Below are 72,089 nucleotides of genomic sequence, written 5' to 3'. Positions count from 1 at the left end.
TGGTATGTGGGTGGATTGATACTGACACAAGTCTTGAAATGTAGGCCTTATACAAAAAAAGTAATTATTTCATTATATGCTATATCAAGATGGCTTTATAATTGTAATAACACTATTTAGCAAAAAGGGTAGGGGATATCTCGAGGTATCAAGCTAGGTAAAAGACCCTTGAGCGGGTTATATTATATAAATGTTCAGAGATTCTGTGAAGAAGAGATGTGATGTAGGCATTCACATTATATGTGACTGATTGGACTCCCTTGCTTCACCAGAGCAATAAAGTATTAGCCTATCATTCATAGCATGGCACAGTGATGCCTTTGGAAAACAACAATAGGGACCCAGATGAAACCTCTACACTTGGATAAATCCTCCCCACAGGCTATAGCCATTATGTAGGCCATAGACAAACCATAGGCTAAAATGATAAGTGATATTCAGTTAAACTTGTTCAATAGCAATGAAATGAGAGTATGAGACTGCATTTGTCCTCATTTCGATAAGAGACAAGCTTAGAGAGAATATTCCAGATGCGCCTATTGCTGATAATAACACTTCAACAGAGCAAAGCTTTTGATTAGATTCATAACTATGAATTCATAACTATTTCTCTCTATATACAGTGCCTTCAGAAAGTATGCATACCCCTTGACTTATTCCATATTAATTTAGGTTACAGCCTGAATTCAAAAGGGATTAAACTGATATTTTTAACACCAATCTACACACAATACCCCATAATGACAAAGTGAAAACATGTTTTTAGAAATGTTTGCAAATGTATTGAAAATGAAATACAGAAATATCTAATTTACATAAGTATTCACTCCCCTGAGTCAAAACATTGTAGAAGCACATTTCTGGGTAAGTCGATAAGAGCTTTCCACACCTGGATTGTGCAACATTTGCCCATTATTATTTTCATAATTCTTCAAGCTGTGTCAAATTGGTTGTTGATCATTGCTAGACAACCATTTTCAGGTCTTGCCATAGATTTCCAAGTAGATTTAAGTCAAAACTGTAACTCGGCCACTCAGAAACATCCACTGTTTTCTTGGTAAGCAATTCCAGTGTAGATTTGGCTTTTTGTTTGAGGTTATTGTCCTTCTGAAACGTGAATTCATCTCCCAATACCTAGTGGAAAGCAGACTGAACCAGGTTTTCCTCTAGGATTTTGCCCGTGGTTAGCTCCATTCCTTTTCTTTTTTATCCTGAAAAACTCCCCAGTCCTTAACAAGTACAAGCACACCCATAACATAATGCAGCCACCACTATGCTTGAAAATATGTAGAGTGGTACTCAGTAATTGTGTTGTATTGGATTTTCTCCAAACATAACACTCTGTACCTAGGACAAAAAGTGAATGGCTTTGCCATGTTTTTGCAGTATTACTTTAGTGCATTTTTGCAAACAGGATGCATGTTTTGGAATATTTTATTATTTACAGTCTTTCTTCTTTTCATTCTGTCTATTAGGTTAGTATTGTGGAGTAACTACAATGTTGTTGATCCATCCTCAGTTTTCTGCTATCACTATGTAACTGTTTTAAAGTCATTATTGGCCTCATGGTAAAATCCCTGAGTGGTTTCCTTCCTCTCCGGCAAATGAGTTAGGAAGGATGTCTGTATCTTTGTAGTGTCACGTCCTGACCATAGAAAGCCTTTTTTTCTATGGTGGAGTAGGTCAGGGCATGACTGGGGTGTGTTCTAGTTTATTATTTCTATGTGTAGTCTAGTTTTTGTATTTCTATGTTGGCCTGGTATGGTTCCCAATCAGAGGCAGCTGTCTATCGTTGTCTCTGATTGGGGATCATATTTAGGCAGCCTTTTCCCACCTGTTGTTTGTGGGATCTTGTTTTTGTATTGTTGCTTTTGAGCCCTACAAGGCTGTACGTTCATTTGTTTGTTTCTCTTTATTGTTTTGTTGCTGGTTCACATTTAAATAAATTATGATGAACCCAAATCACGCTGCGCCTTGGTCTACCCATTTCGACGAGCGTTAAAGAAGATCCCACCAACAACGGACCAAGCAGCGTGCACAGGAGGAAAACCAGGAGTGGAGGACATCCTGGACGTGGGACAAGATTATGGCAGGAGACAGAAGCCTGCCGTGGAAGCAGGCAGAGGCAGCGAGGGAAGGACAGCGACGACCCCAGAGTTCGCGTCAATGACGCAAGCCCAAAAGACAGCCCAAAAATGTTTTGGGGGCACATTTTTACCCCTGAACTTATTTAGGCTTGCCGTAACAAAGGAGTTGAGTACTTATTGACACAAGATATTTCTGCTATCATTTTCTATTAATCTGTAAAAATGTCTAGAATCATCATTCTACGTTGACATTATAGGGTATTGCGAATAGGCCAGTGACACAAAATCTCAATGTAATCCATTTTAAATGCAGGCTGTAACACAACAAAATGTAGAACAATTCAAGGGATGTGAAAAATTTCTGAAGGCACAGTCAAACGAGGCAGTGTGAGTTGTGGATCTCTTGATAACGACTTTGATGATGTTTCGACAGTGTTATGTAAATTCAAAGGCTGTTATTCATGTGCAGCCTCATAGCATGCATACATGAGCCAGGCATGTTATATAACCAACAAACCCCACTCATAGCCCAGTCAGAGGCTCCACTTCTGGCTACCTATCTTAGGGTTAACATGGTGTGTATTTGAAGGTATACAAGCAAAAGCTACAGCCATAACATCCATCTAGACATAGCACATCCAAACTTGTGGCACTTTTCTGTTTTTAATTCCAAATGTCTTAGATAATCTGGGCGGTACCATTGTGTACTATTATCATCAAATAAAGATGAAATACAATTGGGATAATAATTTTAAAAAGTATAATATATATATTGGATGTTGATATATACTGTAGCCCTATATATATATATATATATATATATATATATATATATATATATATATATTTATATATATTATATATTATTTTCTACATTGTAGAATAATAGTGAAGACATCAAAACTATGAGGAAACACATATGAAATCATGTAGTAACCAAAAAAGTGTTAACCCTTTTCCTTGATAACAGGTTTGCACACTCTTGGCATTCTCTCAACCAGCTTCATGAGGAATACTTTTCCAACAGTCTTGAAGGAGTTCCCACATATGCTGAGCACTTGTTGGTTGTTTTTCCTTCACTCGTGGTCTAAGTCATCCCAAACCATCTCAATTGGGTTGAGGTCAGGTGATTGTGGAGGCCAGGTAATCTTCTGATGCAGCACTCCATCACTCTCAAATAGCCCTAACAAAGCCTGGAGGTGTGTTTGTGTTCATTGTCCTTTTCAAAAACAAATTATAGTGGGACTAAATGTGGCCGATGTGAAATGGCTAGCTAGTTAGCGGTGGTGCGCGCTAATAGTGTTTCAGTCGGTGACGTCACTCGCTCTGAGACCTAGAAGTAGTTGTTCCCCTTGCAAGGGCCGTGGCTTTTGTGGTGCGATGGGTAACGATGCTTCGTGAGTGACTGTGGTTGATGTGTGCAGAGGGTCCCTGGTTCGAGCCCAGGTTGGGGCGAGGAGGGGGAAGGAAGCTATACTGTTGCATTGATGCTGTTGACCTGGATCACTGGTTGCTGAGGAAAAGGAGGAGGTCAAAAGGGGGTGAGTGGGAAGAGGTAGAGATGGGAAGAGGTATCGTTGCAGAATGCTGTGGTAGACATGCTGGTTAAGTGTGCCTTGAATTCTAAATACATCCTTGACAGTGTCACCAGCAAAGCACCCCCACACCATCACACCTCCTTCTCCATGCTTCATGGTGGGAACTACACATGAGGAAATCTTCTGTTCACCTACTCTGCATCTCACAAAGACATGGTGTTTGGAACCAAAAATCTCCAATTTGGATTCATCAGACCAAAGGAGAGATTTCCACCGATCTAATGTCCATTGCTCGTGTTTCTTGGCCCAAGCAAGTCTCTTCTTATTATTGCTGTCCTTTAGTAGTGGTTTCTTTGCAGCAATTTTAAGGACTTATGAAGGCCTGATTCACTCAGTTTCCTCTGAACAGTTGATGTTGAAATGTGTCTGTTACTTGAACTCTGTGAAGCATTTATTTGGGCTGCCATCTGAGGTGCAGTTAACTCTAATGAATTGATCCTCTGCAGCAGAGGTAACTCTGGGTCTTCCATTCCTGAGGATGTCCTCATGAGAGTTAAAAGTTCTTGAAATGTTCCATGTTGACTGACCTTCATGTCTTAAAGTAATGATGGACTGTTGTTTCTCTTTGCTTATTTGAGCTGTTCTTGCCATAATATGGACTTGGTCTTTAACCAAATAGGGCTATCTTCTGTTCCCCTACCTTGTCACAACACAACTGATTGACTCAAATGCATTAAGAAGGAAAGAAATTCCACAAATTAACTTTTAACAAGGCACATATATTAATTGAAATGCATTCCATGAAATGCATACCTCATGAAACTGGTTGAGAGAATGCCAGGATTGTGCAAATCTTTCATCGAGGCAAAGGATGGCAACTTTGAAGAATCTCAAATCTCAAATAGATGTTGATTTGTTTAACACTTTTTTGGTTAGTACATGATAGTACATGAAAACCCTTGAATTAGTAGGTGTGTCCAAACTTTTGACTGGTACTGTATATATACATATATATTTTTTATAAACATTAATGAGTTCTTGTTTTTCCTCTCTCTTTATCTTCATTAAACTCTATATTATTTTGCTGCTGTTGGAGCAAATCCTTTTTGCTAGTGATGTAGAAAAATATCAATATTCCTCCCAGTTCTGTTAGGCCTATATACACGTATATACACTTTAAAGGGCTTTAACGCAGCCCAAAATTAGACTTTAACTGAATCACCAGTTTATTGTTTTGACTTTCAGGACCTTGGACAAGAGCTCAGCGGACCGCGTTGCTGATCAAAACCACCGCGCGCTCTGAGCCCTTGACTGCTTCCGCGTCGGCTTAGCCAACTACATCTCGAAAGGTCAGTTATTCTGGAGAATAGCACGCTAGTACATCTCAGCGCCTGTGGCTTTTGAACTGCGACGGTAGGCCTACTCTCAGATGTACCCTGGCTATTGCATGCGAGGCATAGCCTGCGGACACCTGTTGTCCCTGGGTTAAAGTAGTCTTGCGCAGTCTTATTTGATGTTTGCTAATTAAAAAGTACTGTAGCCTATATAGTTTGGAATCACTCTTTGGATTACATATAGAAAGGACACAGGGGTTAAACGCTGGCCTACATTGAAAACACTGAGAAGGGGCAATGTGTAACAAAAACGTAACTAACACAAATCTTAAATAATATTATGGGCAAATGTGAAAAGAACAACCACGATACCGCTAGGAAGACTTGATCCTAATGTTTTACTCCCGCGCCCTAATCATTTCAACCCAAGTAATCAACCAAAGAGTTGTTCTGAACATGATTACCGAGTGGGGGAACTAATCCTCCGTGCGCGCGCCACCGTGATTTCCAAACAACATATGCAACGCATTAAGGTAAGGTTCGCACAGTTTCGAAGACCCTTTCCCAAATTACCATTATTTCAATGAACAACTATCAATAGTAACCATCCCTATAATCTTCTAACTGTAGTTGAAAGCACAAGTTTTGTTTCACAACTTCGTATGCCAAGTCAACTGCGTAATACAGGACATATGACATATGACATATGACTTATAGTCTTAGGCTATAATGAAAAACCTCAAATATATAAGCCTAAATATAATACCATTAATTGAATCCCATATTGTATATTAAGTAGCCTATTTGAAATATAAAATAGCCTAATGGCCCCTCCAAAAGGTTCAAACTAGGCTATGAGTCAACTACAATCAATAGCCGCATGTTAACGATAGCCTATACACTTTAGCTGAATTGTACAGTTTAAATGGGCTGTGTTTGATTAAAGAAAAATTGTAGGGCCAGTAGGCATCTAATGACATATTTTGTTGAGGTTAGGAACCGGCACTAGACAACAAAGGTAGATGAAAATAGGCTACTTACATGTAAAACTCCTTTATTTACAGCATTGCTTCCCCCAGTCTACTTCAATACATTTAAGAATTTCCATCCACTGGTAGAGATACCCGAAGTAAGGCCTTGTCAAACACTCTTTAGACAATTCCAGACCATCCGAAACACCTTATTTCAAAAGCATTATAATTAAAGTATTAATGCCATGTTGGATGAAAAAAAACGCGCGGACTCAGTCTACTAGTTGTTAACCCAACTCCTTATTAGGCAAATTCTTTACGGTTCTGAGTTGACCAATTAATATTTTATAACACTTTCCAATAAATTGGCTCCAAATAAATGATTTAATGTGCTCCGTCCAGAAACATTCGTTGTCCACACAGCTGTTGATTTAGTCCAAGTAGGCTGTAACAACTTCATACGCGCGCCGGTGAGAGATTGAACGTTTTCAACATCTTCTGTAACCTCTCTCCGAAAAACCAGTCCGAACCATTTTGATTGCCCTTGAGCCGCGAAGTGAGGAACTAAGATTTCCCAAGGTAACGCCTACTCAGATTCGTCTGTACTTTTCGGACAGCACATCACATCACCGGCTGTGCATCTCATGAGGGCATTATAAAATGATAGTCGAGCATGCAATAATATGCTATTGCTACTACGTTTAAACAATGTATAGACGGAATGAGGATGAGCAAAGGTGTCTGGATAGTGAGAGAGTATTATTAAAAACTCCTCGTTTGACGAGTCTGTAATCTTTCTGTCTTAGATGTGTCACACATTGTCACACGTTATGTGCTACAGAACATGATTCCCTCAGATAGGCCTAGGTTAGTCAATTATGCTTTTAAATAGCCTATAGTTGAAATGTAGGCCTAGCCCTATGGGATAAAAGGATTAGGACATTTGATTGATCTTGAATATTATTATTAACTCAACTATCAGTGAATGCATACCTCATCCTGATGGAGACTGTATAGTGATTTATGGAATCGATTTTCCCCATTTAATTAGCAAGCTAACCACATAACTAGCCTATTTATGTAACCACCTGTTCTTCAGAAAGTGAACATTAGGATGTTATTTTGAAAATCTAGGCTCAATAGGATCATGAGGCTAATGGGGATTATGATGTTTTCATGACAACAAAATGCTTTGTTTTTAATTCTGGGTAGATTTAAAGTAGGTATATAACTTAGTTTAAATGGTTAGGACAATATGAGTCAGTAATACAATGTTTTATTGAGTTCACCCACCAATCCAGTGGCCTATAATGTGTGTTGATGCCTTGCATTGTCTCAACAAATGTATTCCACACCTCGGTTCATTGCCCCCTCTGCTGGTAAACGGTAAGAATAACCGTTTGTGTATTGCACCGAGTGGGATACATTACAGAAGGCCTACTACTAAGACTACTTGTTGGGTTAATATCGAATAAACACTGTAATTGAAGTAATAGCCTACATGTAGACCTGTGTTGTTTAGAACAGCTACACTTGATTATCTGGCACGGAGAATAAGCAATGGCTAGTTATTACTATCAGCAAAGTTCTAAATGATGTAGGCCTACCCTCCCACGTCGACATCACTGGCACTCTGGTCCTAAGAGGCTGTCGAGTTACCTGCAAAATGGAGATACTTTGCTCCTAGATAGACCCCGAGGTAGCCTATCACATAGTCATTTGGTCACAGAATCAATCAAGCATACTCAGACAGCAAATGTGTTGCAGTTCAGATCCAGTCCACATATTCTTCTGCCCAGTTCCCTCGAAGGGCATCTTTCGTCACAGCCTCATTAATTTTGTAAAACAGGTTATTCTCACTTGACTGTGGTCTATCTAAAGCGGCGTACATTAATTTACATTTAGCAGATGCTTTTATCCAGAGCGACTTACAGTTAGTGCATTCATCTTAAGATCGCTAGGTGAGACAACCATATATCACAGTTCTAGTCCATTTTTTCCTCAATAAAGAAGATATCAGCAAAGTAAGTGCTTGTAGGAAAAGACAAGTGCAAAAACAAGTATTTGGGGGGGAATAAGACTGACTGTGTAATTTAAGATACTCTTTAAAGAGCTATGGTAAAGATGGGCAGGGACTCTGCTTTCCTAGCATCAGGGGGAAGCTGGTTCCACCATTGGGGTGCCAGGACAGAGATAACTTTGACTGGGCTGAGCGGGAGGTGACCTCCCGTAGGTGTGGGACAGACAATAGACCAGAGGTGGAAGAACGGAGTGCTCAGGTTGGGATATAGGGTTTGAGCATAGCCTGAAGGTAGGGGCAGTTCCCCTTGCTACTCCGTAGGCAAGCACCATAGTCTTGTAGTGGATGCGAGCTTCAACTGGAAGCCATTGGAGTGTGCGGAGGATCGGGGTGATATGGGAGAACTTGGGAAGGTTGAACACCAGGTGGGTGTTGCAGGGGTTTGATGTCACAAGCGAGGAGCCCAGCCAACAGAGAGTTGCAGTAGTCCAGTAGGGAGATGACAAGTGCCTGAATTAAGACCGGCGCTGCTTCCTGTGTGAGGAAAGGTCGTACTCTATGGATGTTGTAAAGCATGAACTTGCAGGAACGAGTCACTTCTTTGATGTTTGCAGAGAACGACAGGATGTTGTCCAGGGTCACGCCAAGGTTTTTTGCACTATGGGAGGTGGACACTGTGGGGTTGTTGACTGTGATGGAGAGGTCTTTGAGTGGGCACACCTTCCCCGGGAGGTAGACCAGCTCCATCTTGTCGAGGTTGAGCTTGAGGTGGTGGACAGACATTTCATAGAATGTTGTGCGGTAGCTTAAATTACCAAGCAAATAAAACACCACTGTGGATGGTTTCATTACAAAGTACAAAATGCACCATCATTTTGTAGGAAACAGGTGCATTCTCCAGAGTTACATCTGCAACCTTTTAGAACACACAGACAATTAATTGAAAAGGACCAATACGTTTCAATTCCAATTCACTTAGAGTAATAGAGGCACCTCTATAGTCTCGAAAACCCAGACCTTGGAGCCATTGGTACATTGTGGGAGGCAATCCATCTGACTAGAGAGACTAGCACCTCTACACTATAACACTAAATTCATGCTTTATTGTGATAGAAGCAGGGGCGGACTTGAAGAGGGACACTGTCACCTTGGTATGACCCAAAAAGTTTTTGAGCTGAATTCCTGGCATGTTCCCAGAATGATTTTCCTCTGTACTCACCCATTGATACAAGGGAGGCTAAACATTAGTATCTGTCACTAGCAAAATAACCTGTAGAAAAAAAACAGCATAGACCAGCCTAAATTTCAATCTGGCCCATTCTGGTCTATAGTGGTCAGTGCTGGTCAAGCTGATCCGAGCAGCATGGTCTAGCTGGTTAGGCCGGCCGACCAGCTGGTCAGGCTGTGGATGCTAGTGACCAGTTAATGCTGGAATGCTGGTGACCAAGCTGGTCCATGCTGGTCCAGCATGGTAGCTGGTCAAGGTAGTCTGGCAAAACCACGCCCATCATTATCATATTTCCCAGCATGCTCCATTGCAGTTAGATTTTTGGGGAATTGTTTGTTTCAATATCGTTTTTGTTTGTTGTATTTTTGTATGTGTCAGGGTTTTCGCTGCTGGTCATTTGAGTCAAGTGCAGGAGAGCAGAGAATAGGTGATCAGGCGACTTTATTAGCCAAGAGCAACAAACAGACGGGCGCAAACAGCTACAACTTAAGCCAACCGGCAAAAGTGACAAGCGCAAAATACCGTCAATAATATAACAATAAGGTTCACCAATATTTCCCCAAATAGGGTACAGGCAATGCCCAGGGTGAAAAACCAGACTGGCGCGATACAACAAACACAAAACAAAACAATTCCACACAAAGACATGGGGGGAACAGAGGAATATATATATATATGCAGTGTGATTAGGGAATGTAAACCAGGTGTGCAGGGAACAAGACAAAACAAATGGAACAATGAAAAATGAAGCGGCGATGTCTAGAAGGCCGGTGACGTCGACCGCCGAACGCCGCCCGAACAAGGAGGGGAGCCGACTTCCGACAGTATGTACGTTGCTTGATTAATTAATCTTATGCTACACAAAGATAAATAAGATACATTTTTCTAAATTAATCCAATCTGGTAGTTGGATTTATTGTACCCGTTACTGAAATGGTTGTTCCAGTTTAGATGCTTTAGGTAATCTCATGTATTTATCTTTCTAACCCTGGCAGTCATTCTGAATGCATATTGTGGGTGACTAAAATAAAACAAAATGGGATATCCCCACTCTTTCTGGATTCTGATAGGAATTAAACATCACTTTGATAGCCAGCATAATGTGACTTGCATGTCTAAGGGGAAAACTAGGCCCTCAAAGTACTTTGATGCTGGTTTAGTTGGTGACCACTATACCAGCAGATGCTTGTCACAATGTCCAAAACAGATGCGAAGGCTGGTGACCTATGCTGGCCTAGACTGTTTTTTGCCAGCAGGGCCAAATATGTCAGACAGGTGGATAAATAACAAAACAATGCACCCTTGACCAATTGTCAGGTCAAGGGGTCGAATGTAAGTTAATTTATGGTCACTAAATTCCCAGTACCATTTGAGAACTTACAGGGACTGGATAAATAGTCCTAGACAGAAATTAATAGACAGATATCTGTGATAAAATCCAGACAGGACACAGACAAAATAAAGGCCTTTTGTTGAGATTGCAAACCAGGCATGATTCCAGGATAGTTTCACTACTAAAATGAAGGTGCTACAAAATAATACCAAAAAAATGTTAGGTAACTTACAATAACACTGTAATTACATTGCTTTTCACCACCCATGTATTCCGTGATAATATATGTACACTGGACAAAAATATAAACGCAACATGCAACAATTTCAAAGATTTTACTGAGTTGCAGTTCATATAAGGCAATCAGTCAGTTGAAATAAACTCCTTAGGGTCTAATCTATGGATATCACATGACTGGGAATACAGATATGCCTCTGTGGGTCACAGACACATAAAAAAAAGTATGGCCGTGGATCAGAAAACCAGTCAGTATTTTGTGTGACCACCATTTGCCTCATGCAGTGCAACACATTTCCTTTGCATAGAGTTGATCAGGCTGTTGATTGTGGCCTGTGGAATGATGTCCCACTCCTCAAGGGCTCTGTGAAATTGCTGGATTTTGGCATGAACCGGAACACGCTGTCGTACACGTTGATCCAGAGCATCGCAAATATGCTCAATGGGGGACATGTCTGGTGAGTATGTAGGGACATTTGCAGCTTCCATGAATTGTGTACAGATCATTGCGACATGGGGCCTTGCAGTATCATGCTGAAACATGAGGTGATAGCAGCGGATGAATGGGCGACAGGTAGCCTAGTGGTTAGAGCGTTGGGCCAGATTGAATCCCCGAGCTGACAAGGTAAAAAATCAGTCATTCTGCCCCTGAAAAAGGCAGTTAACCCACTGTTATTAACTGATTTGCCTGGTTAAATAAAAAATAAAAAAATAAAAATGAATGGCATGACAATGAGCCTCAGGATCTCATTACGGAATCTCTGTGCACTGTAGCTTATGCCCACCCATACCATAACCCCAGCACCACCATGTTGACATCAGCAAACTGCCCGCCCACACGACGTCATACACACTGTCTGCCCGGTACAGTTGAAACTGGGATTAATCCTTGAAGAGCACACTTCTCCAGAGTGCCAGTGGCCATCGAAAGTGAGCATTTGCCCAGTGAAGCAGGTTACGACTCCGAACTGCATTCAGGTCAAGACCCTGGTGAGGACGAAGTGCACGCAAATGAGCTTCCCTGAGATGGTTTCTGACAGTTTGTGCAGAAATTAATCGGTTGTGCAAACCCACAGTTTCATCACCTGTCCGGGTGGCTGGTCTTAGACGACCCAGCAGGTGAAGAAGCAGGATGTGGAGATCCTGGGCTGGCGTGGTTATACGTGGTCTGCGGTTGCAAGGCCGATTGGACGCAGCTCTGGAGGACATTCATGCAGTTAGCATGTCAATTGCATGCTTCCACAAAACTTGAGACATCTGTGGCATTGTGTTGTGAGACAAAACTGCACATTTTAGAGTGACCTTTTATTGTTCCCAGCAGATGGTGCACCTGTGTAATGATCATGCTGTTTAATCAGCTTCTTGATATTCCACACCTATCAGGTAGATGTGTTATTTTGGCAAAGGAGAAGTGCTCACTAACAAGTATGTAAACAAATGTGAGAGAAATAAGCTTGTTGTGTGTATGGAACATTTCTGGGATCTTTTATGTCAGCTCATGAAACATGGTACCAACACTTTACATGTTGCCGATTGTTTACTTGTCCCGTCAGATTTATGCAGCAACAGTGCACCTTTTTCTTTATTCTCTCGGATAGTCACCAGTTGAAGTATCCTGGGGTAAGGAATATTTTTTGGACTCTACATGTTGTGTTTATATTTTTGTTTAGTGTAAATATATTATTTCTGTGCAATTCATGTATTAAGGCGCCCATCAATTTTGTAGGCGGAGCCTCGAAGATTGGGCCCTCACTTTCCGGAAGTATCCTCCTTTGCGCCTTATGGAAGTGACGTTAAGCTGTCAACATGTAAGATGGCGACTCTTCACAGGCAAAATGCTGCTGGGCGGAGAAAAGTCCAGGTAAATGTATCTATTTTGTCATGCAGAGTAAGGATTTTTTTAAGTTGCATTCATGGCCGCGGAAATGTATATTTTGCCTGCTTATCCATGGATGTCTTTAAACACTCAACGTGTGGCGGGCAAGTGCAGCCGGTCAGTCCCAGGCGGTCAGTCCCAGGCTCTGGCACCGCTAGCAGAGAGCTAGTTTAGCTTACAGCTACTCACAAGATTTTGCGACCCGCTGCAAATGACTAATTTCGGTTGACCGAGATCGTGTTTCGAGTTTAATGGGTTGTCAAGATATTTGTATGTGAAAGTGGGATTATGGGGTGTTATTGCGGCTAGAGATGGAAGAATTCCCCCCGCGCCCACCCTCACGTCACGAGATAGCTAACTGAAGGACGTGATTTTCTATTTTGGCTATCTAGTATGCAACCAGTTGGATGGTGCAATTATCTTTTGTCTGATTACAATTTGATAGGCTTGATCCTATTTTGCCCGACGTTATCAAACTGTAGTCGCCAGACTAATGATGGCATGCAGTGTGTTGAGTGCTGCATTACAGTACTATAGATGGTCAACAAGTCTCCTTGTCCCCTGTTGATGCAATATAATGTTTGTATGTAGATATCTGCAAATGTGTATTCTGCACCTGGAAAACCATTTGCATTGAATTTTCCAGATTTGCATTGCAGAGCCACTGCAATTTGCATATAGTGAAATAAAAACAATTTTACTGTCTGTCAGCAGGCTATGGTCTCTCAGAATGTACATTTAGGCTGAGTTTAATGGGACGGCTATTATTTACACAACTCTCAAACTCTAGGCGGCATTCTGCCTTCTCCCTGCAGTTCCCAGCCATAGAGAGAAATACTAATGGTTGTCTTTTTGTAGGCACTAACTCCACAATGGATCGTTGGACAAAGCCTATGGGAAAAATGAATGCCGTTTTGGATCAATTCCAAAAATAAGGTCTGTGGTAAACACAGGCTTAGGACATTTTATACGTTTTGTTCTTTGAGATAAACTTAATCAGCTAATGTCACTTTCTCTGAATTTTGAAGAATTTGCGATAAAAAAAATCATGAAGCACATACAGGCTTCATAAAGGTCATGTTAACTGACTGCTATTATCTAATACAACAAAACATTAAAGATTTCCTAAGCATGTGTTAAACTCAGACCTTATTTTCTGCATTTATTCCAAAACCCCAATTTTTCCCATATGGATGGGTAAACAAACCAGAAGTAACTAATTTTGTGGTTTTAGGACTACAAGGACTGGTGAGCTCCATTAGCTTCGCCCAAGACTGCTTTGTGAACTAGAATCCCAACGCTGTGTTTTAACGTTTAGACACGTCAATAATCATTGCTTGTGATACGGCTTTTGAAACATATGGACCTTATCATTAATCCGTGAGAAAGAATCCTTCAAATGAAAAAGATACACTTACTGTAGCAGTTTTGCACAGATCCATACACCTTTGGTTGCCTCCATCCAATAATTTGATTTGAAACTACATATCCACTACACTTACACTGTTACGCTTACACGCAGGTGCTCGGAACGTGCTAGAAAGCTATTTATAAATTGGCCTGAATGCTGATGTGCTGACACCGTGGTATATCAGACCGTATACCACGGGTATGACACAACATTTTTACTGCTCTAATTATAATAGTAATAAGGCACCTTGGGGGATGTAGAATATGGTCAATATACCACAGCTAAGGGCTGTATCCAGGCACTCTGCTTTGCGTCGTGCATAAGAACATCCCTTAGCTGTGGTATACTGACACCCTCTTGGGCCTTATTGCTTAATTAGCACAGGCGGTCACCTCGTCTTGTCTGTTTTCGCTGTAACACACGGATATGGCTGTGTGGGAGAACTAAACCAATCAAGGTTAAACCTATCAACTATTTTTCTATTATTATTAATTCTCGCTGATATGAAAGATAAGGAAGGTCCTTATGCTTCCAATACCGTACCGCAAGCGATGCGTGTTAATGTTCAGATTGAGTGTCGGGGTTCTTAACAAAACTCCCTCCTACAGAAGGGACCTTTGTCCAACGACTCTTATGTGTAATGGAACTGAGAGTGGTGATGAAGGGCTAGTATTTCCAGGACTCACCTGACACTCCTGCTGTAGCATCATTCATTTCCACAGGTTCCATCATCCATTTCAACAGATATCCTTGACCGATATACATTACCAGTGTTTACAAGCCATTTATGACACTAGAAAGGTTTCAGCAACAGTGCCAACACCAGTGCCTATATGTTATTATAGGTCTACAGGACAATGTCAAGGATTCACCAGAAACAACACCAATCTATCTTCATTATATTGTAATATGGTTCAAAGTGCACTCATATCTAGTTCTCTCTGCAGGTGTCCTATGTGATTCGGGATGAGGTGGAGAAGTATAACCGCAATGGGGTGAACGCTCTGCAGCTCGACCCGGCCTTGAACCGCCTCTTCACGGCTGGCCGAGACTCCATCATTAGGATATGGAGCGTCAACCAGCACAAGGTAACCTGTCTGTCACCTAACCACTCCACCTGGCAGAATGCCATATTATCATCATGACCCCTCTCCCTCGAGGTCACACTGTGGTTTTGATCGCTCTATCGCTCATCTTTCCTTGATTCCTGACATCCTATCGTCTCCTTCTCAACTGATATGCTTGCTTACTACGGCCCTTCATGAAATAAATATTTGAATTAACGAGGAATAAATACACAGTAACGACAACTTGGTTACATACACCGGGTAACACCACCGAGTCGGTGTGCAGTGATACTAGGTAATTGTTTTGAGAAGGAGGGATGTTAAAGGTGTCGAGGAAAGATGAATTGAGAAAGAGCTAATGTTTTAGATGCATAGATGTACAGACCAATGCCTATGGTCAATGTTCAAATGAAAAGATCCAGACTTATTTGTTGTGCTGTTATTGTAATTGATTGTCATAGAATACTTGCATAAACCCACTGATTTTGCAGCGTAAACTCTCTTTATTGCAGCAGGACCCGTACATTGCATCGATGGAACACCACACAGATTGGGTCAATGACATCGTCCTCTGTTGCAATGGGAAGACATGTGAGTCAGTGTAATGTATTAATCCAGAGCTGAAGGGGTTAAATTGAGCCCTGCCCCTCAGAATGGAAAGTGCATATTTTTATTAAAGAATTATCACTGAAAAGCAACCAGACTTTAGGACGCTTCCATCACATGCAAATTGGCAAAACCCTGTTAATGGATATTTACTACTATATGTCCAGGGAAAATCTCACTTTAAAAAGTGAATATTCTGTTAACTCCTACCCAAATAATGTTGTTTACTCATCCTATACTCGTATTTGTGGCCAAAGCATAAATTGTAGAAAAAACACTTTTAAAACAAAAATAAAATACCTCACAGACCATTTCAAAAATACTTAATATTTTGTCATAGAGGATGTCGTCATCCTCCTGAGCTGGCCAATCAGCAGTCTACTCACATTTATATTATTAATGACCGGTATAGAGGATGTCGTCATCCTCCTGAGCTGGCCAATCAGCGGTCTACTCACATTTATATTATTAATGACCGGTATAGAGGATGTCGTCATCCTCCTGAGCTGGCCAATCAGCGGTCTACTCACATTTATATTATTAATGACCGGTATAGAGGATGTCGTCATCCTCCTGAGCTGGCCAATCAGCGGTCTACTCACATTTATATTATTAATGACCGGTATAGAGGATGTCGTCATCCTCCTGAGCTGGCCAATCAGCGGTCTACTCACATTTATATTATTAATGACCGGTATAGAAGATGTCGTCATCCTCCTGAGCTGGCCAATCAGCGGTCTACTCACATTTATATTATTAATGACCGGTATAGAGGATGTCGTCATCCTCCTGAGCTGGCCAATCAGCGGTCTACTCACATTTATATTATTAATGACCGGTATAGAGGATGTTGTCATCCTCCTGAGCTGGCCAATCAGCGGTCTACTCACATTTATATTATTAATGACCGGTATAGGGTATGCCCACACCATTCCAACACAGAAAGCTGCTTTTTAACATACTTAATTACACATTTTTTGGAAGGAAAACTATTTCACTCATTGTCATTAATTATAGGTCATATTTCATAGATATCTGGAGACACTGGACAGTTACTTAAGCCTGCAAGCCATTGATATAAATAGTTGTTGTTTTTTGCCTTTGAAAATGTATGTTTTTAATAGCATATTGTCTGTTCCTAGTTATCCTGTGTCGGAAAAATAAAGACAAATTTTACTCTGTATTCCAGTGATATCTGCTTCCTCAGACACCACAGTGAAAGTCTGGAATGCACATAAGGGATTCTGCATGTCCACATTGCGAACACATAAGGTATGTAATAACATACTATGTACTGAGCTCCAAAATCATCACAAAGGCCAAACTTAAGGTACATTCGCATAACGTTACTGCTATATTAGAGTTAGCATGCACATTTCAAGGTATAGGCTGAAGCACAATCAGAACCAAAATCTTACTCAAAAGCACTGACTTGGCATCAGATTGATGTAACCCCCTATGTCTGTACAGGACTATGTCAAAGCCTTAGCCTATGCCAAGGACAAGGAACTGGTGGCCTCAGCAGGGCTGGACAGACAGATCTTTCTATGGGACGTTAACACACTAACGGCACTGACCGCCTCCAATAATACTGTCACCAGTGAGTATGCTCTCTCATCTGGGTCCTGTTCAGACATTGGGCACCGAACTGAAGAAAAGGAACTGAAACATGGAGGGACTACCTGGAAATGATCATTTTCTTTTCCTGTTGCATAAAGTGTTTTCCATTGCTTGCCCTAATGAACATGACCCAGCTATATTATGTCACAGGCATATCCTAGACTGAGTATTGTAAATGTTCACTGCACTACTTAGGCATGAAGACATGAGATAGATGTCTATCTGGAGAACCATCATTGAAGACCATGTTCTTGTTTCTGTAGTACACATCAATTTGAAGGATGGATATCTTAAATATGTAAAATACACTGTGTCTCAGTGGGAATTTCCTGGTTACTGACGAGTAGACTGTTGAGACAGACCTGAGTGTTGTGGTAACTATGCTGTTGTTGTCGTCTCCCAGCCTCCTCACTGAGTGGGAACAAAGACTCCATCTACAGTCTGGCTATGAATCAGATGGGCACCGTCATTGTGTCAGGGTCCACTGAAAAGGTGGGTTGTTAAATCACATTTGTATTGATATAGTTGTAATGTTTCTAGTGGTGTGATGACATTGCTATACTTCCAGCTAACTGAACCTGTTACTTCACCTCCATGTTCTAAAGTAAGATGTGTGTTAGAACAAAGTGTGTGCCACCAACAAAAACCTAAACCTGTGTTTTCATATACCTCATAGAGTGAATGTGTCCTGCTACAGGTGCTGAGAGTTTGGGATCCTCGAACCTGTGCCAAGCTGATGAAGTTGAAAGGTCACACAGACAACGTTAAATCATTACTGCTAAACAGGGATGGCACTCAGGTACGGATGGCTCTTAGAAATCTCATCTCATTCCTCACCCTTAAAAATGTCAGCTGCGATGGCGCTCTTATGCTTCATAGGAGGGAGAGGACTTACCTGGAAATGTTCAACTTGGATTTCGAACAACCCAGACATTTTTGTGAAAGATTTGAAAATGTTGTAATTCCTAATGTTACATCTGCTTTTCCCCCCAGTGTCTCTCGGGCAGCTCAGACGGGACCATCCGTCTGTGGTCGCTGGGGCAGCAGCGGTGCATTGCTACCTACCGGGTGCACGATGAGGGCGTGTGGGCCCTGCAGGTCAACGAAGCCTTCACGCATGTCTACTCCGGCGGACGCGACCGCAAGATCTACTGCACCGACCTGAGGAATCCAGACCTCCGCGTTCTCATCTGCGAGGAGAAAGCCCCTGTCCTCAAGGTGAAAGGGGTGGGGTTACTGCGATAAGCCTTGCCGACGGCATGATGGGAAACGTAGTTGAAAAGGTTGTAACCTATAGATATTAGGCCTAGATGTTTATTGGACTTAAGTATTTTGTAACATTAACTCAAATGTTTTTTTAAGACTGTTGTATACAAGAAAGTACGCTAGTATAATAATTAGTAGAGTCAGGAACGCATTCATGAGAAATCTTAAAGATAATCAGCAAGTACTATCAAGGTGAAGTCATCCTTAAGTGTTTCTGTCAACAACACATTTACCCATCACAGTTTTCCTATCTGAATGACCTCTTGTCTCCCTGGTTCAGATGGAGCTGGACCGCTCGGCAGACCCCCCCACGGCCCTCTGGGTCTCCACCACCAAGTCCACCGTCAACAAATGGGTAAGCAGCATAGCTGAAGTTGAACAACAGTGTTTGTATATGAGTAATGGATATGTTCATATTAAATAGACATAGAATTACTGTAAAAAATATAACACAGAAAAAAAAACAGGATTCAGTGAGGCCTGTGTGTCGCTGTATACTTTTAATGCAATGTTCACTCCCTGATTATGTTTCCCGTCATGACTCATTGCAGTCTCTGAAGGGCATTCATAATTTCCGAGCATCTGGCGATTACGACAACGACTGCACTGCTCCCCTGACGCCTCTCTGTACTCAACCCGAGCAGGTTGTTACAGGTAAAAACACAACACACACACACACTTCTTCTTTTTTTGTGATCCATTAATCATTAAAAATGATTGATAGATTCAAACTTCATAAATCTCCCAATAAACTGCATTGCAAATATTGCAATTACAAATGTTTTTTTTTTACCTTTATTTAACTAGGCAAGTCAGTTAAAAACAAATTCTTATTTACAATGACGACCTACCCTGGACGCCACTCAGGAGCCCACATATCTATTCTATTTTAAACACCTTCTGTATTTTGGGCTCCAGAGTGGCGCAGCGGTCTAAGGCAAGAGTACAAGAGACGTCACTACAGTCTCTGGTTCGAATCCAGGCTGTATCACATCCGGCCGTGATTGGGAGTCCCATACGGCGGCGCACAATTGGTCCAGCATTGTCCGGTTTTGGCCAGAGTAGGCTGTCATTGTAAATAAGAATTTGTTCTTAACTGACTTGCCTAGTTAAGTAAAAAAATAACATATATATATATATATATATATATATATATATATATATATATATATATATGTATATATATATATGTTCTAGGCTTAAATGAGTGTTGTGTTTATTGCTGTCCACTAGGGGGAGCCAGCATTATCCAGTGCCACATTCTGAACGACAAGAGACACATACTAACCAAAGACACAAACAACAACATTGCATACTGGGATGTTTTAAAGGTGTGTGCCTTTTGCTCTCTCTTCAATCGATTTATCGTCCATCTCTCCATTGTTTGTCATATTGTATGATTGAATACCTCTTGTCCTCATCCAGGCGTGTAAAGGGGAAGACCTGGGAAAGATGGAGTTTGACGAAGAGATTAAAAAGAGGTTCAAAATGGTCTATGTGCCAAACTGGTTCTCAGTGGATCTTAAAACTGGGGTAAGCTGATCCTGCGCTGTTTTACATTGTAAGCTTTGGACAGTCGGTGGAACAGGGATTTGTCCTCATTTTAAACCTATATTCTGCTGGGTAGATGTTGACCATCACGCTGGATGAGAGCGACTGCTTTGCTGCATGGGTGTCAGCCAAGGATGCAGGCTTCTCCAGTCCTGATGGGTCTGACCCCAAGTGTGAGTGATCATTTTTTTACTGCCCTGTAAGATATGGTTGACTTTTAAAAATGTTTATACCTAAACAGTGTTACCGTACATGCAGTATCATTCCTACAGAGTTCTGTTCTTTTCTAGTGAACCTGGGTGGACTGTTGCTGCAGGCCTTACTGGAGTATTGGCCCCGAACCCACATCAACCCCATGGATGAAGAGACAGAGATGAACCACAGTGAGCTGCTATACGCATATACACACACATTTACTAACAGTACAATGCAGACAGCCATTGTGATATTTTCTGACGTTATTAAGTTGAATGAAATCTATCAGTGATATTCTATGTTCTGATGTGTGTGTGTGTGTGTGTGTGTGTGTGTGTGTGTGTGTGTGTGTGTGTGTGTGTGTGTGTGTGTGTGTGTGTGTGTGTGTGTGTGTGTGTGTGTGTGTGTGTGTGTGTGTTCAGTGAACGGGGAGCATGAGAGCAGGATACAGAAAGGTAACGGCTACTTCCACGTTCCCCCTCACACGCCAGTCATCTTTGGAGAGGCAGGGGGAAGGACCTTGTTCAGGTAAAATATACAATGCTATCTCTGTCTTTCACAGTTGTAGCATGAAATAGTACTAAAAGTGCAAACCCCACCTACCTGGCCATCCCGGCAGGCTTATTCAAGGCTCTCTCTCTCTCCAGGTTGTTGTGTCGAGACTCCGGTGGTGAGACTGAGTCCATGTTGCTCAACGAGACCGTGCCACAGTGGGTCATCGACATCACTGTGGATGTGAGCTCTCGTCCTTTAATGATAAATCTAAATGTCTTTCTACAGTAATGTACTATAGCTAATTGTGTAGTGTTTATACACTATGATTCTCATGTATGATTTTCAACTTTTTCTTCCCCGTCTTTTAGAAAAACATGCCCAAATTCAACAAAATCCCCTTCTACCTCCAGCCTCATTCTTCTTCTGGTGCAAAAACCTTAAAGAAGTAAGTGAAACACTTTTATAACGATTGAACCAGTTTCTCTGTTCCTATTAGTGTTGCGTGTTCATCCTTCCCTGCAAACCACATTTTGCTAAAGAGATCATTCACTTGGAACTATTTATCTGACTGTTCAATGTTCCAAGCTTGCGGTTATATTCCAACGTTGTGGTCTTCCAATAGGGACCGCCTGTCGGCCAGTGACATGCTCCAGGTGAGGAAGGTGATGGAGCACGTGTACGAGAAGATCATCAACCTGGACAACGAGTCTCAGACGGGGGCCTCGGCAAACAACGACAAGCCCAGTGAGCAGAAGGAGGAGGAGGACGTGGCCGTGCTGGCCGAGGAGAAGATTGAGCTGCTCTGTCAGGACCAGGTACTGTGCAGCTTATACGGTACAGTCCCCATCTTTTGCCTTTGTGTTACATCTTGTATTAATATATATGTTCCCAAAATCACTTTTCGTTGTCTGTAGGTATTGGATCCCAACATGGACCTGCGGACCGTCAAGCATTTTATCTGGAAGAGCGGTGGAGACCTAACCCTTCACTACCGGCAGAAGTCCACGTGAGGTCGCCGGTGTCCGCGAAGAAGGCTCATCTTCTGCTAGCCTGCCCTCCTCTTCCTCCTCCTTTCTTCTTCCTCTGGCACCAAACTTGGACTGTTCAACTCATCCCACCAGATCCATGTGTTAGTAACACAAACCTGTGCTCAACGACTCCTTATGAGATCTTATAAGAGGTCACAACACCTTAATAACCCCTCAAAAAGGTCCGTAGCCTGAGCGTCACACAAAATCACCGTTCTACACCCAGCCATGTAGAGAGGCGTGAGAACACGCAAGGAGAATGGCGAGAAACAATTGTTGCTGTGTACAGTGAATGGACTGAGGAATATTCCAGGGCATTTTAAGGTTTTTGTCATTTAGGTTTATTTTTATTCAATGTCTTTGTCTCCTTTTGTTTATCCCCCCTTATTTGTAAGAAATATGTTTTATTGCCATGCCCATCTTCAGAGAGCGAAGGCGCCCTTCCATCTTGAGAAAGTCGCTATGCTTGGGGGTTCACTTTGTGACCTGATTGGTAGACTGCACACATTTCTTTTCTTCTTTTATTCTCTCCCCCTATACATTCCAGGAACACGCTTGGTTTCCAACCACCTATCACTACCCTTCATCCCAATCCATGTTTAGGACACGGTTCAATGAGGAAGATTTTCTGGATTGTCAGGCGACCAATCAAGGACTTGACAGAATGTAAAGACGTGACTATAGTATGCATGTGTGATATCCTTCAGTTTCCTCAGTTTGGCAACTGACTGATGTATTAAAGGCGGCTGGGTGAAGTTTTTCTCTCACCAAATGGACACAGACAAGGACACATCCCCCAAACTGAATCTCATTAGCTAACGAACGCTGATATTAAATTACTGACCCTATCTTTCTTTTTGTAAATAGACTGTCATTATTTTGTAGGCAACTTGACACAAGTTGTACACCTCATCAGGAACATTTTTTTTTTCTCTCGAGAACCCTGTGTTATTTTCAAAAGGTTGCTTTCTCATGTTAATAAAAAGAGGAAAGAAAAACCACACGTGTCAAGAAGCAACGGATATGTACGACTAAAGGATCTCACCCACGGAATCAGGATGTTTATAGGCTACTGTACTGTATTTGAGAGGAAAGCTACATTTGTTGTCATTGGCATTACCCTTGACAGTCTGCAGCTAAATCTACTTGAAATACAATGACGAAGGTCTAGGGGGAGATATTCTGGTGGGAATCACAACTTTTTATTTCATTTATGCAAACAAAATGAAGACTGTGCTCTACAACTCTAAATGAATTACTCCAACAATGTGAATTGCACAGTGCTATAGCAAATGTATAAAAATAAATCATTTATTTGATTTTAGTTGAAAGATAAGCTTTGTCTGAAAAAGCTCTACATGAAAAAAAAGCTCCTACAGAATTATATGCTTCCATATCCACAACCCATGTGCTCCCACGTGTTGATGTAATTAAATGTAGTATATTTTGGGTAAATAAGTGCTTAATAAATTAACCAACATGACAACGAGAATAAAATGCTTTTGAATTTCAGAGGACGATGAATTGCATTGATCAGAGACTTGCGGTCACAAATAATAATGCATAATTCCAGGACACAACAAGCTACCAATTGCAATGTTGATGTGAAATTTGTGTGATTGATTTAGTGTTTCTTCTCGACCACCCTTTTCTATTGTGTATTTGAGTTGGAATACAAATGCTGCTGGAAGCAGGCCTGTAGTTGTCATGGTCTGAGACCTGTCATCTGTGGGTCTGTACAGGGCCGGTTCCAGGCATAAGCGACATACGCTCAGCCGAGGTCTCAATTTACTATTGAGAGTAAGAATAGTAGAATACACCAGGTTCAATTTTGACATTTGGTTGTGTGTCAGCAGTTTTTCTCTTATGTTAGCCATGTCAGCAACAACAACAAAAAATCTGTAATAATGACCGAAAACTGACCAGGCACGCAGGGAATGTGCCCAAGGGTCATGACCTCCAGGGCACCCCATTGATTTTGTTATTCTCACTCTGATATCATATGTGACCGACTGCCTCGATTCGGTCTTCAGTAGGCAAGACATCTTCTTTGTCTACACCCATTCAGCATCGTTTACACCCTCTTAAACCTTAATCCCATCCATCTCTTTAAGGATTCACATGTGAGGCCATGTGGTAAACACGCTGACGTTATATCAAATAAAATCCACGTTTATTTGTCACATGTACAGGATATAGAAGTTGTAAACGGTACAGTGATAGTACTTGCATAGTAGCAATATCAAAAACAGAAAGTGTCCAGATAAAAATATTTTAGAATTGTATATCTTTATTAGATGACGCTTACCCGACAGACTTTGATGGGTCATGTGAAGGAAATGCACTAACCATCCGTCACGCACTCTAGCTACGTGGATGGGTCACTATTGTTTAGACATGTACACATTCATGAAATACAATTGATGGCTGTAATCACCCCCAGACACACCTGCTAATTTCATGGGTCATGTAATAATCCTGCCAAAGTAGAGTCTTTTGTTTAGATATGTAGCTAGCTAAGTAGCTAACGTAAACTCGTACATTGCCTTGGTCCGTACAATTGCCCTTATTTTAGCGCCCCAAAAACGTAATACTTCCAGATCAACTGTAATGTCAATACCATTGTAAAGCACAATTTCTCCCCTTTCCAACAGAATCAATTACATGACCTAAACACTGCCCGTTTCAGCATAATTCAAGCAGGCAATGAGCCCCGTGGTAGTGAGAAGAAGAGGTGTTGTGGGAAAATTGCTTTTTTTTCACTCGATCTGTCCAATTTATCACCTTATCGCCTCTAAAATGTAAATAAAACACTATAAAGAGTTTATATAATGTGTCATTACATACCTATTTGAAGGTTTGTGTCTAATTTAAATTGGGTTTTAGGGCGGTGCTAAAGTGATCTTAGAAGTAAACAGCGGCTTTGAGAATGATGATCACATGCGATGATGACGCAAAAAATGCCTAGGTATTCCCCCTTACCCCCGTCGCTGTCCATTTCTTGTTTTTAAAGGAAGAGAGAAGTGCTACACCAGGTGGAGAGAGATTGTAAAACAGAAACAGTTTCTTTATGTGTGCTGTACGTTACGACATGGCCAAACCAACTAGGCTCGTAATTAAACAATTGTATTCATATTTATCGATGGAATACAAGTTTGTTATTAAGGCACATGATAAAAAATACATCTTTACGTTCAAATGCTGCTCCTGTGAAGTAGTGACGTGCGACATACACTACCGTTCAAAAGTTTGGGGTCACTTAGAAATATCCTTGTTTTTGAAAGAAAAACACATTTTTTGTCCATTAAAATAACATCAAATTGATCAGAAATACAGTGTAGACATTGTTAATGTTGTAAATAACTATTGTAGCTGGAAATGGCATATTTTTTTATGGAATATCTACATAGGAGTACAGAGGCCCATTATCAGCAACCATCACTCCTGTGTTGCAATGGCATGTTGTGTTAGCTAATCCAAGTTAATCATTTTAAAAGGCTAATTGATCATTAGAAAACCCTTTTGCAATTATGTTAGCAAAGCGGAAAACTGTTGTTCTGATTAAAGAAGCAATACAATTGGCCTTCTTTAGACTAGTTGAGTATCTGGAGCATCAGCATCAGGGTTCGATTACAGGCTGAAAATGGCCAGAGACAAAGCACTTTCTTCTAAAACTTGTCGGTCTGTTCTTGTTCTAATAAATTAAGGCTATTCCATGTGAGAAATTGCCAAGAAACTGAAGGCGCAAAACCAGAACCAGAATAGAAAGAGGCGTGGGAGGCCCCGGTGCACAACTGAGCAAAAGGCCTCTGTCTGACCACTCTACCATAAAGGCCTGATTGGTGGAGTGCTGCAGAGATGGATGTCCTTCTGGAAGGTTCTCCCATCTCCTCAGAGGAACTCATGGTCACCACCCTGACTAATGCCCTTCTCCCCCGATTGCTCAGTTTGGCCGGCGTCCAGCTCTAGGTAGAGTCTTGGTCGTTCCAAACTTCTTCCATTCAAGAATGATGGAGGCCATTGTGTTTTTGGTGACCTTCAATGTTGCAGACATTTTTTTGGTACCCTTGCTCAGATTTGTACCTTGACACAATCTTGTCTCAGAGCTCTACGGACAATTCCTTCAACCTCATGGCTTGGTTTTTGCTCTGACATGCATTGTCAACTTTCCAAATCATGTCCAATCAATTCAATTTACCACAGGTTGACTCCAATAAAGTTGTAGAAACATCTCAAGGATGATCAATGGAAACAGGATGCACCTGAGCTCAATGTCGAATCTCATAGCAAAGGGTAAAAATACTTATGTAAATAAGGTATATATTTTTTATTTTTACATTTGCTAAAAAATCTAAAAAACCTGTTTTCGCTTTGTTGTTATAGAGTATTGTGTATATATTGATGAGGATTTTTATTTATTTAATACATTTTAGAATAAGGCAGTAATGGAACAAAATGTGGAAATTTCAATGGGTCTGAATACTTTTTGAATGCACTGTAGTTCTTGTGAGTGTATATGTCAAATGTCATATTATGGCTATGTACAGTATTTCTCTCTCTCCAGATGAATCTCTCCAGGAAACTGCTATAATCCCATAAAATCTGACCCCCAGAAGATACTGCAGGAATCCACCAGCACACGACATGGAGAAGACCCCCCCCCCCCCCCCCTCTCAGGTTAGATACAATACAGTCCCCTCTGTCCCTCCCAGATCCACCGCCTCTATCTGAAAGGAAAGACACATATAATGGTGATGAGGGGGGATAGGAACCCTCTAGTTTCCAGCCAGCAGCCACCTAAACCTTTGATTGTTAAAATCTCGCGATAGAGAGGACACATTCCCTTTTTTTGCCACGTTTTTTCTGTTATCAAATAGCCTGACAATTTACCCTAAATTATTCCGCTGCACTATAGTTCGCTACGTAGAAGAAAATGTACGTCCGTGGGCGTGGCGTAGCGTTTGTCTGGAGCAAGGAGTCGTGTAGCCAGGCAATGTATCAAAACCTTCAAGGCGGATTCTTTAGGCGCTCCCAACGATAGTGGTCCACGCTGTAGAACTACAGCAAAAAATCATCCGCCCATGACCTCGTTCCCTGTCGAATTTGAGATCACTCATTAGTACATTTTAGCTTGTCAGTATCCATGAGGACGTTACTTGTGTTGTGATAGTAAGCAGTAGGAGCTTCCACCAATAAGGAGGTATCAGAATTGTATTTAGAGAACAAGAAGGCGTACAGGCTAAGTATTTGAGCATTTCTAACCCTTTGAACTGTAAGCATCCGTGCATTTACGATGGCTCCGAGGAAGAATTCCAGAAACCAATCCAAGAAAGGTCGGTACCCTTCCCTAATCCCTATGCTAACTAGCTAACAGCATATCTAGTAAACTATATTATAGTCTAATATGCAAGTATAGCTAGTTAAACAACCTGGTCTCAGTATTTTAGGTTGCAACCAGTTCAATATTTATTTGCCAGTTAAGCAACTGCACGAGCAGGAGGCAAAGACTTTGATAATGTTCTTGCCTTCGATGGTTGGTTTAGGCTTTTTATTTCTCTATTCTCAAATTGTGATGAATAATGTTGATGTGTATGGCAATAATTTCTCTCATAGTTGTAAAATGATTCCCTTCAGTGGACACCATGTAATTCATCCAGACCATCCCCGGACACGCAGATCTGGTAAAAAGCCTGTGTAACTTTGCGCTGGGTTTTGTGTGATTAAAGCAGTCGGGATCATTAAAGCGTTACCTAACATGTTTAACACATGAGTAATAGTCTACTCCTCATAAAATATCGTTGGAGAGTGTCATTGTAAGCACTGAGTCTAAACAAGTGGAAAGTGCCCTGTGTTTTGAGTGGTTGATAACAGTTACAGTTGCACGGACTTGCTTGGCTTATCAGAAGTATCATAAAAGTAAGCATGTACTGTGATTGTAATATCTGATAGAAAGGCATAGCCTACTAATGCTTGGCCCTGTTTGTCTTGCTGTGAACGCAGTGGGTTGTTTGTGCTGGTATTGCAAAAGAGACACTGAGTCTACACTAGGGTGATAGCGGTTGGTGCCAGTGGTTGTAGCCAGGGCAACATCAACCACCTCTAGACATATTTTGAAGGCTTGTGCATGCTTGACAGTTCCTCATTTTCATGGTTTCTTGTAGCCCAAACCAAAGAAACCTTTGGGCGCCTTTTATGTACCTACTAACATGATGCACTCACCTATTATAGAGGATATTATGTTAAACACAAACTAAGATTAGCGGATAGCCTTACATGTCAGGTGTTGTCATAATGGGCTGTAATATATAGTGGTAGGTAGTCGGAGTCGACTCCAAAAATTAAAATGGTCATTAATAGGTAAGATATTGAATATTTTTGTTAGTGGAGATTTTCAGACGGCTCTATGCATTGCTAATCAATCACCCAGTTCATTAGTGTGCATGCACACACTGGCATTGCAGCTGTAGCTAATGTTAGATAGAGAGTCGATTCCAATGATACTGATAGCAGGAGTCGGAGTTGACTCCAAAAATACTAGAGTTGTCCACCACCATTTAAAATGTAATGATGACTGTGATGGCTTCTGTATCGTGGTAACTAGCATATTGCGTGCCCGATTGTTGGAAGCATACGAGAGAGTGCCATGTACAGTACAGCGTCCTCCTTTAAGGTATGGTATCAAAAATGTTAGACTAGTTTAAATTGTTGGAAGTTTGTAATGCATTTTTCCACCCATCTAGTGAGAAAATTGTAGTATCTCCGTTAGCTGATGCCAAGGGTCCAAACAGGATTAAAACAATGACATTACAACAAAAGGTAACAGCCTACATCATAAAACAATACATGATACAATACATTATTACTCTATTATTACAGTAGTGTAGTGCACAGTAAAGTTAAAGGATTGTGTCTGCCTGTTCATGAGCTGCTTGTTCACACATTTAAGCAACTTTTTTTTTTACAGCAAACTCTAAATACTGTAGTGCAGTGGTTCCCAAACGTTTTATAGTCCAGCTGCGTACTCCCTCTAGCACCAGGGTCAACGCACTCTCAAATGTTGTTTTTTTGCTATCATTGTAAGCCTGCCACACACACACTATACATTTATTAAACAAAAGAATGAGTGAGTTTTTGTCACAACCCGGTTCGTGGGAAGTGATAAAGAGCTCTTATAGGACCAGGGCACAAATAATAATATAATAATAATCAATCATTTTGCTCTTTATTTAACCATTTTACATATAAAACCTTATTTGTTCATTGAAAATGGTGAATAACTCACCACAGGTTAATGAGAAGGGTGTGCTTGAAAGGCTACACATAACTCTGCAATGTTGGATTGTATTGGAGAGTCTCAGTCTTAAATCATTTTCCACACGCAGTCTGTGCCTGTATTTAGTTTTCATGCTAGTGAGGACCGAGAATCCACTCTCATATAGGTACGTGGTTGCAAAGGGCATCAGTGTCTTAACAGAACGATTTGCCAAGGCAGGATAATCTGAGCGCAGCCCTATCCAGAAATCTGGCTGTGGCCTCTGATTAAATTTCATTTTCACAGAACCGCTTGTTGCATTTTCGATGAGGCTCACGTGTTCAGATATCGGTAAGTGGACTGGAAGGGATAATGAATCCAGTTGTTTGTGTCATCCATTTCGGACAAGTAATTGCGCACCCAACTCACTCAGGTGCTTCGCTATATCACATTTGACATGGTCCGTAAGCTTGAGTTCATTTGCACACAACAAACCATACAATTATGAAAAGACCTGTGTGTTGTCCTTGTTAATGCAGACAGAGAAGAGATCCAACTTCTTAATCATAGCCTGAATTTTGTCCCGCACATTGAATATAGTTGTGGAGATTCCCTGTAATCCTAGATTCAGATAATTCAGGCAAGAAAAAACATCACCCAGATAGGCCAGTTGTGTGAGAAACTCGTCATCATGCAAGCGGTCAGACAAGTGAAAATGATGGTCAGTAAAGGGAACTTTAAGCTCGTCTCTCAATTTTAAAAAACGTGTCAGTACTTTTTCCCTTGATAACCAGCACACTTCTGTTTGTTGCACAAGCGTTACATATATGTCCATATCATTGCATAGTGCAGAAAATACATGAGAGTTCAGGGGCCTTGCTTTAACAAAGTTAACAATTTTCACTGTATTGAAAACGTCTTTCAAGCTGTCAGGCATTCCCTTGGCACCAAGAGCCTCTCGGTGGATGCTGCAGGAGCAACTGCTTGCATGCGCTTTACCACTCCGCTCTGTCTCCCTGTCATGGCTTTTGCGCCATCAGTACAGATACCAACATGAGCAGCAGCTACGTTTGGCCACATACGGACCGTTAGTGGAATTCCCGCGAGAGCGTAACGGTCAATGTGATTGTATGTTAATTATTTGACTAGGCTACCTGTATTTGACATTGTTATTTCACTGAACACTAGATGGTTTAATTGTATTTTTGGCAGTGAAACAAAGCTACTCAGGCAAGGGGGGGGGGGGAACTCACCCAAATGTATAGCCTTGTTGGAAAATATAATTGGACTGTTTGAAAATGTGAATCAAATTTTTCTTTGGCGTACCCCCAACGGCATTGGTATGCATACCCCAGTTTGGGAATACCTGCTGAAGTGTAATGACATGCTCAAATTCAAGAGAAGTTTAAGTTCAACCTCTGCAGCAGATTCTCTCTAAAGATATTTAAGCATGCAGACATTTCAAGAGGCAACTCTCATGTTGTTACGTTTTCTGTGTTTGGACAATTGCCAATTCTGCTCCACTGTCTTTGTGCGCACTTCGTTCTGCACAGTCCCCCCTCCGTCCTATTTGGCTATGGCAGAGTAGTGACACACACACACTCGGCATGCCCTCCCCATATTTGTTTGACAGCTCTAAAAATAGTTCCCCGGACCAGTTTGGCCTTATCAAGTTCCAGCTGACTTCTACAACTGATACAGGCAGGGGGATTTGTCAGAAACTAGGAAAAATCGAGCAGTTCTCTCATCGTGGATCCCACTTCATCTGACCTGATGGAGGAAACTGTGTTGGAGGAACCTATCTGTGAAGAAGCCGTATTGGCTGAAGAAATCCCAGGTAGGGTCAAGGGAATTTGTAAATGATAGGCTAATGGTTCTGCTTAACTGCTTCATTCAGAAATGTGGAATGGTAACCGACAGTGTGAGGATCATTTTGGGTAACGGAGTAGTGTGTGATAGTGTCGGCAGTAACGTAGGGCTTTTACAAATGGTAGTAGACAGAGCAACCTTGGCCAGCAACCTATTCTAAATGGGTAGCTATTTAAAAGCTCAAACTACTTGTAAAAGTCCTAAAGGTTAAAAGGACTAAAGAATATAGAACATGGTGACTTGTCAAGGCATGGGTACCTTTGCAAACGTAGGCTAGGTAGTTGTTTGTGACTTAGGCTAGTGTATGTTTGTATATTGCTTATAACTATAGAGTGTTACCTCGTATACAGCAATGCTTTAGAAATGTTACAGTTACAGTAGGGTAGCTGTGTGTTCGTTCCAAACCTGTATCTCTGGAGCCTTTAGTAGTTGAATAACCACCTGTTCACACTCTCTCGATCTTCCTCGCTCCAGCTCTCCCTACCCCCCTGCCGGTTATGTTGTCACCATCACTCTCTCTATTCCTGGTTTTATCTTATCAATTTAGAGAATGAATACTGCCCATATTTATATTGTGGAAACAAATCACTGTTTCCATGTCCCAACATTTAAATTAATATTTTAGTCATTTAGCAGACTCTTATCCAGAGTGACTTACAGGAGCAAGTAGGGTTAAGTGCCTTGCTCAAGGGCACATTGTGATTGTAAGCCTAGCTGGTTCTTGTGAGCCATTGCAACGCCTCTCGTTGGTTTCACCTTATCCTACAGAGCTTGTGCTTGTTTGTGTACAGTCTGTCTTCCATATGAGCAATTTTTTGGAAAGCTGTCTAAAGCTAATTTTAGATATGGTTAACCTAATTGATTTATCCAGTTTGAGATGGGCCTATTTTGGTGTGTGAATATCACACTCCCAGAAATGGCAATACGAAGTAGTGCATCATACGATTTAATACTTATACATGGCCTCCGATACGATACAGGAAATATATGTTTTAATTTGAAACGATTCGGTGCTATTCGGTTTGATTAGAGAACGAATTGATTCGGTTTGACGCGATATGATGCACTAACTAACATTTGAGCTGGGCCTCTGAGCTAGATCTGTCTGAGCTGGATCTGTCTGAGCTGGATCTGTCTGAGCTGTTGTGTGTGTCTATGGTGTATACTATGTAGGTACCTGATCTGAGCCATAAAGGAGACTAGGCATCAACCACTCCACTACCACTATCAGAGGGGTATCAATATTGATCGCTTTCAGATTAGCTATGACAGGCATGAAATATATAGCACCATTTTTGATTTCACCCCATCTCAAAATTGAATTGTTTTGACCGTTGGGAATGTGAGCTTATTTTCTCCTCCCGCTTTGGCTGTGAATGTGAGCCTCACAAAAGTGATTCCTCGTTATGAAATTATCAACTTTATCCTGTATATTTAAAAATAACATATACACTCATTGTTTAAAGCAAAACTACCAAAACTATTGCTGATGGTGAACCTGAACAATCAAAATAAAATCTGTTGTGAGCCCCGATCAGCAGGTATAGCCAGATGAGAGTTGTCCCCGGTAGCTTACTTTTATTACGGTAAAACCCCATTTTCAACAGCGAATAGATAACAATAACCTGGCAAATTTACATAGGTTGTCACTTAACTAATAAAGCCTAATATTGTGCAAACCATTTTAGAATGTTAATGCTGAAGGTACCAGGCAGATGTGCAAGATCAGGAACAAGCTGCCTACCTAGTGTTGGTCAGTGCACGAAGATGGGCACGGTGTGGGCACAGTGCATAGTTTGACTAGGCTACTGATATTCCTTAGGGTTGTTTGGCATGGTCCCGTGTGGCTCAATTGGTAGAACATGGCACTTGCAATGCCAGGGTTGTGGGTTCAATTCACACGGGGGACTAGTAGAAATGAAAATGCAGTGGTGTAAAAATACTTTAAAGTTCAACTTTTTTTTGGTATCTGTACTTTACTGTTTAAAATGTACTTCACTACATTCCTAAAGAAAATGGTGTACATGGTCCATACGTTTTCCGTGACACCCAAAAATACTTGTTACATTTTGACAGGAAAATGGTCCAATTCTCACACTTATCAAGAGAACCTCTCTGGTCATCCCTACTGCCTCTGATCTGGCGGACTCATCATACACAAATACATTGTTTGTAAATTATGTCTGAGTGTTGGTGTTCACCTGGCTATCCGTAAATAAATAAATTGTGCCGTCTGGTTTGCTTAATATTAGGAAATTAAATTATTTATACTTTAACTTTTGATCTTAAGTACATTTTAGCAATTCCATTTATTTTTGATACTTAAGTAGTATACTTGATACTTAAGTAGTATTTTACTGGGTGACTTTCACTTGAGTCATTTTCTATTAAGGTATCTTTACTTCTACTCAAGTATGACAATTGAGTACTTTTTCCACCACTGTGAAATTGTATGCATTCACTACTGCAAGTCGCTCTAGATAAGAGTGTCTGAAATGCCTAAAATGTCAAATGTAATGAAGGAACGAAGGAGAGGATACATAAGTTGTCACATAAGATGAGGTATTTTCGGAAGGTAGAAAGAAAGTAATATGAGCTAAATAAAATGGCGAATCGTAACGTTTGAATCAACTTTCTGACCGATGTGTGCAACATTTGGATCGGTTTAGGGTCTGTAGAACGATGCAGTCATATCTTACATCTCTGTTTCATACACTTTTTCATTGAAGAACCCAAGAGAGAAATCTAAAACCTTTCGAGGATCCAGCATGACCTTTAGGCAATCAACCAGTTATTTTATAGTGGAGAGTATGACATTTCTTTCTTTACACATCCAGAACAAGAGCCTATGATGTTGAGTTATACCATCAGACATCAACTCTCTGCGAGCCTATGGAGGTTCCTCGTGTGAATAGCCTATGTCACTAGGAAGTATGCCAACATGAGACTACCCCTCTACTATTAGAGTTGGAATACCCCTCCTAGGTCTCACTTTAAACATGTCTAGGTAATGGGGGGGTCCAGACCAGGGAGAACCAGATCTGTCTTGGTGTTTCATACACCTTGTTTCTCATATTAGTTAACCAATATCACGTTTCATACTGGGACGTCTTGCATTTCAAAGGCACAACAACAACTTTTGGGCATACCTGTCATATTAAAGCTTGTCTTGCCTGGTGCTATTATGGGCAACCTTGAGTTGAGCCTGTCGGACTAGTCAGGGGCTGGGGCCATTATGTCTTCTGCCTGCCTCTGTCATTCAGTCATTTGATCCAGACAGGGTTATTTTCTAACCGGACTTCAGCATCCCCCTCATCGTCCTCTACTCAGATCTGCTCGCACTCTAACTCACAGCTTCTGTGGAAGGCCACCAGGCTAAGAATGGCTCCCGTTTCTTTCCGTCCTGTCAATCACACTGACTGAAAGTCCAGTCAAAATTATATTTACATTTGAGACATTTAGCAGATGCCCTTATCCAGAGTGACTTACACTAGTGCGTTCACCTTAAGATGTCTAGGCGAGAAAACAACATAACACAGTCGTAGCAAGTACATCTTCCAAAATGACTGCGATCTGTCCAGTATCCTACGCCCCAGTCAGAATAATTGACATATGCTCATTGTGTTCTTTCTTTTCCAGAGGTGAAGCCCGCAGCAATGGTGAATAAGAATGGTGTGAAAGCGGAGGCTGCTACTGCTAGTGGGGGTGGGGACGTTGCTAGTGGGGGTGTTGCTAGTGGGGGTGGAGGTGCTGCTAGTGGTTTTAGCGGCACTAAGATCTTCACCTGGTTCATGGTTCTGGCTCTGTTGGGGGTGTGGAGCTCCGTGGCAGTGGTGTGGTTAGATCTGGTGGACTACGACAACGTCATTGGTGAGTCACCTGACCTCCCCTCATTCCTATGATAAACAGTAATGCTTTATTTTACAGCCCGGTTTAAGCTGGTACCTGGTATTTACATGTTACTAAGAATACACTATGCTGTAACAATACTTACCTCATAGAATTCAACACAATTGGTAACTACCTGGTACCAAACGGGAGTGACGCTTATGTCAATGAATCCCAAAGAAACCACAGTGTAATTCCAATGCTATTATTATTTTATTAGGATACTGTTTTAACAAATAACTACAGTATCGGCAGGCTGTAACCTTTATCTGATACAACTATTGCCTTGCTTTATCTCTCAAGATAAGAATGCACAACGTTACTAAATGTTTGTATTGATATATATTGTGTAGAGCAGGTAATGGTTTTCTACCATGTAGAATATAGGGCATTGGGTGTTAGTATGCTACAATACATGTTAAGCCTAAATTGAGTATAGCCCCCTACTCCAGTATTTCCCAACTCCAGTCCACCAGTACCCCCAACAGCACATGTTTCTGTTGTAGTTCTGGACAAACTCACCTGATTCAACTTGTCAACTAATCATCAAGCCCTGGGTGAGTTGAATCAGGTGAGTTTGTCTGGGGTTACAACAGATACGTGTGCATTTGGGGGGACTGGAGTTGGTAAACACTGGTCTAGATGATGTTCTGTCCTCATAGCTTACTCTAGACACGTAGGAACAGCACTTCATGCCTTCTCTGACTCATACAGGAACCGAAATGTTGCATGTGGTTTTGACAGGAACACATATCAGACAGGAAGCCATAACATACTGTTTTAACTTTTCAATAAGATAATTAAGGGGAAAGATTCATTAGTACTGATATTAGTAAGAGGTTTTGTAAAAAATTATAATTGAATAACCAATTTAATGTGTAGCGTGAAGTTGGCACAATACTGACACTGTTTAATTAACCTTTGATCTGGATGGTACCCCTAAAAACAAAATGTGCCTGTGTGTCTTAATCTTGCATGCAGCGAGAGCAAAGGAATTCCCTTTGAACTTTTCAGAGGTTTTACAAGGTATTTATGGTCTTTGCTTGCATGCATAACCAAACAACACAAACCCATCTGTCATACTTCACAAAAAATATATTCAATTCTATCTGTTATTTATTCTGAATAGTTTACATTATAATATGCCTCAAAGTAATGATTTAACAATATGCAGTAACAACGTATTTGTCTTAGCTTGCCGATGCTGCGTGCACCATACTGTAAATCCACCTTTGACTCCTACTGAAAGTTCTTCATTCTCATATCTCAGCATTCTTTGAATTAAAAGTATAGCTCCATTTCATTAAGGCCCTGCGACAGACTAGCGTCCTATCCAGGGAGCGTACTTGTACATCATGCTGCTTCACGCTACATAAACATGAGCCTATGGGTCACTTCAGCTCAGACAAGGCGTACTTACTTAGGCTTACTTATAGCTTCATTTTCTTATCCCCTCCCCTCCCCTCCCAACCTTTTGACCAGAAAATTCACTTCATTTCCCAAACAGTTTTAGTTTTACTGTGATTGTGAACTCCCTGATTTATTAAAGGATCAGCTCTCCGTACTGAATAAATCGGTGTGTGTGTAGTCACTGGTCAGTGTGACCTCACTCAGGCCGTGTGTGTAACTACAGGAAGTCAGTCTGTGGTACAGCTATGTCTGCAGAGTGCAGTCAGAGTCGAGTGGCTGCTGCTTTGTCTACCGTATGTCTATACTGCTGCAGTTCAGCAGAATCACCTTGACCACAACCCCCCCACCATATCCCCCTAAGAAATGTAAGAAGAATTCAGAGCTGAGATGCAGGCTGTAAATATGATACGGGTCCACTTTGAGCACCATAGTATGACTTCATTGGCAAGTAGTGATGTATCACTAAAACCCAGAGGATCACATTAAAGAAAGCAAATGATCTGTTAACTGTTTCTAATTACAGAGGAAGTTAATGTCCCGCAATGATTTTCATGGATAGGCATATTTGTGGAAAGGACTGTACTCTGAATGTTTTTTATGGCATGACCCTATCTATGACATTTTTGCAGGTAAACTTTCAGCGTATGACGCAGATGGCGACGGGGACTTCGATGTGGAGGACGCCAAAGTACTACTTGGCAAGTGCATTTTTAATGATGACCTTTTTGTGACCTCTACAGTAAATGTTGCTTGTGCATGACTGACTTGGTTTCTTTAGTTTGAGTACCAGTGCAATCAACTAAACAGCTTACTTAGAGTTTACTTAGATGGGATAAATTCAAGTGTGTCACTTTAAAACCAGACATTTTTGTTGATGCTGTGAATGAATCTTCACGTCAAAAAATAGTTTTATGAAAATACTGCTGGACACAGTTGTTCAGAAGTAAATCTTTTGTTTAGTGTGCAGCTCAAAAGAGCTTGAAGTCCTCTGGTAGCCTCTTCACGGAGTTATTTAACTCCTACAACAGCTGCAACAACACTACATTTCTGTAGTGAGATATAGCTGAAAACCAACGTAACCATATTGCTTATGATTGTAATATTGGCCACCAGCCGCATGTACAGTGCCTTCGGAAAGTATTCAGACCCCTTTACTTTTTCTAAATTTTGTTAGGTTACAGCCTTATTAGAAAAATGGGGGGGAACAATCTACATACAATACCCCATAATGACAAAGCAAAAACAGGTTTTTTAGGGTCCAGTTGGAAGGTGAACCTTTGACCCAGTCTGAGGTCCTGAGCGCTCTGGAGCACGTTTTCATCAAGGATCTCTCTGTACTTTGCTCCGTCGATCTTTGCCTCACTCCTGACTAGTCTCCCAGTCCCTGCCGCTGAAAAACATCCCCACAGCATGATGCTGCCACCACCATGCTTCACTGTAGGGATGGTGCCAGGTTTCCTCCAGACGTGACGCTTGGCATTCAGGCCAAAGACTTCAATCTTGGTTTCATCAGTCCAGATTATCTTGTTTCTCATGGTCTGAGAGTCTTTAGGTGCCTTTTGGCAAACTCCAAGCCGGCTGTGATGTGCCTTTTACTGAGGAGTGGCATCTGTCTGTTCATTCTTCCATAAAGGCATGGTTGGTGGAGTGCTGCAGAGATGGTTGTCCTTCTGGAAGGTTCTCCCATCTCCACAGAGGAACTCCAGAGCTCTGTTATAGTAACCATCGGTTTCTTGGTCACCTCCCTGAACAAGACCCTTCTCCGATTGCTCAGTTTGGCTGGATAGCTAACTCTAGGAAGAGTCTTGGTGGTTCCAAACTTCTTCCATTTAGGAATGATGGAGGCCACTGTGTTCTTGGGGACCTTCAATGCTGCAGAAATGTTTTGGTACCCTTCCCCAGATCTGTGCCTCGTTATAATCCTGTCTCGGAGCTCTACAAGCAATTCCTTCGACATCATGGCTTGGCTTTTGCTCTGACATGCGCTGTCAACTGGGGGACCTTATATAGACAGGTGTGTGCCTTAACAAATCATGTCAAATCAATTGAATTTACCTCAGGTGGACTCCAATCAAGTTGTAGAATCATCTCAAGGATGACCAATGGAAACAGGATGCACCTGAGCTCAATTTCAAGTCTCATAGCAAAGGGTCTGAATAGTTATGTACATTTTTATAAATGTAGCAAAAGAATCTAAAACCTGTTTTCACTTTGTCATTATGGGGTATTGTGTGTAGATTGCTGAGGATTTATTTGTATTTTATCAATTTTAGAATAAGGCTGTAACGTAACAAAGTGTGGAAAAAGTCAAGGGGTCTGAATACTTTCTGAAGGCACTGTATATACAATACTGGCTCATCATGGACACTTTCCAGTTCACATAATGCCTAGTCTAATAGCTCTTGTCCTGTGTGGCCTAATAAAGGGACTAATAAAGACTTAACCAATCAAAGACAAGGACTAATGATCGTCCCTGACTAAAAACACTGAACATGATTGGTTTCAGTACCTCTGTCCATAGCTAACAGCGACATTTCAAAGTTCTACACTTTCAGACAGCTACACTCTCAACTTTTAAAGGGGGTATTTTCTTGTCGCTCTTCTTATACGCCTCTCTCTTTCCTGCATTACCATCCACTCTCTTCATTTCTCTTCCCTTCCCTCTCTCCATCCTCTATCCTCTCTCTCCTCTTCTCTTCCCCCTTGTTTTCCTCCTCTCTCTCGTCAGGCTTGACCAAAGAGGGCGGTGAAATTACTAATGAAAACGCAGATTCCCTAGAGGAAATCTTCGGTATTTTAGCCGAGGAGGGCTCAGATTGGTTTCACGGCTTCTTCACGTTTCTCTATGACGTGATCTCTCCTCCCGTAGAGAAGGTGGAGGATCCAGAGAGTGAGACAGCAGAGGAGGAGGGTGATGCTGGTACGTCCCAGAACGGTGCTGGGGTTCAGGGCGTTATATTAGACCTACAGGATCAGTAGTCAAAAGCTCCTGAGCTTTCCACTCCTAACCATGAGGAGCAGAACGAGACTAGTCTACTGGGTGAGGCCTAAGGTCACCCAAAGGTCACCTCGCCCCTCAACTCTAAGTGGAGGAAATTGAAAATTGCGCTGGTCGTGTGAAAAGAATGCCTGAAAAGAGGATATCATGTTTTTGTCCTCCTTGACTTTGGACTTGTTGCTATGGTGCCATTGGGAATATTGGCCTGGACTTAAAAATACTTTTATGCTTTGCACTTTTTCGAAGCTTTTGCACTACTCATCATCGTTGTGATGCACATATTCTTTGCACATCTTTGTTCTGGCTGAATTAATAATTTATGTGCTATTTAAATCTTTTAATTTTGCCAGTTAAACTGAATTTGTCATTTCTGCTTTTAGACCATTGGTAAAGAAAGACAGGATTTGAAAGTAATCAGTTAATCTATACTCTTAAAAGCCTTACAGTAATTCCCTTTAATCAGAAATGTCAATTAAGTATTTTATCTTTATAACCAACCACTGACCATCCACATAACACTGTTCAGGCTTCTGATAACGTTCTATTTCGCAGTTTGTGTCTCATAGTTTAATTCACAAAAAAGTATGATGTCGTGTATCTTTTTAGCAGTGCAACATTGGATACTGCAGTACATGCCGTTTTCTATCCTCAAACGCTTATTATGTCAGCAATGTTCCCCTTTGGATTAGCTTGCTGGGCTACTTGCAGTGATGTGATCTTCATTCAAAGCATGCTGTATCTATTTGCACGGTCTATTCTAAGACTATGTCTAGCAGTTGTCTCGCTTTTCCCAGCAGTAGTATGTTAATTCAGTTTAGCAAGGATGACTACTTTGTCTAAATTCCTTTGATTCAATGGTATTAGGCCTACATCTGGAAAGGACTAACACTGAGTGTGTTGTTGGCGTGACGCTGGAATGATGCACAAATGCATTGTGAATGACCAAATGACCACTGAATTTGCAACTCTGCAGCGTTTTTTGCATTTCTATTTGAAGGAAATGTGTGTTAAACTGTAACTGCTAATAAACCACCATGCTATTATTGGATTGAAGAGAAGTTCCCATCTCTTGCCAAACAGCCCCACAAAGCTCAACCTGAACCCCAGAGTTTAGGAATGTCGTCCACATTGACTTTAAGCCATGTGGGCTAAGTATTTACGGAAGGGTTTCAGACTCTGTTTTCAGTTTCTTTATTTACCGAAGGTCACAATGACCAAGAGAGGGTGTATTTCTGTTCCAGACTGGAGGGACAATCAGCCAGAGTTTAGGCCATTTTTGGAAAAAAAACTATTTTAAGTAGGCCTAATGTAATATGTAGTACTAGTCTATTAAAATATCTTGAGGTAAAATATCTGAACACTGCATTTTTTATTTATTATGTAGTGAGGTAAAGTTTTAGCATCCGTCTAATAAATATGACTCGCAGTGTTGATGGAACTATTTTATGTGTAGTGTCTACTATCTACAAACATAGGCACTATCAAAGATTATGGTCATCGACAAAGTGTTATGCCTTTTGTACAGGAGTGGATCATGACAGGAATAAGTGACTTCTTTCTGTTTCATATAGATTGAGCGACAGTGTCATATTTGCGGTATGATGCACAGTTTGCACTCTTTTGAAATGGCACGTACAGTCCCCTCCGACATGGTCCATGCTGTGGCTAATATCTTTTTTTGTTTTTGTTTGTATGTTAGACGAGAAAGAGGTCAAAACTGCTGCTCCCAAAAAGGAAACGCTGAAAAAAGGTACTTCCTCCCGGTTGGTTGCTCCCTGTGCGTGTTGACTTTGGCCTACATTTGGAGTTTTTTGTTAAACTCCCTCGTGACCCTTAATATTGCCTAGTAAATGGACCAACCCTCAACAAAAAAACATACTGTGTCGAAATGTGTCACTGTTGCTAATGGTTCTTCTTTCCTTTGACATAATTAGAGGACAAGAAAAAAGGTATCTTCCTTGAATTTCTTTTCCAGAATGATTTTATTCTCTTTGGGAATAAAAGTATCATTTTTGTCTGTGTGTGTGCGCGTGCGTACGTGTGTTTAAGTTGGAAAATTGATTTCTGGTGGGCATGACATGGTCACACTTTGTGTGAGAATCAACTTTCTCTGGACTGTGGCTCTTCGCTCTGTTTGCGTGTGCACCATGGATTTTTAAACAGCCCTTTGACAGACAGTGCAGCAGTCAGGGATCAGAGGTAGAAGACTTCATACGTGGAAATATTGTATCACTCATGTGGTGTTTTTGACCAAGAAGTAGGCCTCTTAACTTCATGCAACACCTCGGTCAAAACTGTGATTAAAATTAGCTTGTGTTTCACTGTTGCCTCTCATTTTGAAGAGAGAGACGATAGTTTTGTCTTGTGTGTAGCCAACCAAGGCCCAAGTTTAAACTTGTTGTTCAAATGAGTATAGGTTGGATTATTGTTTACCGTCAATTTTATATCGCATTTTTCATCTGTTTTTTCTCCATTCAGAAGAGTGGGGTCAGAGCCAGGGATCAACCATTCTTTTTTTACCTAGTCGGCTCTGAGATTTGAACCAGCAACTGTTCGGTTACTGGCCCAATGCTCCTAACCGCTTGGATAAGACGATCTGCAACTCGTACAGGCTGTTGTAAGGCAAAATTAAATCTCATTAGTGGATTGAAGTAGTTCCCTGTTCAGAATAGATCTCATTCTTTAAAAAATATATATATAATAATATATAGTTTGGTTACTTTTGGGTCTTATTGGACTTTTTTTTAACAAGCCTACATGAAAGACCATAAACTAGGCAGAGGCACAATAAAGGTTAAATTATGTTATAATTTTCTTTAAAGCGGCACAAAGTATTTGATTAACTGAAATGTGTTTTCAGAGACTGAATGACTGTTGACTTTGGTTTGATGATGCACTCTGGAATAGCATGATCACTTCTTCTTCATTTGACACACACTTAACTTTGGTTTCTCTTTGTCCCCTGAAAACATTTCAGCTGAGAATATTGTAGAGGTTCCCGTTCCAAAAACAGAAAAGACAAAAGGTAGCCTACTATTTAATGGTGGTGAGTCTGTTGTGAGTCTGTTGTATGAGTCAATTCTTGTTGACCATTGATGAAGCTAAAAAGCTCTTCCTTTCTTCATTTTTTTTTAAAAACAAGCCTGTGGATGCTATGACAAAAGTCAAACCTGAAGGTACTTAAACTAAATATCCAGTTAAAGTCCAGTTCCATTGAGTTTTAATCTGTCAGGAAAGTGGTAATGTGTGTTGCATATGCGTGTTGTTTATCATTAATACAATCATCAGTCATACTTTCAAGATGTTGAGTTTTGATTCTGTAGTGGTTGTTATAATGACACCTGTATTCATTCCCCAAACTTTCTGTGGGGCATGGACAAGGGTCAGAGGTACATCGGCCTAATGCTAATGATGTCTGTTGAGAAATAAAGTATTTTTAATGACCTTGAACCCATGACTGTTTACACCTATACGATGGAGACATCCTTCTGCTCCAGGTCACCTTAAAGCCCGTTTGTTTGCATTCAGGACGACTTCACATACTTGGGTCTAATTTCTCAATATTCTTAAGAGATTTTGGGTTAGGGGATGAAGAGGGTGGCTATTGTAAAGCTACTAGTGTGAGTAGTTGTTTAACAGTAGAGCTCACCATGGTCTTACTTCTGAGTAGTTTATAGGCTTTGTGGTCCTTTGTAGCCCAGTTGTTTGAGCATGGCGCTTGTAACGCCAGGGTAGTGGGTTCGATTCTCAGGATCACCCATATGCAAAACGCATGCACACATAAAAGCATCTGCTAAATGGCATATTATGATAACATTTGTTCACATATGCCTAACTGCGTAGATGTGTTCCACCATTTTCACACACATTTTCTTGCTAATTACTGCGTTACATCTTTAATCCATTCCTATATGGGCCAATTGTGTGCCGCCCTATGGGACTCCCAATCACAGCCAGGTACTATTCGAACCAGGTACTATTGTGACGCCCCTTGCACTGAGATGCAGTTCCTTAGACCGCTGCGCCACTCGGAAGCCCTTCTAATAGTTAGCCTGATTTCAGTTTGTGACAAAACAAGCAAGTGTATCAATCATTTTTACAAAAGCAAATATGTTGTATTTTCAGCTGTTCGAAGCAGGTGTACAAAACCGAAAGTAAAAGATGCAAAAACAAAACTTAAGCATGGGAAGCATAGAAATAGCGCACATAGAACATATCTACCGCTTCTTAGACTTGCTTTAAATGAGTGTCAGAGTTAAGTGTCAGATCTATAACTCACATTTCTATGTGAATTTAATGGGGTCGCCCAAAAAGTTACATATTGCAGCTTTAAAGGTGCCTGAGTTCTATCAACCATGGCTGTAATTTTATTGTGAAGTAGCTCTAATTCCTTGGTGTTTTATTACTGTTCTTCCTCTCTCAAATCAGATCAGAGTCCTGGAGAGGTGGCTTCTAAAAAGAACAGAACAAAAGGTATCAGCATGTTGCATTTGGTTGTTAGACGAAAGTGAACTTCTTTGGTGTGTGATTGTTTTGCCTGACGTGCACTGACAACCGAATTTTATCTTTGCTTGCATCCCCCTTGGTTATTAAACATGACAAAACGCTGTATTGATAATGAAATTTAAGATTGATTGATTATCCAAATTAGTTGACCGATTAATCGGCATGGCCGATTTTATTAGGGCCGATTTCCAGTTTTCATAACAATCGGTAATCTGTATTTTTGGACGCTGATTATGGCTGACTACATTGCACTCCACAAGGAGACTGCGTGGCAGGCTGACTACTTGTTACGCGAGTGCAGCAAGGAGCAAAGGTAAATTGTTAGCTAGCATTAAACTTATCATAGAAAAAACCATCAATCTTAACATAATCACTAGTTAACTACACATGGTTGATGATATTACTAGTTTATCTAGCTTGTCCTGCGTTGCCTATAATCAATGCAGTGCCTGTTAATTTATCATCGAATCACAGCCTATTTCGCCAAACGGGTGATGATTTAACAAGCACATTCGTGAAATAAGCACTGTCGTTGCACCAATATTTAGACTTAGGGATACCACCCTGGATAAAATATGGAACGGTTCCGTATTTCACTGAAAGAATAAGCGTTTTGTTTTCGAAATTATAGTTTCCAGATTTTACCATATTAATAATGACCTAAGGCTCGTATTTCTGTGTTTTTATTATATTATATAGTGGTTAGAGCGTTGGACTAGTAACCGAAAGGCTGCAAGTTCAAATCCCTAAGCTGACAAGGTACAAATCTGTCGTTCTGCCCCTGAACAGGCAGTTAACCCACTGTTCCTAGGCCGTCATTGAAAATAAGAATTTGTTCTTAACTGACTTGCCTAGTTAAATAAAGGTAAAAAAAATATATATATATGATTTGATATTTGATTGAGCGGTGGTAGGCAGCAGCAGGCTCGTAAGCATTCATTCAAACAGCAGTTTCCTGCGTTTGCCAGTAACTCTTCGCTGTGTTTCAAGCATTGCCCTGTTTATGACTTCAAGCCTATCAACTCCCGAGATTAGGCTGTCAATACTAAAGTGCCTATAAGAACATCCAATAGTCAAAGGTATATGAAATACAAATGGTATAGAGAGAAATAGTACTATAATTCTTATAATAACTACAATCTAAAACTTCTTAACTGGAAATATTGAAGACTCATGTTAAAAGGAACCACCAGCTTTAATATGTTGTCATGTTCTGAGGAAGGAACTTAAACGTTAGCTTTTTTACATGGCACATATTGCACTTTTACTTTGTTCTCCAACACTGTTTTTGCATTATTTAAACCAAATTGAACATGTTTCATTATTTATTTGAGACTAAATTGATTTTATTTATGTATTATATTAAGTTAAAATAAACGTTTTCATTCAGTATTGTTGTGATTGTCATTATTACAAATATATATTAAAATCGGACGATTTAATCGGTATCGGCTTTTTTTGGTCCTCCAATAATCGGTATCGGTGTTGAAAAATCATAATCAGTCGACCTCTAATCCTAATACGTAATGTGTGCCATAATCTGAATAACCTTGTTTTTCTGATGTGATTTGATTCGTTTGATTTAGTGGTGTTGAAATGACTGGAGTGAGTTGTTAGGATGAATCAACTCCATGAAGAGTTGTGGAATCATCCGCCATAAGATGTGCAGCATGTTGATTCACATGTTGAACTCTAGTCCGGTCGGTGTGTTTTTTTAACACTTATTACCATGGATGTGATGTAATAAGAAAAGAACCCGGAATATGCTAACGTAGTACCAGCAGCAACAAGGTGAAAACTGTAGATGTTCAATCTCAGCCTTGTTTTAACCTATTGTCCTAAGGCTATTTGATCAACTATAATATGTCATATGTATTGTAATAGCAGGACAAGCAAGCCATCCAGTCTGGGTGCAGAAGTAGCAAAACTGCAGAGGGAAGAAGAGACTGCAGCTGGAAATTGAGAAATTAATACTCAATCAGGAGAAAATAAAGATGGCAGGGAAATTACAATTAGTTTTTGTCGAGCGTGAAGATTTTAAGCCCGGCCCGACCAGAGCCTGAGGAGAGACAGGTGGTCAATGCTCTGCGGCCCAGAAAGCCCAGGGAATGTTACATGCTGAACTCAACGAGGAGAAAGTGGGGGAGGAAATTGAACAAGAAGACAAAAGACAGGCTGAGAATATTCTTGCTAAAGAGGAGCAGGAGAGACAATTGGCCAGAGTGCTGTAGCTCAAGAGGTGGCCCAAAGGTCCAGGAAATGCTAGAGGCTTAACTCGGAAGAGGAAAGAGAGGAGAGCGCAGGAGTAAGCAGAGAAAGAGAGTGTTTTGAAGTAGTTCAAGGAGGGAGACGAAAAAGAGGCCGAATAACTGTAGACTATACAGTCGCCTCAGTTTAATTTCCTACACTGGTTTGGTTGTTACTATAAAGCACCACCAAACTATAGCCTGCATATTGGAGTTTTTCTTCAATTTCGTGAGCAATGTTGTGAACACCCTTTAGTGATCAATGGCTTTTCTCATGCAGGTTTGATGTTTTCAAATGATCAGATAGCTGATTGGTAAAGTGCATGCATGCGAAAGAGTCATGGCAGAACCACAATACCCAATTACAGCATGATTTGGATAGCTGATTCGGAGATCAACACCATAATCCTTGCATCAAGAGTGATGTCTATGAATTTGAATAGCTGAAACTTCTGTAATTTCTCCTAGAAATCTGATTTTAAAACTAACCTAACTATACTGCTAATCTTACACCTAACCCGATTTAATTCAGAAACATTTTTTCTGCTCCAACAAATTTTGGATCTTTTCAAAATGAACATGGAGTGAAATGTTGTATTTTCAAATAATTTGTGTGATAATTGTGAAGAGTCTCAAAAGTAGCGACTAATTCAAATAAGACTTAATTCAAATAAGAGTTACCATAGAACAGGCCCCAGTATCTGTGCGTTAATGTCAACGTTGAGTATGACGGCTCTCCTCTAATGCCCAGGGAGCGCCGTTACAAACTCCCATTAGACAGCTCTGCAAGTGTTATGTCAAAATACGTTTCTTAGTCACAGTATGGATGAGCAACAGTCTTAATTTACTCCCATTACAGTCGTTAATGTACTTCCGAAAAGTTCTAAATAAAAATGTACAAGCAACAAAAAAAATAAAACTATTCGTTTCCCCCAAGCACAGGTCGAAGTCTACAACAGTTCAATACATTGGAGGTGTCGAATGGGTAATTATTCGGTTGCTTGTGCATTCTTATTTTTTTTACAATTGGAAGTACATACTGGCCGTAACGGGAGTAAATTAAGATAGTTGCTCAGCAAAACTCCATATTTTGTGAGTAACAAACATATTTTGACATTAAAATTGGAGTTGAATTGGAGCTTCCTAGGCGTTAGGGACATTTCTAAGACACAGATACTGGGGCACATACATAACAATAATAATAAACCTCCTGGCTTGTGCCACTGGCAGTGGGAAATAGGAGTGTTGACATACTGCCCTTTAAAACAAGTTTCAAACCCCCAGAGCACCCAACAAGAGAACTTGGGAGGAAATTAAAGTCAGCATTAAAGGAACAGTTGAGAATGATCCATGAGAAGATTGAAGCTCAAAAAATTGCTGAAATGGCTTTGGCTGAAGTGAGAAGTATCCTGGACAAAGAGGAGGAAGAGAGACAATTGGTCAATGCTCTGGAACTCAAGAGGCAAGAGGTGGCCCAAAAAGCCCAGGAAATGTTAGAGGCTCAACTTCGAGAGAAAAGAGAACAAGAAGAGAAAAGAGAGGCTGAGAGAAAAGCACAGGAGCAAGCCGGGAAAGAGAGGCTGGAGAAAGAGCAACTGGAGCAGTTGGAGAGAGAAGAGAAAGAGAGGGAAGCTGAGGAGAAGGCAGAAAAAGAGCAATTGGAGAAGGAAAAGCTAGAGAAAGAGAGGATAGAAAAGGAGAAGGCAGAGCTGGAAAGGATGGAGAAAGAGAGACTGGAAAAGGATCGAGCAGCCAAAGAGAAAGCAGAAAAGGAAAGACTACAGAAGGAACGGGTCGCCAAAGAGAAAGCAGAAAAGGAGAGGATTGAGAAGGAACGGGTCGCCAAAGAGAAAGCAGAAAAGGAGAGGATTGAGAAGGAACAGGTCGCCAAAGAGAAAGCAGAAAATGAGAGGATTGAGAAGGAACGGGTCGCCAAAGAGAAAGCAGAAAAGGAGAGGATTGAGAAGGAACGGGTCGCCAAAGAGAAAGCAGAAAAGGAGAGGATTGAGAAGGAACGGGACGCCAAAGAGAAAGCAGAAAAGGAGAGGATTGAGAAGGAACGGGTCTCCAAAGAGAAAGCAGAAAAGGAGAGGGTTGAGAAGGAACGGGTCGCCAAAGAGAAAGCAGAAAAGGAGAGGGTTGAGAAGGAACGGGCCGCCAAAGAGAAAGCAGAAAAGGAAAGGATTGAGAAGGAACGGGCCGCCAAAGAGAAAGCAGAAAAGGAAAGGATTGAGAAGGAACGGGTCGCCAAAGAGAAAGCAGAAAAGGAGAGGCTTGAAAAGGAACGGGTCGCCAAAGAGAAAGCAGAAAAGGAGAGGCTTGAAAAGGAACGGGTCGCCAAAGAGAAAGCAGAAAAGGAAAGGATTGAGAGGGAACGGGTCGCCAAAGAGAAAGCAGAAAAGGAGAGGATTGAGAAGGAACGGGTCGCCAAAGAGAAGGCAGAAAAGGAGAGGATTGAGAAGGAACGGGTCACCAAAGAGAAAGCAGAAAAGGAGAGGATTGAGAAGGAACGGGTCGCCAAAGAGAAGGCAGAAAAGGAGAGGATTGAGAAGGAACGGGTCACCAAAGAGAAAGCAGAAAAGGAGAGGCTTGAGAAGGAACGGGTCGCCAAAGAGAAAGCAGAAAAGGAGAGGATTGAGAGGGAACGGGTCGCCAAAGAGAAAGCAGAAAAGGAGAGGATTGAGAAGGAACGGGTCGCCAAAGAGAAAGCAGAAAAGGAGAGGATTGAGAAGGAACGGGTCGCCAAAGAGAAAGCAGAAAAGGAGAGGATTGAGAGGGAACGGGTCGCCAAAGAGAAAGCAGAAAAGGAGAGGATTGAGAGGGAACGGGTCGCCAAAGAGAAAGCAGAAAAGGAAAGGATTGAGAAGGAACGGGTCGCCAAAGAGAAAGCAGAAAAGGAGAGGATTGAGAAGGAACGGGTCGCCAAAGAGAAAGCAGAAAAGGAGAGGATTGAGAAGGAACGGGTCGCAAAGGAATCTGAAAAGGAGAGGATGGAGAGAGAAAGGGTAGCAAAGGGATCTGAAAAGAAGAGGATGAAGAGAGAAAGGGTTGCGAAGGGATCTGAAAAGAAGAGGATGGAGAGAGAAAGGGTAGCGAAGGGAAAGGAGAGAGCAGAGAAAGAGCAACAAGCCAGAGAGTTAGCTGCTAAAGAAAAGGAGAGAGTGGCGGTAAAAGGACACTTTGTCAAAGAAAAGACTGCAAAGGCCAAGGTTGAGACAGAACAGTTACCCAAGATAGACAGAGAACAGTTACCCAAGATAGACAGAGAACAGTTACCTAAGGTGAAGGCAGGGAAGGAGAGAGCAGAAAAAGATCCTCTACTCAAAGAAAAGATAGAAAGGGAGAGAGTTGTGAAAGAGAAAAGAGCCAAACAAGCAAAAGAGGAGATGCCAGAGAAAAATGCAAACAACTTCACAACTACAAGCAAGAAGGAAAAAATATTGGCTATACAAGATCTTCTGAAGCCTAAAGCCACCAAGGTGAACAAGAAATGGAGCTTCACAGGATGATGATCCTTCAATTACAAAACCGACAACTATCCCCTCCTCCCTAAAGGCACTTCTGTAGATCTGCAGGGATTGGAAAGAGGTAAGCAATGCAGTGCTTCACATTGTCCTTCTGATAGGCTGGATGGATTCTCTGACATATTGCCATGTTTCCAACCCCTTCAGATCTACACGTGTCTAATGAGGAGGGGCTAGGAATTGATTTACATTTGAGCCAATATAATCGATGGTGCTGAATTTAAATTCACGTTCATGCCAATGCTAAATATGTTATGGCTGGTCTGTGGTGATCTGTGATAATCAACTTTGGTTTTGGTCTTCGGTTCTTACAAATCAGAGCCTTGTCCTCCCCCTTTTGGTACGTTTTTATGGCACAATACGAATGATTGATTGATTTATTGGGAAAAATATGCACTGAGTACAACCCAGCGGATAACATGTTATAGAGATTCCACTTGTGTCCAACATGTACCCTGATATATATTTACACATACATACATACATACATGCATACATACTGTATAATCATTACAGAAAGATGGGTACCGGCACACTGATAAATGCTCCCATAGATACACCTGCGGAAGCATTCATTAAAATTGTGGGAGCATTCATTAGTGTGTGAGTCTTTCTTTCTGTCTTTCTTTCATTAGTGTACGTTCTGTACCCTTCACCTGCAAGTCACTGAATAAACTACTTTGAAACTAGTTACAATGCAATATTATGCCATTTTGACATTTGTGTGTTTTACTGTATTTCTTACATTGCTACAAATGTTAACATCATCCTATCACTTTCTAACATAAGTGTTAATGTCCTAATAATGTCAAAAGATATTGAATTATATACAGACTAAAGACAAAGTATGCTCATTGGCTTGAAGTGATTGGTTTTTTTTTAGATTAGAAAATTTACCAGAATATTTACCTGAGGTGCTGACTTGCTGCACCCTCGACAACTACTGTGATTATTATTATTTGACCATGCTGGTCATTTATGAACATTTGAACATCTTGGCCATGTTCTGTTATAATCTCCACCCGGCACAACCAGAAGAGAACTGGCCACCCCTCATAGCCTGGTTCCTCTCTAGGTTTTGGCCTTTCTAGGGAGTTTTTCCTAGTCACCGTGTTTCTACACCTGCATTGCTTGCTGTTTGGGGTTTTATGCTGGGTTTCTGTACAGCACTTTGAGATATCAGCTGACGTAAGAAGGGCTATATAAATACATTTGATTTGATATTTATGTTAGGGCCAAGTGTCTGTGGGTTTTCGTTCCACCCTTGTACTTGTTTGATGAATTCAGGTCACTAATTAGTAAGGAACTCCCATCACCTGGTTGTGTAGGTCTTCATTGAAAGGAAAAAACAAAAACCAGCAGACACTAGGCCCTCCATGGAATGAGTTTGACACCCCTGGTATAAGGTGTTTCTCAGTGAGTTCAAATGGCTAGCGTAAATTTGCATTGCCACACAGATTTGCAAACGAGTGCTATAAACTGGGTGGTTCAAGCCCTGAATGTTGATTGGCTGACAGCCATGGTATATCAGACTGTATACCACAGGTATGACAAAACATGTATTTTTAATTACGTTGGTAACCAATTGATAATAGCAATAATGCACCTCGGGGGTTTGTGGTATATGGCCAGTATACCACGGCTAATGGCTGTATCCAGGCGTTGTGTCGTGCCTAAGATCCACCTTTAGCCGTGGTATATTGGCCATACACCACACCTATCAGCTGTCTTTCTTTCTTTCATTCGTTTTGAATTGAATCAAATTAGTCTTTCTACTCTTTGCTTGCTTTTCAGTTATATGCTAGTTAAATGTTTTGTGTTAACTTGATAGGTGTTTTTGTATGATGACAATAAGATTTACTTTTGCTTTCTGAAAAATCTTCAGTATGGCCTGGGCACTTCTTTACATATTACTTGAAACATCTCATGAAACAAGGCCGTAGCTACATTTTCTTTTCGTAAAGACTTGATGATGCAAGTGTGAAACTCTGTTTGAAACAACATACCAACTTCTTGGGGTACTCTTTTTGTCATTTACCAGTTGTAAATGGTACCTTTGCTGTATTTTGTTACTGCTGTAAAGTTAATATTTAGAAATTGCATGACAGAAAAAATACTACCTTTTTAAATCTTTGTTTTTATGTTTGTGTCTGTTGTTTGAAACAGCCTTGGTGTATTTTCATAAAATGATGTAGGCCTTTTCTTGCTTTGGTGAAACTAAAATCTCACTAGGTACTGGCTTTTGTCCTAAAGCCACTTTGATTATTAAAGAGCTTTCCTCAAATTGGCGTGTGTGCTCTTTCAATAGCAATAATAACTATCTATGGCAACTTTCTGTTACGGTGCGTGAATGAGGACCCAAAAGCGAATCAACTTAAACAGAGCTTCTTTAATTACCAAACATAGGTAGGCTCAGATGGACCGGCAGATTCCGACAGGACAGGACAAGGTTACAGCAAACATGACGACAGTCTGGTTCAGGCATGAATGACACAAACAAACAAGAATCCGACAAGGACAGGAACAAAAACAGAGAGAGATATAGGGACCTAATCAGAGGGAAAAAGGGAACAGGTGGGAAACGGGGTGACGAGGTGGTTAGGAGGAGACAAGGCACAGCTGGTGGAAATTGGGGGAGAAAAGGTAACCTAACAACGACCAGCAGAGGGAGACAGGGTGAAGGGAAAGGACAGAGACAAGACAACATGACAGTACATGACAGTACCCCCCCACTCACCGAGCGCCTCCTGGCGCACTCGAGGAGGAAACCTGGCGGCAACGGAGGAAATCATCAATCAGCGCACGGTCCAGCACGTCCCGAGAGGGAACCCAACTCCTCTCCTCAGGACCGTACCCCTCCCAGTCAACTAGGTACTGATGACCACGGCCCCGAGGACGCATGTCCAAGATTTTACGGACCCTGTAGATAGGTGCGCCCTCGACAAGGATGGGGGGGGGGGGGGGAAGACGAGCGGGGGCGCGAAGAACGGGCTTAACACAGGAGACATGGAAGACCGGGTGGACGCGACGAAGATATCGCGGAAGAAGAAGTCGCACTGCGACAGGATTAATGACCTGAGAGATACGGAATGGACCAATGAACCGCGGGGTCAACTTGCGAGAAGCCGTCTTAAGGGGAAGGTTCTGAGTGGAGAGCCAAACTCTCTGACCGCGACAATATCTAGGGCTCTTAGTTCTACGCTTATTAGCAGCTCTCACAGTCTGCGCCCTATAACGGCAAAGTGCAGACCTGACCCTCTTCCAGGTGCGCTCGCAACGTTGGACAAAAGCCTGAGCGGAGGGGACGCTGGACTCGGCGAACTGAGATGAGAACAACGGAGGCTGGTACCCGAGGCTACTCTGAAAAGGAGATAGCCCGGTCGCAGATGAAGGAAGCGAGTTGTGGGCGTATTCTGCCCAGGGGAGCTGTTCTGACCAAGACGCAGGGTTGCGAAAAGAAAGACTGCGTAAGATGCGACCAATAGTCTGATTGGCCCGTTCTGCTTGACCGTTAGACTGGGGGTGAAAGCCGGAAGAGAGACTGACGGAAGCCCCAATCAAACGGCAAAACTCCCTCCAAAATTGAGACGTGAATTGCGGACCTCTGTCCGAAACGACGTCTGACGGAAGGCCATGAATTCTGAAAACATTCTCGATGATGATTTGTGCCGTCTCTTTAGCAGAAGGAAGCTTAGCAAGGGGAATGAAATGAGCCGCCTTAGAGAACCTATCGACAACCGTAAGAATAACAGTCTTCCCCGCTGACGAAGGCAGTCCGGTGACAAAATCTAAGGCGATGTGAGACCACGGTCGAGAGGGAATAGGAAGCGGCCTGAGACGGCCGGCAGGAGGAGAGTTACCGGACTTAGTCTGCGCGCAGACCGAACAAGCAGCCACGAAACGACGCGTGTCATGCTCCCGGGTGGGCCACCAGAAACGCTGGCGAATGGAAGCAAGCGTACCCCGAACGCCAGGGTGGCCGGCTAACTTGGCAGAGTGAGCCCACTGAAGAACGGCCAGACGAGTAGGAACGGGAACGAAAAGAAGGTTCCTAGGACAAGCGCGCGGCGACGGAGTTTGAGTGAGTGCTTGCTTTACCTGCCTCTCAATTCCCCAGACAGTCAACCCGACAACACGCCCCTCAGGGAGAATCCCCTCGGGGTCAGTGGAGGCTACTGAAGAACTGAAGAGACGAGACAAAGCATCAGGCTTGGTGTTCCTAGAGCCCGGACGATAAGAAATCACGAACTCGAAACGAGCGAAAAACAGCGCCCAACGCGCCTGACGCGCATTAAGTCGTTTGGCAGAACGGATGTACTCAAGGTTCCTATGGTCAGTCCAAACGACAAAAGGAACGGTCGCCCCCTCCAACCACTGTCGCCATTCGCCTAGGGCTAACCGGATGGCGAGCAGTTCGCGGTTACCCACATCATAGTTACGTTCCGACGGCGACAGGCGATGAGAAAAATACGCGCATGGGTGGACCTTGTCGTCAGAGAGGGAGCGCTGAGAAAGGATGGCTCCCACTCCCACCTCTGACGCGTCAACCTCGACAACGAACTGTCTAGAGACGTCAGGTGTAACAAGGATAGGAGCGGATGTAAAACGATTCTTGAGGAGATCAAAAGCTCCCTGGGCGGAAACGGACCACTTAAAGCACGTCTTGACAGAAGTAAGGGCTGTGAGAGGAGCTGCCACCTGACCGAAATTACGGATGAAACGACGATAGAAGTTCGCGAAGCCGAGAAAGCGCTGCAGCTCGACGCGTGACTTAGGGACGGGCCAATCAATGACAGCTTGGACCTTAGCGGGATCCATCTTAATGCCTTCAGCGGAAATAACTGAACCGAGAAATGTGACGGAGGAGGCATGAAAAGTGCACTTCTCAGCCTTCACAAAAAGACAATTCTCTAAAAGGCGCTGGAGGACACGTCGAACGTGCTGAACATGAATCTGGAGTGACGGTGAAAAAATCAGGATATCGTCAAGGTAAACGAAAACAAAGATGTTCAGCATGTCTCTCAGGACATCATTGACTAATGCCTGAAAGACAGCTGGAGCGTTAGCGAGGCCGAAAGGAAGAACCCGGTATTCAAAGTGCCCTAACGGAGTGTTAAACGCCGTCTTCCACTCGTCCCCCTCCCTGATGCGCACGAGATGGTAAGCGTTACGAAGGTCCAACTTAGTGAAAAACCTGGCTCCCTGCAGGATCTCGAAGGCTGAAGACATAAGAGGAAGCGGATAACGATTCTTCACTGTTATGTCATTCAGCCCTCGATAATCTATGCAGGGGCGCAGAGACCCGTCCTTCTTCTTGACAAAAAAAAACCCCGCTCCGGCGGGAGAGGAGGAGGGGACTATGGTACCGGCGTCAAGAGCTACAGACAAATAATCTTCGAGAGCCTTACGTTCGGGAGCCGACAGAGAGTATAGTCTACCCCGGGGGGGGGTGGTTCCCGGAAGGAGATCAATACTACAATCATACGACCGGTGTGGAGGAAGAGAGGTGGCCCTGGACCGACTGAACACCGTGCGCAGATCGTGATATTCCTCCGGCACCCCTGTCAAATCACCAGGCTCCTCCTGTGAAGAAGAGACAGAGGAAACAGGAGGGATAGCAGACATTAAACATTTCACATGACAAGAGACGTTCCAGGAGAGGATAGAATTACTAGACCAATTAATGGAAGGATTATGACAAACTAGCCAGGGATGGCCCAAAACAACAGGTGTAAAAGGTGAACGAAAAATCAAAAAAGAAATGGTTTCACTATGATTACCAGAAACAGTGAGGGTTAAAGGTAGCGTCTCACGCTGAATCCTGGGGAGAGGACTACCATCCAGGGCGAACAAGGCCGTGGGCTCCTTTAACTGTCTGAGAGGAATGTCATGTTCCCGAGCCCAGGTCTCGTCCATAAAACAGCCCTCCGCCCCAGAGTCTATTAAGGCACTGCAGGAAGCTGACGAACCGGTCCAGCGTAGATGGACCGACAAGGTAGTGCAGGATCTTGAAGGAGAGACAGGAGTAGTAGCGCTCACCAGTAGCCCTCCGCTTACTGATGAGCTCTGGCTTTTACTGGACATGAAGTGACAAAATGACCAGCAGAACCGCAATAGAGACAGAGGCGGTTGGTGATTCTCCGTTCCCTCTCCTTAGTCGAAATGCGGATACCTCCCAGCTGCATAGGCTCAGCTCCCGAGCCGGCAGAGGAAGATGGTAGTGATGCGGAGAGGGGGGCATCGGAGAGCGCAAGCTCCTTTCCACGAGCTCGGTGACGAAGATCAACCCGTCGCTCAATGCGAATAGCGAGTTCAATCAAGGAATCCACGCTGGAAGGAACCTCCCGGGAGAGAATCTCATCCTTTACCTCTGCGCGGAGACCCTCCAGAAGACGAGCGAGCAAGGCCGGCTCGTTCCAGCCACTGGAGGCAGCAAGAGTGCGAAACTCAATAGAGTAGTCAGTTATGGATCGATTGCCTTGACATAGGGAAGACAGGGCCCTGGAAGCCTCCTCCCCAAAAACAGATCGATCAAAAACCCGTATCATCTCCTCCTTAAAGTCCTGATACTGGTTAGTACACTCAGCCCTTGCCCCCCAGATTGCCGTGCCCCACTCACGAGCCCGTCCAATAAGGAGAGATATGACGTAGGCGACACGAGCAGTGCTCCTGGAGAAAGTGTAGGGCTGGAGAGAAAACACAATATCACACTGGGTGAGGAACGAGCGGCATTCAGTGGGCTCCCCAGAGTAACACGGCGGGTTATTGATTCTGGGCTCCGGAGATTCGAAAGCCCTGGAAGTGGCCGGTGGATCGAGGCGGAGATGGTGAACCTGTTCTGTGAGGTTGGAGACTTGGGTGGCCAGGGTCTCAACGGCATGTCGAGCAGCAGACAATTCCTGCTCGTGTCTGCCTAGCATCGCTCCCTGGATCCCGACGGCTGAGTGGAGAGGATCCGAAGTCGCTGGGTCCATTCTTGGTCGGATTCTTCTGTTACGGTGCGTGAATGAGGACCCAAAAGCGAATCAACTTAAACAGAGCTTCTTTAATTACCAAACATAGGTAGGCTCAGATGGACCGGCAGATTCCGACAGGACAGGACAAGGTTACAGCAAACATGACGACAGTCTGGTTCAGGCATGAATGACACAAACAAACAAGAATCCGACAAGGACAGGAACAAAAACAGAGAGAGATATAGGGACCTAATCAGAGGGAAAAAGGGAACAGGTGGGAAACGGGGTGACGAGGTGGTTAGGAGGAGACAAGGCACAGCTGGTGGAAATTGGGGGAGAAAAGGTAACCTAACAACGACCAGCAGAGGGAGACAGGGTGAAGGGAAAGGACAGAGACAAGACAACATGACAGTACATGACACTTTCATACAATATATTGTAGCCCAATCCCAACGTGTTTCATATGTACAGTACCAGTCAATGTTTGGACACAACTACTCATTCAAGGGTTTTTCTTTATTTTCTACTATTTTATACGGAGACTTGATTACACACAGGTGGATTGTATTTATCATCATTAGTCATTTAGGTCAACATTGGATCATTCAGAGATCCTCACTGAACTTCTGGAGAGAGTTTGCTGCACTGAAAGTAAAGGGGCTGAATAATTTTGCACGCCCAATTTTTCAGTTTTTGATTTGTTAAAAAAGTTTGAAATATCCAATAAATGTCGTTCCACTTCATGATTGTGTCCCACTTGTTGTTGATTCTTCACAAAAAAATACAGTTTTATATCTTTATGTTTGAAGCCTGAAATGTGGCAAAAGGTCGCAAAGTTCAAGGGGGCCGAATACTTTCGCAAGGCACTGTATAGACTTGGTCTATACAGACAGGTCCAAATAGGGCTATCTTCTGTATATCACCCCTATCTTGTCACAATACGACCAATTGGCTCAAAATCATTAAGAAGGAAAGAAATTCCACAAATTAACTTTTAACAAGGCACACCTGTTAATTGAAATGCATTCCAGGTGACTACCTCATGAAGCTGGTTGAGAGAATGCCAAGAGTGTGCGAAGCTGTCATCAAGGCAAAGGGTGGCTACTTTGAAGATTCTCAAATATAAAATATATTTCGATTTTTTTGGTTACTAGATGATTCTATGTGTGTTATTTCATAGTTTTGATTCGTTCACTATTATTCCTCAATGAGTAGGTGTGTCCAAACTTTTGACTGGTACTGTATGTACTATATGTTCTTCTCTTGAGTAGTAGTAGTGACCTATTAACTCAGATTGCCAACAGCCGTGATGTGTGATTAATTAACTGTCAATGTTGACATTGCTTAGGGCAGGCCAGGACTGTGAAGGGTCCCCTTAAAATATCCATCCAATAATCCAAACACCATGAGGGGGCGTTAATAGTTCCGAATGTCATGGAGTTGAAGATGCCATAGATTCTGCTATGGGACTGATGGTCCATGGAAGTATTTCCATATACCTGTTGGATCAGGCACTGTTACAACAAACTGTAAACCCCAGTCAGTTGTATTCATGTGACTTCTTTCATTTCCTTTTCATTGTCCTCAGTCATTTATTTACTTCATTTTTTAGCCTTTCTCTTTCCTCTTTGGTCATTATCACTTCTTGGAAAATGCACCTTATGTATGTTCTCAAATCATATTCTTGTTCTCAAGTCATATTCCTGACAGTTGAAATTGATAGTCTTGTGAAATGCAGTTATTTTTTGGATTGGAAATTCTAGAGCTGTGTAGTGGTGAGAAATGGGCAATTTTTTTGACATAATGTTTCACATGCCCACATGAACATTTCCAAACGAACAGGAGTGAAAGAGAGGCCGGTTTCTCTGGTGCAGAAGGAAGCCAAGGAAGAATCTGCTGTGGAAGAACAAAGTAAGAACACACCTTATTGAGACAGATTGGTACCTGCACTGAATCCCACAAACTTAAATGTCCCTTAACATTTGCATACAGCCAGGTATTATCTTCTGTATAGCACATACCCAGACATGCTCTTCCTACTCCAAAAACACAGATGCATAATGTGAGCGACAATGAGGATGTGATGTCAAAGATGCCTGTGGACATATCCTCACCAGTATTGTTGGGGGGGGGGGGGGATTAGGGTGGCTGTAAAGGTCACTCAAATGACACCCTCTTGGCATATGGACTTATTTGTTTTCAGAAAAGGCATTTGTCCTGTCCTATAGCTAACCATCCATTGACCACATATTCTCAGTTGATCATAAAAACATCTTAAAAAGCCACCAAGGGTAGAATAGGTGCGCTCGGATTAGCTCATCCAACGTACTGGGTGGGCGGGGTTTACAGTAGGACCAATGAAATGACCCACAACCTGTACACACATTCTCTAGTCTGGTGGTGGTGTTTGGTCAGAGACCATCACTGTAGGAAGATATTTGAATGAAAAACATATGCATGACTTCCGGCCGGCAGAATCCCATAGAGCTACAATGACCAACTACTATGGGGTTGTGCTACACTGCCTGGACAAACAGTCCAATAGCAAAGTAACTTGTGATTTGTATCTTGAAGATCAGTAAAACTCCCCCTTAAGACCGATGCGTTTCGACAAACATGGCTTCATAAGGATATAGTCCTTGGCCTAAACTAATGTCCTTTAATTGTAAAATTCAACTTTTAGCCGAGCCCATTGTGGAGGAAGTCATCCAGACAACAGAGGGGACTGAGGAAGAAGGTCAGCTTCCACCGAACCCATCACAGGAGCAGCAGGCCCCTGAAGGTGAGAGTCCGGACGCAGTGGGAACTACCGCCAAAGCAGAAGATGCAACTGAGGAATCTTTTGAGGGGAAACTGGCGGTTGAGGCAGGATCGTTTGAGGCTGAGGCTGCTGTCCAGGTAGAGGAAAGTGAGTACCACTCTTGAAACATTGTTCATCCTTCTCCCACCAAGAATACAAAGAGTACCAGTATCACCTGGTAAATATTGCCACGGCTCATACCAACTGCTGTTCCATTTCCTCCAGGTATATCTATGCACTATCCCACCAATGTGCCCATCTGTTGGGGAAACAGTTTGAGGGGAGATGCGTACTGTGTCCCTTCATAAAAATACATTCTGTTGCTGTGCTTCATTACAGATTTATCCATTAAGTTTCGTGTGACTGCTTATCCTGAGGGGAATGCAATCAAAAGCTGCTATTGCATAAACCTGCTTGGCCCAGTGCCCCGTCTCATTTTCCAATTAGAAACGTTGGTTAAATAGGCCCTGGATGTTGATTTGGGGGCCATGAAAACCACATGAACAAAGAAATTGCAATTGGGTTGGTCAAAAAGAAAAGCAGGGACCACCCGAAAAGGCAGCAGGAGCGTTTCTCAAGCTGAATGGCAACTGCACCAACTCATGCGACAACCTTAAAGGGGCAATCTGTATTTCAGTAACAAAGGGTTTTATAATAACAAAGGGTAACACCACGGTTTATGTATGTGTGTATGTATGTTACATTACAATGTGTGTTTGGAACTCATTCGCACATTCATACTTACATGAGTCAGTTTTGCATGACATTTGTTTAGAGGATGAAATCGATGCCATTAACATGAAAGGTAAGATATTCGGTATGTTTTGATTATTCATTGGCCAAACACAGAGTTTTCTACTCTGTCCTTCCTTGCCTTCTCCTTGATTGACTGGTCTTAACTGTGACCTTGCATTTACCAGTAAGCATAGCTTATTGCAGTGTGTTTGTTAGATGTTTTGAATGGTCTGTGAATAGTTAGTTAGGTTATTTATGAAGTGTCTTGCAGAAGAGTCAAAGCAATTTACTGACCGGCCAGGCTCCCAGGAGACACGGGAAGCAAGTGTGCTACACACACACACACACACACACACACACACACAAACACAAACCAATGTGTTATCTTTGATCAGTCCTCCTTAACCATGTACCAGATAAACATGCTTATATGGCACTGAAATCAAATCTTTAGTATGATTACAATTGCAATACAATGCAGAGGCTGAATCAGTCCCAGAACCAGAGGCTAACGTAGAATCTGTTCCGGAACTGGAAACTGTCCCACAACTGAAAGCTGCAGCTGTCCCAGAACTGAAAGGTTAGGAGTATAACAAGTCTTGTACCATAGTCTTAAACCATTGTTTTTTTAAAGGAACACTCTCAGCTAGAGCGCCTGTGTCTCATTGAAACGAGGCAGTACTGACTGTGCTGTACCTACTTGCCTGTGCATTTTGATTTCTTGCAGAGGAGCCAGTGGCAGCAGAGGAGAAAACAACACAGGAAGATTCAGAAGGTGGGTTTACCAACACACGTTAGAACAGACATAATCACATCGTATGCCAACAGTTAAATCCATTAGGGTTGGCAGTCAAAAAACATGGGACTTTAGGTACTCTAGTGGTACTCTGATGCAGACCAGGCTATTTTGTAGAGTAGCCTTATATACCTCAGATCAGCCGTATACAGCTGCTGTTGACAGGCAGGCTTGACATGGTGGCGGCTCAATGTAGCTGTCACATGTAGCTGTGTATGTAATTATAGCACCTGTGGGCGTTTCCCAGTGCTTCCAGTCATTCAAGGCCACCTCAAAGGCCACTTATGTGACTGTCATTTCTAAGGAGGGCTTCACCTGCAGGTCTGTGTGAGTTTGTGCGTTTTTCCATTTGGTTTTACAAATGTTCCGGCTTCCTTTTTGGGTGGTTCTTGCTTTGATTTGTGACTCAAGCACTAGGAAACTGTGATATTGGCTGCTGAGAGTGCATTTGTGTCACTGATTGACACAAATGAGTTGGCTCTTAACCGTGGAGTTCGATGTTCAATAGAAGTGGTGTGTAACACCACAAGACTAGGTATCAAAGTCACAGTTTCTCCTAATAAGCCTTGACTGATATACGACCCATCAGCACCCTCTTCTGGTTATTAACTGCACGGGCAATGTTGTGGTGGGAGTAACCCTGCCTATACAGCAGTAGGGAAAACATTGTTCTGAAGTTGGAAAGTGGGGTGCAGTTTGAAAAGCCCCACAGATCCCTGGCCTATGGTATTTATCCATTTGCCTGGTAAATTGTGACATAACCACTCTTCTCATGTCACTGTTCTGAAATGTAAGCTTATTCCTGGTTGCGTCTGTTTCATTTTAATCTGAGATTTGTAAAATATGAGTAATCCATACAGTCACGTGTAAAGCAGACCTCTACAATTTCAAGTTTCTAGTATTTCAGAGTGTTACTGCTGTTGACGTCATGATTTTTGTCACTAAATTGGTGAGCACTAGTTTATTCTCTATCCAATCTTTTCTATAAACCTTTTGTGTTTTCTAAGAAAGTCATTATGCTTTTTAAGCCAGACGTGTTTTTGGGGGTCAAATGTGTCTTGCTTTATCGTGTAATGTTTTTTCCACCATGCTTTAGTTTGATAAATCTGAAAAAGCTTTATTTAATATTTATTTGCGCTGCTACTGTGTGTTGATAGCATTCATAGCGTTCTTCTAGCTGCCATTTTCTTCCCTTCGGGTCATTCCACCTCAAAAAGCACAGGAAAGAGGATTTCGACACCCACCATTTCCGATTGTTCTGAAATCGTTTCAGTAGTTAAAAACAGATGAGATGAGCATTCCTGCAACATTGTTTTGTGGAAATAGAATTTGATCTCTAAGAAATTTAAGCTAATTGATTGCACCCAAATTGGAGATTTTAAATTATAGGACTCATATAATATGCAATAAAAATAGTACCCGATATCTGATTTGGTACCCAAATTCTAAAAAGAAATAAGACAAGGATTCCAGAGAAATGGTCCAAATCCACCCACGGACCTCCGACACCCCACACCAATCCCACCCCAACAATGAGTATCAGTTCTCTATGTCTGACAAGTAGTATGGAGCTGCGGCTCAGAGTATTGTTTCTTTATTCTATATAATGCATTCTCAGTGAATTTGGTGATGGGTTTTTTTTCTGTTCAGAGAAATTTGTCATTAGGTTTATGTCCCGGTTCTGACCACTAGATGGTGCTGTTCCTTCTATTAGGTAAAGCACATTTTACCATGATGTATACCATGTTAATGATATCTGAGTGAGAGTGCCTGCGTTCTCGGTCGTATTCAGCCATGATTACTACAAGTTTAGATGACTGGCTAGACTAACTGACCAATCTAAACATTGTTAGCTGACATGGCTGATTGAGTGACTGTCAGTGACTGACATAACAAGAGAAAAAGTACTGATGCACAACCAAATTTCGAAATTGCACCCTGTGTATTCTACTATTCTAACTCTAACCACTAAGTTGAGACCCTGAGTCAGTTCATAAAAAATATATATATATACAGTACCAGCCAAAAGTTTGGACACAACTATTCATTCCAGGGTTTTTATTTTATTTTTACTATTTTCTACATTGTAGAATAATAGTGAAGACATCAAAACTATGAAATAACACATATGGAATCATGTAGTAACCAAAAAAAGTGTTAAACAAATCAAAATATATTTCATATTTTAGATTCTTCAAAGTAGCCACGCTTTGCCTTGATAGCTTTGCACACTCTTGGCATTATCTCATCCAGCGTCATGAGGTAGTCACCTCACCTGGAATGCATTTCAATTAACAGGTGTGCCTTGTTAAAAGTTAATTTGTGGAATTCCTTTCCATCTTAATGCGTTTGAGCCAGTCAGTTGTTGTGACAAGATAGGGGTGATATACAGAAGATAGCCCTATTTGGTAAAAGACCAAGTCCTTATTATGGCAAAAACAGCTCAAATAAGCAAAGAGAAATGACAGTCCATCATTACTTTAAGACATGAAGATCAGTCAATACGGAACATTTCAAGAACTTTGAAAGTTTCTTCAAGTGCAGTCGCAAAATCCATCAAGCGCTATGAGGAAACGGGCTCTCATGAGGACCGCCACAGGAAAGGAAGACCCAGAGTTACCTCTGCTGCAGAGGATAAGTTCATTAGAGTACCAGTCTCAGAAATTGCAACCCAAGTAAATGCTTCAAAAAGTTCAAATAACAGACACATCTCAACATCAACTGTTCAGAGGAGACTGTGTATCAGGCCTTCATGGTCGAATTGCTGCAAAGAAACCACTACGTAAGGACACCAATAAGAACAGGACTTGTTTGGGCCAAGAAACACAAGCAATGGACATTAGACTGGTGCAAATCTGTCATTTGGTCTGATAAGTCCAAATTTGAGGTTTTGGTTCCAACCGCCGTGTTTCTGTGAGACTCAGAGTAGTTAAACGGATGATCTCCACATGTGTGGTTCCAACCGCCGTGTTTTTGTGAGACTCAGAGTAGTTAAACGGATGATCTCCACATGTGTGGTTCCCACCGCTGTGTTTTTGTGAGACTCAGAGTAGTTAAACGGATGATCTCCACATGTGTGGTTCCCACCGCCGTGATCCATGGAGGAGGTGGTGTGGCGATGCTTTGCTGGTGATACTGTCAGTGATGTTTTTTTTAAATTCAAGGCACACTTAACCAGCATGTCTACCACAACATTCTGCAGCGACACACCATCCCATCTGGCTTGTGCTTGGTGGGACTATCATTTGTTTTTCAACAGGACAATGACCCAACACACCTCCAGGCTGTGTAAGGGCTATTAGACCAAGCAGGAGAGTGATGGAGTGCTGCATCAGATGACCTGGCCTCCGCAATCACCCAACCTCAACCCAGTTGAGATGGTTTGGGATGAGTTGGACCTCAGAGGGAAGGAAAAGCAGCCAACAAGTGCTCTGCATATGTCTGAACTCCTTCAAGTCTGTTGGAAAAGCATTCCAGTTGAAACTGGTGGAGAGAATGTCAAGAGTGTGCAAAGCTGTCATAAAGGCAAAGGTTGGTTACTTTGAAGAATCTCAAATATAAAATATATTTTGGTTTGTTTAACACTTTTGTTTTGGTTACTACATGATTCCATATGTGTTATTTCATTGTTCTGATGTCTTCACTATTATTCTACAATGTAAAAAATAAAAAAAAACCTTGAATGAGTAGGTGTGTCAAACTTTTGACTGGTACTGTATATATAATACTTTGCTTTTACTTTGACATGTCGCAACCACCCATTAACATAAGTGGTTTGTGACCCATACTTTAAGAAATACTTACCTAATCGCAGGAACAGCACCATCTAGTGGTCAGAACCTGGTAATGTCTGGATGTGGGATGGGACATAAACCTAAACTTCAATGACTCATTTCTCCACAGGGGGAAAAAAACATCACCAAATTCATCAGAATACAACACATAGGACACATAGGATGAAGAAACAATACCCTGAGCCACAGCTCCATACTTCTGGTCAGACGTAGAGAACTGATACTGTATACGTGTTGTTGGGGTAAGATTGGCATGGGGCGTTTGGTGGCTTTTCACCATTTCTTTGGAATCTTTATGTCTTACTCATTGTTTAAAAAATGTGGTGGTCCAAATTGGATGTTATGTACTAGATTTATTGAATATTACATGAATCGTATAATTTGGGTGCAATCAATTAGCTTAATTTCTCAGAGATGAAATTATATTTCAACAAAATAATGTGGCAGGAATGCTAATCTTATCTGTTTCTAACTACAGAAATGATTTCAGAACAATCAGAGATGGTGGGTGTCATGGCTTGCTGAAATGACATGGAATGATCCTTTATTATGTCTTTCAGGAAATGCAGAGGACCAACCAGAGGATATGCTCCAATACAAAGGTACGTGTTCTTTTGTTATGGATTCCTATGGTGAACATGAGCTTTCTAGATGAGCAAGGGGTGACCAACCCTGCTAGAGAGCTAGCCTGCCGCAGGGTTTTGTTCCAGCCCTACTCTGACACACCTACTTATTCTACTAATCGGCTGAATCAGGTGTTTACGTGTAGAAATGGAGCAAAAGCCTTCACACACAGGATGGTTTGCCACCCCAGCACGGTAGTATTGTACTTATTCTCCTCAGTTGGCATTCGTGTTGCCCCACCTAGCCCTGCCACTGAAACTGTGTCTAGCTTTTCATTCTGAATACAGTCATTTAAATGTCTACCCACTGAGTCACAATGAGTGACGCATCTGGAAGTCCGTTTAGAGTTGAAAATAAGAGGGATTACAGTTTGGTCTGCAATTTTATTGAGAGACAACATTGTAATTTTCTGAGGTTGCACCCACCCACACACACACACATGTTGAGTGATACAACTAATAGCTCACTTTTATGACGTTCTGTTCTTCATTTCAGCCAAGAAGAAGAAGCCTAAACTCCTGAATACATTTGAGAAAACGATCAAGGCGGAAATTGACACGGCTGAGAAGTTACGTAAAAAGGTGGTCTTATGATGTCCTATTTATAACACTGTGTGATGTTTTTAATTAACATGCTCTTATCTTCAAAGTAAATAGATGAATCAATGCTGATCTGTTGTTTCCCATGTCTTGTTTCGCCACCCAGGGGAAAGTGGAGGAGGCTGTCCGGGCTTTTGACACTCTAGTTCAGCAGTACCCCCAGAGTCCAAGGTGTCGCTATGGGAAAGCCCTGGTGAGAACCACAGTCTAAATACTGTAGCATGCCATTCTCCTGGTTTATTTTTAACTGATTAAACAAATATTAACCCTTTATCAAGTTAAACACTAAGTGTGTTTATCAAATCTTAAATAATGTTTACTATGGTCCTAAAAAATGGGTGAAATGTTCTGGGGCCCATTATGTATGTCCAGGCCGAAGATGACCTGGCAGAGAAGATGCGCAGCAACGACATGCTGCAGAAGGCCCTCAGCACGTACAAGGAGGCGTCAGAGCTGCCCAACGCCACGCCTGACCTCATCAAGGCCACACTGAAGAAACGGGCCGAGCGTCAGCAGTTCTTAGGTAACCTACAGGGCCAAGCGTGCTGGAGTGCCTACACACACACACAAATTACACCGTACATTTTTCTTGTGTACTTAGTTTGAAGACCATTGCGCGACTCCAATTGTCATTTGGTAAATTGGTTGTTGTAGTGGTTGCCTTTTCGATTTAATTTAGTATTTAATATAATTCATTCAGTATTTTGAAATACTTTCTCTAATTGAGATTACTGGGGATTGTGGTTGTGTGCATAGAGTGTGTTGTGACTCCTTCCCTCTCTCTCTCTCTCTGGTGTAGGTCGTATGAGGGGTGCCTTAGCCACGTTGGAGAAGTTGGTACAGATCTTCCCTGAGGACATGGCCCTGAAGAACGATCTGGGTGTGGCTCACCTGCTCATCGGAGACAACAAGAGCGCCAAGAGGGTCTACGAGGAGGTGAGCCGTGGTCCAAGTCATCACCACTTTGGGGTTTCCAAGCATTTTTTTTCTTCTGGGAAATAATGTGTTGAAAATTTAGTGATTTTGCTTTGCAACACATCTTCACCTGGTCTGCTTCAGTAAACACATTACTAACAGAATTGTAATTTGCAAGATTACATGTAAATGGAATGTATCTAGCATGACATTTTCAGCAGGGAAATGTCAATGAGTGTCACGATTGAATGTTTGATTAACAATTGACGATTTCTAAATGATGTGTCCCCTGGTAGGTGTTGGCCATTGCACCAAGTAACGGCTTTGCTAAAGTCCATTACGGCTTCATCCTCAAATCAGAAAATAAGATAGCAGAGAGCATCCCATTCCTCAGGGTAAGTACTGTAACCAATCATGCTCCCAAAGATTCGAACCACTCTTTTGATCCTGAAACCACTCTCTCTGCACTGAAACCCGTCTCCCTGCACTGAAACCCCTCTCCCTGCACTGAAACCCCTCTCCCTGCACTGAAACCCCTCTCTCTGCACTGAAACCCCTCTCTCTGCACTGAAACCCCTCTCTCTGCAATGAAACCCCTCTCTCTGCAATGAAACCCCTCTCTGCACTGCAGGATGGTTTGGAATCAGGGGACCCTGGCACAGACGACGGCAGATTTTACTTCCACCTCGGAGACGCTTTGCAAAGAATGGGAGACGACAGTGTGAGTTAAGATCAAACTCAGACACCAAGCTTACACCAATACTGACTCCACACCAGCAGTATTCACTAGATACATGTAGTAACTTCACAGAGTATGATATCAGTATGACTTATCGTGATAGTATTTTTCCTCTGACAATAAGATAAAACAAGAGTATTTCAATGTACCTTTTATAATATGAGTTCAAATGCGTTGGTTTTGGAATACTACAAGCACAATGGTCTTCTCCTCTTCCAGGCCTACAAGTGGTATGAGAGAGGGCACCAGAGAGGTCACTTTGCCTCCGTATGGCAGCGATCTCTCTACAATGTGGACGGTCTCAAAGCCCAGCCATGGTGGACGCCCAAGGACACTGGCTATATGGATCTAATCAAGGTAATGTAGATGATGACAACTTGTCTCATCTGTTTGTCTTTTCTCCCTGATAGTCACAGAGTTCTAGAGGGAGCACGTCCTCTCTTTTCCTTTGATCTGTTCTGTGACAGCGTGGGCAGAAACATGGAGGGCTGTCTCCCATCTTAAAATAGTCAATTCTTCTTCATTTTAGTTTTGACCTGGTGTAAAGCTGTGCTTGGACTGACCATAGAGATATAATAATATGAATAATGTGGGTCTATGTCATAGACCCTGGAGAGGAACTGGAGGACCATTAGGGACGAGGCCCTGTCAGTGATGGATAAAACCACCGGCCTCTTTGTTCCAGAAGAGGAGAACCTCAGAGAAAAAGGGGAGTGGGGCCAGTTCACACTCTGGCAACAAGGTAAACCAATCAAACACTTCACAACTAGCAACTGGCAAGTCCCTATGTCAGAAATACACTAAATGTAATTGAATGGAAATAATCCTAAGTATAGGTTTAGTGATGTCTGAACCTGGCCTCTAATTCCTTGTTTCTCTTCTTCTGTTCCTTGCAGGCAAGAAGGCAGGGGAGTCCTGCCACAGTGTTCCAAAGACCTGTGGCCTGTTGGAGCGCTACACAGAGGCAACAGGCTGCAAGAGAGGACAGGTAGGTCACCCCACCACAGACGTGACAGACATGCCAACTATCAGACAGATGGACAGACAGCCTGGTCCTGCAGGCTCCTACTGGAGATAGATACAAAGGAAGGCTATGTTACGCTCACTGATATTTCTCTCAATTTCTGTTGTAAAAATAGGAAATGTTTCTTGTTTTCTTTTAGGTTTTCATATATTAATTGTCGGAATGCATTTTTTTAAAAACATAATTCATATTTCATTTCAACTCTTTTCACTTTCTCTGGGTGTATGACTGTCTCTCTCTCTCTCTCTCTCTCTCTATTTCTCTCTCTCTCTCTCTCTCACTCTCTCTCTCTCTCTCTCTATTTCTCTCTCTCTCTCTCTATTTCTATATTTCTCCATTTCTCCCTGGGTTCCAGATCAAGTTCTCGGTGATGCAGCCTGGTACTCACGTCTGGCCCCACACGGGGCCCACAAATTGTCGCCTGCGCATGCACCTGGGCCTGGTCATCCCCAAGACAGGCTGTAAGATCAGGTGCACCAACGACACCAGGTAACATCTTCCACAGCCATCAACGTCATCCCCTTGTTACATCTAACAACATCACCCACTTGTTAGTTCTTGGTACAGTGTAAGACTGACCATTTGAGTGCTCTGTACTTGATTGTCACTCAAGACCAAGTGTAGCTGAAAAATGTTTGAACTGTTATGTCGATTTTGTGGACTGTCAGTCCTTGCATCCATAGCTCTGTCTGCGAATTTGAGTGGTTACATTTCCCCAGCCCCAACCCTCTCAGTTTTATACCAAACTAACTCGAGGAGCTGCCATTAAATAAAAAATCATGCATGTGGCTTCATTAAAGCTAGAATTCTTAGTTGTTACATCCACTTTTCTACTCATTAATTAAGGATATAAACCCATAGATTTTTGAAGATTAGAACTTATAAATGCCTCTTTCGTATAAACTGTCGTACCACATCAGAACCCAAAATATACGCTTGTTTACCTCCAATGTTTGCAAACAATGTAAGTGTAAACAAACACTATATAGCTTCAAAACATGGTTAAACAATCATTTTGATATCATAGATGGTCAGTCCCTGTCTATAAACTTGAGAGTGGTTCCATTTCTCCAGGCCCATCCCTCAGCTTTTTACCAACACAGAGCCGTGGTGGCACTTTATTGTTTCAATTAAGGACTCTAGCTTTAACACAAAGGCTATGGTCTCTGCTGTTCTCTTCCAGGGCTTGGGAGGAGGGGAAAGTGCTCATCTTTGATGACTCCTTTGAGCACGAGGTGTGGCAGGACGCCGACAGCTACCGGCTCATCTTCATCGTGGATGTGTGGCACCCCGAGCTCACCCAGTACCAACGGCAGACTCTCTCCCCCATTTAAAGAATGTATGGTAAAATTACTGACAGATAGACTGTCACCTACTGGAGTGCTGGGGTTAACACTCATAAGAACGGAAGGGTCCATAGTATCTGGTCTCTGTCTGTCCACACATTCCTTCACATTCGGCCATTTTAGGTCAAAGGTGACAAATGTGACACTTGCCCTTGCTCAGTCAAGGACTTCATTTTGGAACCGTCTAGAAGAGTTACTGAAGGCCTTGTCAGATTGGAAAAAGCCTTAGTGACACTTTGGAACACTGACTGCTAACTGTGGTACTCACCAACTTGGTTTTTAGGCCAAAATGTGGACTTACGGTAAGGTGTGGGTTTAATATCACATAGGCTGTGTTGTAAATGTATCACATGTGCATTCTTGTTTTTCATTAGTCAACCAAAGTGCCATGTGTCTGAAACATACCTAACATACAAACGGTAACTGAACAAAACTTGAGTATTGCAGCTAGTGAGTTTACTGTTGTATAGTTACTGATATCATTTCTTAAAGAGATCGTTTTCCTGGTTTTTATCCCAATCTTAATCTTTTTCTTTCCTCAAGAAAAGTTATTTGATGATTTTCATGTTCAAGTCTTCAAAAACGTGAGGTAAGAACACAAATAAGATTAGAGTAACACGGAAAACTATCCCGTTAAGATGTTGCTAAGCTAGCTAAACCTCTGCTAGCTGTTGTTTCTCTAACACTTGATTGGTTATTACACATATCTTATTGCATGTAATGATCATGCATTAACTTCATGTTACTTCCATAGCTTTATACAGTAATCTGCATCTTACTTTATTTTGGGGTTCTATTTTTAGTAATACAGAAACACTGCTTATTAGGTCATTCCATTTCACTCGTATGATTTTCGCATGTCACTTTAGATTAATGGATGGGACATCACAATGCCAAGAATGTTTTTATTGCAGAATTAATATTGTAAAAAAACATATTTTTGTACGCTGACATATTTTCAACTGTGCCTTGACCTGGGAGAACACACAGCCCATTATACTCAACAGGCTTGTCTTTGTAATTTAAAGTCCTGCCAAACTTGTGTATTTACATTCTTAAATGTATCAAATATGAACATTTTGACTGAAGGCATATATTTTGTACATGCATAACATTTGAATGTTTTATAAGATGCTAATTTACCTGTGTAAAAGTTAGGCAGGAGCATGTTGAATGTACACCAGTCTTGTCACACTGCATTCCAAACCTGGGTCAAAAACATACAGTGCCTTGCGAAAGTATTTGGCCCCCTTGAACTTTGCGACCTTTTGCCACATTTCAGGCTTCAAACATAAAGATATAAAACTGTATTTTTTTGTGAAGAATCAACAACAAGTGGGACACAATCATGAAGTGGAACGACATTTATTGGATATTTCAAACTTTTTTAACAAATCAAAAACTGAAAAATTGGGCGTGCAAAATTATTCAGCCCCTTTACTTTCAGTGCAGCAAACTCTCTCCAGAAGTTCAGTGAGGATCTCTGAATGATCCAATGTTGACCTAAATGACTAATGATGATAAATACAATCCACCTGTGTGTAATCAAGTCTCCGTATAAATGCACCTGCACTGTGATAGTCTCAGAGGTCCGTTAAAAGCGCAGAGAGCATCATGAAGAACAAGGAACACACCAGGCAGGTCCGAGATACTGTTGTGAAGAAGTTTAAAGCCGGATTTGGATACAAAAAGATTTCCCAAGCTTTAAACATCCCAAGGAGCACTGTGCAAGCGATAATATTGAAATGGAAGGAGTATCAGACCACTGCAAATCTACCAACACCTGGCCGTCCCTCTATACTTTCAGCTCATACAAGGAGAAGACTGATCAGAGATGCAGCCAAGAGGCCCATGATCACTCTGGATGAACTGCAGAGATCTACAGCTGAGGTGGGAGACTCTGTCCATAGGACAACAATCAGTCGTATATTGCACAAATCTGGCCTTTATGGAAGAGTGGCAAGAAGAAAGCCATTTCTTAAAGATATCCATAAAAAGTGTCTGTTAAAGTTTGCCACAAGCCACCTGGGAGACACACCAAACGTGGAAGAAGGTGCTCTGGTCAGATGAAACCCAAATTGAACTTTTTGGCAACAATGCAAAACGTTATGTTTGGCGTAAAAGCAACACACCATCCCCACTGTCAAACATGGTGGTGGCAGCATCATGGTTTGGGCCTGCTTTTCTTCAGCAGGGACAGGGAAG

General features: G+C 41.9%; 2 protein-coding genes across 32 annotated transcripts; both read left to right on the top strand.

The window, feature by feature from the left end:
• Window positions 1–12,535: 12,535 nt before the first annotated feature.
• Window positions 12,536–23,380, top strand: LOC139367022 (WD repeat domain 48a). 4 transcript variants are annotated; one of them, XM_071104905.1, is made up of 19 exons: window positions 12,536–12,609; window positions 14,983–15,123; window positions 15,615–15,693; window positions 16,898–16,980; window positions 17,179–17,308; window positions 17,732–17,820; window positions 18,026–18,127; window positions 18,322–18,546; window positions 18,875–18,949; window positions 19,146–19,248; window positions 19,828–19,925; window positions 20,020–20,127; window positions 20,222–20,318; window positions 20,436–20,528; window positions 20,763–20,868; window positions 20,988–21,075; window positions 21,204–21,280; window positions 21,458–21,650; window positions 21,750–23,380. In XM_071104905.1, exons 1-19 carry the CDS (start codon window positions 12,562–12,564, stop codon window positions 21,843–21,845), a joined length of 2,031 nt encoding a protein of 676 aa, XP_070961006.1. In that variant the 5' UTR covers window positions 12,536–12,561; the 3' UTR covers window positions 21,846–23,380. The 4 variants fall into 4 exon arrangements, with proteins under 4 accessions (XP_070961006.1, XP_070961008.1, XP_070961005.1 ...); XM_071104907.1 differs by having other exon boundaries at window positions 15,618–15,693; window positions 21,750–23,375; XM_071104904.1 differs by having other exon boundaries at window positions 12,550–12,609; window positions 15,618–15,693; window positions 18,005–18,127; window positions 21,750–23,360.
• Window positions 23,381–26,688: 3,308 nt separating this feature from the next.
• On the top strand, window positions 26,689–71,062 carry LOC139367020 (aspartyl/asparaginyl beta-hydroxylase-like). Of its 28 annotated transcripts, XM_071104899.1 has the most exons (18): window positions 30,694–30,952; window positions 34,624–34,854; window positions 36,912–36,980; window positions 40,980–41,030; window positions 58,355–58,423; window positions 59,196–59,420; window positions 65,198–65,239; window positions 65,757–65,842; window positions 65,967–66,053; window positions 66,233–66,383; window positions 66,660–66,796; window positions 67,072–67,170; window positions 67,407–67,496; window positions 67,734–67,871; window positions 68,121–68,256; window positions 68,411–68,502; window positions 68,894–69,027; window positions 69,722–70,953. In XM_071104899.1, the coding sequence occupies exons 1-18, from the start codon at window positions 30,889–30,891 to the stop codon at window positions 69,870–69,872; spliced, it is 2,052 nt and encodes a 683-aa protein (XP_070961000.1). In that variant the 5' UTR covers window positions 30,694–30,888; the 3' UTR covers window positions 69,873–70,953. The 28 variants fall into 28 exon arrangements, with proteins under 28 accessions (XP_070961002.1, XP_070960984.1, XP_070960980.1 ...); XM_071104901.1 differs by lacking the exons at window positions 30,694–30,952; window positions 40,980–41,030 and adding an exon at window positions 26,689–27,196 and having other exon boundaries at window positions 69,722–71,062; XM_071104898.1 differs by lacking the exons at window positions 30,694–30,952; window positions 40,980–41,030 and adding an exon at window positions 27,299–27,544 and having other exon boundaries at window positions 69,722–70,959.
• The last annotated feature ends 1,027 nt before the right edge of the window (window positions 71,063–72,089 follow it).

Source organism: Oncorhynchus clarkii, chromosome 15 (genome assembly GCF_045791955.1).
Source record: "Oncorhynchus clarkii lewisi isolate Uvic-CL-2024 chromosome 15, UVic_Ocla_1.0, whole genome shotgun sequence".
NCBI lineage: Eukaryota > Metazoa > Chordata > Actinopteri > Salmoniformes > Salmonidae > Oncorhynchus > Oncorhynchus clarkii.
The sequence above is the reverse complement of the archived record's forward strand: the minus strand, read 5'-3'. Positions and strand labels throughout refer to the sequence as shown.

Bases quoted from the DNA above. Each gene is read 5' to 3' on its own strand.
- LOC139367020 (XM_071104873.1), top strand. From the start codon at position 30,889: ATGGAGGAAACTGTGTTGGAGGAACCTATCTGTGAAGAAGCCGTATTG. The intron at 30,953-34,623 runs GTAGGGTCAAGG...TTTCTTTTCCAG, and splicing joins ATTGGCTGAAGAAATCCCAG to AGGTGAAGCCCGCAGCAATG. The intron at 36,981-39,010 runs GCAAGTGCATTT...CTCTCTCGTCAG, and splicing joins GGACGCCAAAGTACTACTTG to GCTTGACCAAAGAGGGCGGT.
- LOC139367022 (XM_071104903.1), top strand. From the start codon at position 12,562: ATGGCGACTCTTCACAGGCAAAATGCTGCTGGGCGGAGAAAAGTCCAG. The intron at 18,547-18,874 runs GTGAAAGGGGTG...TCCCTGGTTCAG, and splicing joins AGAAAGCCCCTGTCCTCAAG to ATGGAGCTGGACCGCTCGGC. The intron at 19,926-20,019 runs GTGTGTGCCTTT...GTCCTCATCCAG, and splicing joins CATACTGGGATGTTTTAAAG to GCGTGTAAAGGGGAAGACCT.